This window comes from Tasmannia lanceolata, unplaced genomic scaffold (assembly GCF_043159265.1).
Source record: "Tasmannia lanceolata isolate RefF3 unplaced genomic scaffold, GAP_Taslan_0.1 ptg000003l, whole genome shotgun sequence".
NCBI classification, from domain to species: domain Eukaryota; kingdom Viridiplantae; phylum Streptophyta; class Magnoliopsida; order Canellales; family Winteraceae; genus Tasmannia; species Tasmannia lanceolata.
The window spans coordinates 12,762,158-12,834,246 of record NW_027518680.1 but is presented as its reverse complement, the minus strand read 5'-3'; the positions used below and the strand labels follow the sequence as shown (position 1 = coordinate 12,834,246).

Below are 72,089 nucleotides of genomic sequence, written 5' to 3'. Positions count from 1 at the left end.
AAGAAATCCTCAAGGAAAGGTTGGTTGCTTTCTTCCCAACTTGTGGCCAATATATCTTCTCATCCTTTCTTATGTCCAAAGGTTATCAAAATCTTTTGAGGGATGTGTATGTTTGTGAGTCATTCAATTCACATTTTGATACCTTGTATAGTCTCCTTCAACGCACATGTGGACAGATACTACTAGTGTCCTGATATTTTGGAAGGTTTGCTACTACTTGCACTTTGGAAATGGTGCACTTTAGAGTTTATCCCCCTCTTTAATGTATCTAAAAACACATTAAGTCAAATCAGAGTTCAAAATATCGGATGGTACTGCATAGTAAATTGGACAAACAAAAGAGGACATTTTTTTATTTATTTTTGATGAGTAAGCTGGGGTTAGGCAGGACCCCGGCTAGAATTCATTGAAAGAAAAAGAAATATACAACAAGATTAAGGAGGCTCAAAGGCCAGCAAGAGGACATTTTGTAGTACTTTCTTAGTTTCTTTTTCCAGTTATATTTATTTTTGAATAGCCGAGTTCAACCCAACTCAAATCTAACTGAAAACCCTCACATGATAGAAAAGGTCCATGAATTTGATTCATAAACTAGGCTTAGGCCCTGTTAGTTTGAGATTAAGACCACTGATTGTAAGCCCCCAACTGATTATTGGAGTCAAAGACTCAAAATTACATTAATTTTGAGTCGAATAATCGGCTGGGAGGCTCACAATTGGTTATCACAATCTCAAACGAACAGGGCCTTAAAGGTAAGATTATATGATTTAATTTTTTTCTTAATTATATTTTGAAGTAACTTACAAGTAAAGCTACAACTTGGTCAAGTCTACGGAAATCGGCTGATACACAAATTAGACCCAGTTTTTTTGCCGAGTCCGGTTGACTCGCCATTTTCGAACTATGGTCAAGCAAAAGTTGTAATCCTTACAGAGATTATGTATTTCCAATCAATACAAACTTGTAAGAGTCTTTCATTTAAGATAAAAAATTACCTACTTAGTTAAATAATCCTTGTGGTAAGTAAGCGTGACTTTAAGCATGAAATGTGTGAATATACATTTGAGAAGGGCCACCGATTGCACCAACCATTGTCAGCTCTTCTTACTGACTCTGCACCAACCATGTCAGCTCTGCTTAGGCTGTTCACTATGTGGGGTTAGTGAAAGTACTTTTCTCTGTAAAAACAGATGATAAGAGGTTTTAGTAGGTTGTAGATAATTAGAGACATTCTAAGTACTCTCATATGCCCATTTTATGAAAGATCTTTAGAACATTAGTTGGCTGCTTTTTGAGGTGACCCAAGTCTATATTGCTTAATTTACAGGCATCTTAATTGGGCCCTCTTTTGATGCTACCAAAATCTCCCTTGATTTGCATGTACAATTAGTTTAGGTCCTCTTCGGATACGTCTAAAATGTATTTGCATATAATCCTATGTGCAAATGGTTGTAAAGTTAAATATGATTATTTTCATGTAATGATTATGATAGTTTTAGAAATGATATAGCTAATGGCTTCAAGAGAGATCTTAATGTCCCACTTGCGAATAAGATTAAGTTAAAAACACTGTTTCAAAACTTTCTGCACCCATCGTCGACTCGCTCGAGTCGTCTCTCTTTCAACTTGGACGAGTTCTAAGTCTGCATTTTTCCCTATCAAGTCAATCAAAATACCTTTGACTCACACTCATCCGAGTCGACTCTCTTTCAACTAGGATTTGCTTTGGTTGCATTTGCGCTTTGCATATAAAACTCAATGCAAAGAATATTTTAGGCTTCCAAAGAGGCCCATTGAGGTAACTTGGAATGCTTACAATTCTATTAAAGCTGGGTTGTTCTTCTGCACAGCTACTATTCCAGCTTAAAAAACACCATATAAAAATTGCTGGTTTTCCTTTTGTCATCTATGACACAGTCACACATACACAAGGTTCTTAATAATTCTACTTTTATTTATGCATCAACAGTTCTGTTTATTTGGATAATTAAGCTAACCCAAAAGAAACAGATCATGTTTCAAATATCTGAATACATAAAGAACATCTGATCCTCGTAAGCGTGGTGAGTCTTCAATGTAAATTTTCTCTAGTCACAGTTATAGTTCCAGCCAGGAGAGAGCTCTGGGAAGATTTACTTTGATCCAACGGCCTTGGAGAAGCAATGGTGAGTTCTAGATTGGGAGGCTCAAGAGGAACATTAGACTTTGTTATGGAAGAACATGGTTGAGAAACAAAACCATGAGATGAATCAAACCATCCATATGATGAGCAAACGGGCATAACATAAAGACATGAATCTGATTGATGATTTTCTGATTTGGGTTCAAGTTGTAATGAATTTAGATCAATTAGAGGGGCATTTTCATGAATTTCATGATATTTTCTGTAAGGAGACGTTGAAGAAACAGGCAATTCACATGAGAAAATAGGATCTTTGTGGTTAGAATCAGTAAGATGACCTTGTGTGGTACAATTTCCTACCTGCAAAAGATCGAAAAAGAAAGAATTGGGTTGATTTCTTCATTCAGAATTGTAAAAAGCTTAAGTGGTTAGAGTAGGTGTTATTTAATCATTTAATCATACTTCAACACTCCCCCTCACATGTGGCCCTTTTTTGGGTTGGCTGTACACGTGGAATTTTAATATCAAGGAGTTGTTGGGTTTTGAACCCAGAACCTGCCGTGAGGCAATAGCTCTGATACAATGACAAAATTAAGAGAATCCACTGATCCCGGTTGGTTTACAATGGACCCTAAAGAGTGTTTATACAGAACACTCAAAGGGATTAACATAGCAAAAGATCAAGATAAATATAGAAACCAAGATTAACCTAATCTAGAATAACTACTAAATCTAATTTGATTGCCTAATCTTGAATGATCGTATCTCACTTGTGAGACCTTACTTGCGATGTTAATCCCTTTGAGTGTTCTGTATAAAAACACTCATTAGTGTCCATTGTAAATCAACCAGGATCAGTGGATTCTCTTAATTTTATCAAGAATTGGACATGGTTAAAATGGAAACCAGTAGAAACATTACCATGTCAAAGAGGCTGGATCGGCGCTTTGTCTTACTGAGGGTGGTTTGTCTGAGGAAATATTTCTGAGCATGACTAGCAACTTGGGTTGGAGTCCTTGTGATCACAAAGTTCCTTGAAATACCTCTCCAATCACCCTTGCCAAGTTTCTCAAGCCCAACTAGAAATGTCCTATGCTCTTCTTCAGTCCATGGAACTCCTATTCACCAAAGAAAATTATTGAATTACCCAAATCATAAAACTACCAATAATAAAAGCAACAATTAGTGTCGAGACTGAGACTAAAATCTCTGAGAAAATCTGAAGGAGAACAAAGGGTAAATAAAACCAATATCAGAATCTAAAACTTGGGGTTGAAATTAAAATTGTTAATTAAAGATGCATGACCCAGAATCAAAACTTGGTTCAGCTGAAAATAATTAAAAATTCAAGTTAGCAAAGAAAACAGAACAAATGCAATGAAACCAAATTTCCCTTATGCTGAACACAAGCCAAACCAGATACTGCCATTCCCGTATCAAACCTTCAAGAAACAAAACTTGGGTTCTTGTGAAAAAAGAAAATTAAGGACTTCAAGCTAGTATGAAAAACAGAACATAGCAATCTTAAAATCAGAACATGCAAACAAATCATATTTCTTTCATTGTGTTTATATGCAGAAAAAAATGAGTAATCCCAGAATCAAAACATGGATTCTGGTGAGAAAGTTCAGAAAATTTAAACTAGTAGAACCAACCAAAAGAAAATCCAAACACTTGGGTTCTACAAAAATAATCAAAGAATTCGAACTTGGAACATTAGAACAAAAGAGGCATATGATCAGAACATGAAACAACTAAACCAAAATGAGAAACAACTACTAAAGAAAAGAAGATAAAAAAGGGATCAATTAGGATTAAATAAAGAAGAAGAAAAGTAAAACACAGTTACTCACCCTTTTTCCTTTCTTGGACTCTGCCAATGAGACCATCAGATAAATAGCCATTGGACACTTTATCAGAGGTATCATCAACAGAAACACGAGATGATGATGACGATGAAGAAGAAGAAGCAGAAGATAAGCTTTCCACACTAAAACTCTTCTTCAAGGGAGAATCTAAGTCAAGTTGCACTCCAAATAGCCTTAGCCCACCTATATTTCCTCTGCAAGTCCTTGAATTGTGACCATTATTCCCACAATGAGAGCATTTCCTTCCCATTTTTATCAACTGAGAGAGAGAGGGAGATGTTGGGGAAGAGAGAAAAAGTCTTGGTAATATGTTGGGTGCGGTGGCGTTTAATAAAGCCAACCAAGAAGTAGAAGATTGGGTTATTTTAGGTGAAGGTGAAGATTGGTTGGATATAGTTCTGTTTTGTGGATGTTTTCCCACCTTGGATTTTGCACAAAAGGGAATATGCACAAGCAAACATGTATGTCATATATGTAAGCATGTGAAACTAAAAATCCTAGAATATTGTTGGGAAAGTTATCCTTGTTCCCATGGTTTTGGGGGATTCGGTGGAAGTTAAATTAGAAAATTTTATAGGTTTGGGAAAAGGGAAAGGATATCAGCACAACCATGTTTTTTTAATTGCACAATCCCATCTTGTCTCTTCTTTTTTAATTGGTTTGAGAGAGCTTTTCGGAAACTGTAATGACCTCAGACAACTCTTTAAATAATAAAAGACAAGACGAGTTAGGGTCAATATGAAAACATGGTTGTGCTGATATCATTTCCCTATGGAAAAACCTAGTTATTAAGCTCTTAAGCACAAGTTTTTCTCTTACCCGGGGGGAGTCTCTTTGTGTAGCGGATGCAAAGAGGAGGCGCTGAGAGAGAGAGAGAGAGAGAGAGAGAGTTTTCTCTCATGTTTCCCTTCTGTACGTACGGTCTTGGTTGAGAAGCAGGGGAAATAATTTCAGGTTTATGGGTTTCGGATCAGTCCACTATAATTCTTGTAATTTTGCCCTCTCATACTGGAAGATCGGGTTCTCACCTGTGGTTGTAGGCATCTTGGCCGAATCGCATAAAATCTCAGTTCATTAGTTAAGGTTTGCTTCTTTTTAATATTTCATATGTGATATATTTGTGCATGATGGGATCGGATTTGCCTGGTGGATTTTCTCAATCACGCATGAAATTCTATATATGCATGTGGCCATGTCAAGGCCCATGAGGTACTATCCATAAAGAGAACCTTGTGATTGTCTATGCAGACCGACATGTGTATAGATAGATCTTGTGCAATATGACTTCATAAATAGGTATAAAAGTGTTTTCTAGCAGAGAGAGAGAGAGAGAGAGAGAGAGAGAGAGAGAGAGAGAGAGAGAGAGAGAGAGAGAGAGAGAGAGAGAGAGAGAGAGAGAGAGAGAGAGAGAGAGAGAGAGAGAGAGAGAGGGAGGGAGGAGGGGGGGAAGGGGAGTGGGTGGCTTGTAACTTGGAAGAAGACAAGATCCACCAATGGTTTGAAGGTGGGTAGCTGGAATAACTTAGAGATGGGGTAACAGGTATCATAGAAAAAGGGTAACAGGTATCATAGAAAAAGGGACTTGATAATTAATGTCAATGGGCACTTTTTCTTTATGGGAGTTTGCTAAAATTGTCCACTCTGTTGGAGTGTCCAAAAGATATTATGTTAGTTTGAATAAAGTTCCTTTCACTGTTATCTTGAAATGATCGTATAGTTTTTCATAAGAACTCCTATGATTTCTCATATAATGAGAACTTGTTTTTGGGTATTTTGGTTATAGAATTTCAGATCAAGTCAAGAAAGTGGAATCTGGGAAGCTTTGTAGTTATTTAATTCTTAAAGAAATAGCCCATTTCTCATCAGGTTAGTGGCCAAAATATTTATCTAGAAAATTCTATGCCCTCTCTCCCTTTTAATCAAAGCCACACTATTCAGGATTTTTGTTTCCAACGACCATGATCATCGACCAGCACCCAAGGGAATGAATAAAGCAGAAAATATGTTTCTTAGGGAGGGATTTGCTAGTGTCCATCGTAGAAGGCATTTCGCAGATGGCACGTTGCATTTGAGAACAGCCACCTCATGAATGAAGACAAAATCTGCTGAAAAGTGTGCCTGTGTGGCTGCTCTCACATGCAATTAGCCATCTGCGAAATGCCTTATGCAATGGACGCTAGCAAATCCCTCTGAGGGAAGATATACAGGGAAATGATATCAGCATAACCATGTTTTGATAATTGCACTAATTCTTCTAGTCTTTTAATATTTAAAGAACTGTCAAAAGTTGTTATGATTCCCAAAAGGTTCTCACAAACCAATTAAAGAAGAAAAGAAAGCTGAGTTTGTGCAATTAATAAAACATGGTAGTGCCAATAAAATATTATAAACATTTTTGAAGATATTTCTCATAGTTTTGTCTTACTTAATTGTTGTGTTATAGCTTTTGTAATCCTATGTACTCAAATGCCCAAGTTGGGCATATTTAATTGAGTTACTGCTTGCACTAGAAAAACCCCAACTTGCTTACATACCTTTTGGCATTATCATGGATGGGGAATCTTTCTTTCTAAGAAAAAGAGGAGAATGCTGGTGATGAAGTTTCTTTACAATTGTATGACTTCATTGTGATCAGTCCCTTTTAAAAGTTCAAAATATAATAAAAGCACCAGTTATAATCTCCTTTTTGGGATATACTTAGTTTAAAGAGCAAATTACAAAAGCTTAGGTTATCTCCTTTAAAGAAAGTACATAAATGCTCTTACACTTTCCATACTTCAGATGGTAATTAATATAGGGAAGTGATATATCCGCCCCTTTTGATTACTAGGGACATCAGCCCCTCTGCAGTCATTGATACACTGCTGCTGGGTGTCCCAAGTAATCAAAAGGGGAGGATTTATCACTTCCCTTAATATATTAATAGTAATACAATGCTCAACAACTCTTTATTATGACAACCCCCTTCCCCCGAGTGTTTACTCGCTCCTTTTTGTAGATTATCAAATACACTATCTATACGTACCCTTCTTGTACGACTAAGGACTAACATAAACCATGGATTAGCTATTTTATACTAAAGTCTTAAACCCTTGACCAAGGAATGCTTTTAGAGGGAAACAAGGTTGGCCATTGCTGATTAACATTAGAAGTACCAATTGCTTTATACCTACGATAAAGCTTGCTGAAAATTTGCAAACTTTGACGGGGGATGCTCTTTGAGGGGATTCAACTTTGGTGGAACACCAAGGGCACTATACACTTGCAAAGAAAATGGCAAGTGGGCATATTTTTGGTTTGTTTCAGAAGCTTTAGGAAGTAGACTTCAAAAGATCTCTGATTTTTTACAGATGAGGTACAGGGATGTTTTTGTACTACTAAACTATTGAACATTATAACAACAGTGGAACACCTCCTGATTGGCGGGGTTTGTGCCAAAGGTGTCTAAACATTTGGACTGGAGCATTCTTCATTTGAAAAACATACGTGTACTTGTAAACATACAACTAGTCACCAGTCACTAGGGGTTAGTGGGGCATATTTCCATTAAATTTCTAGTAGTCACATTACATCACTCTCATGATTGATTGTAGTTAATTGCACTTCATTCTTGTTCCTACAATAGTGAGGAGAAAAAATAATAAGATTGCTTATTTAGGTTTCTCTCTTGGTGACTCATTTTTTAAAAAGCTGTTTTGTCTGAATTACCCAAGCATATTTAAGTTTCAATTATAGCATAAAAGCAATGATGTGTCATGGGAACGCATGTGGAGTCCCACTACTACCACCAATGAGAGCAGACAGGCTTGAAGTTGGCGCTAATAGTGCTTCAAAATGTAGCTGCGGGCCAAAATGTGGCCAAAGCAAATCCTAGTCAACTCAGTATAGCATGATCAAGTATTTGGCTGGGGCTGTCATAACTCGGTAGATAGATTAGTTTTGATTGACTTTAGAGGGCAAAAAACAGGCTTGGACAAGAACACGGCTAAGGTAAAATGGAGTTGACTCAGGTGAGTCGACAACAACGTGGGGGAGTTTTGAAACTATGGCCCCAATCCCTTCACTTTATCTCCCAAAAATCTAAGGGCTGTTTGGATGCAGGGGTAAAAATTATTAAAATAAATTTCAAGTCTAGTAGGTTTCAAAATTTTGCTACATGACAAAGAATTTTTTAGATTTTGGAAGAGAATCCATAAAAATGTGTTAAACAAACACACTAAAATCTTTTTCCAACCCAAACAGCCTCTCAGTCTAATTTAAGTGAGAAACATGATCTATGTAAAGTATAAGAAATCAAATATATAACACCATCTCCAACAGCTAAAGCTTTTGGAGTAATTGGCTGTTTCACATGGTGTCAGAGCAAAGGTGTCCTAAGTTCAAAACTCCTTGTTACTAAAAATTCACATGGCCAAACCCAAAAGAGGGGCCACATGTGCCATGGTGTAGGTCAACCCTAAAAAGAGGGGCCACACGTGAGGGGGAGTGTTAAAATATACAAGATTAAATAACGCCATTTCCAACGGCTTAAGCTCGAGTAATTGGTTGTTTCACAATCTAAAGATTTCAGTGATGAGCTAACGAAAAAGGTCTTACAAGATTCGGATTCAACCAGGTTGAGCTAAAACATGATTTACATAATCAAACACTATACCCATTGTGGCTGTTCTCGACATGAACAAAAGATATATAGCAAGCCTATCCAAGGATAAAATAAACTCCGGATTGCTATCCCTATGGATAATAGTCATTTTAGGGTTAAGTTTTGAAGGGTCATTAGAAAATTGGGGCATGACAAGTTTCATCTACGCCGACCCATGTGACGTTGGAATGATCCAATGACATGGAGTTGTCATTAGCTGAATCTCGCTCTAATAAGACAATCCCAACCATTCGATAATTGTTTGGAAATGTGCAATGGCCAACATCAAGTGATCAAGTTCAATGGTTAGGATTGTCTGACTAGAGGAAGCTTCAAAATGATGGCTTGGAGAATCCTATCATCATATGGGTGGGCTCGAATGGCTTTGAAATTTACCAAAGAGGGAGAGAGAGAACACAAGTAGTTGAGGAGAGTTAAAAATACTTAGGAGAACACCTTTTTTCTCTGTTACATACAAGTTGTTGTGTAAGTGGTGAAGTAGACCCCATAGAGCAGTTACTAACAGCAATAGGACATCTTTCTTTTCTTTCTGGCTAAATGAAAAACCATCTGATGTAGCCTCCAAATAGAACATTTCCTCAATATTTACAAAAACCCTCTCAAACTTTTAAACTTTGTGGCCAACTTTTATAAGAAAAGTGTGTAACATTGTAAACTCTTAAATTTAATTATTTTATATGTAAATAATAATAAAACCAACATTCAAATACATATCAAACTCACCTAAAGCAAATAATAATAATAAACAATTGATATAAATTATGTTTCAAAATCTTCCCAAGCTTTTTCAAAATTAATATCTCTAAAAATCTCAAAATACCATATAGAAAATCTTATTTCCTTTTCTAGCAAGGGAGGGAGCTTCTAGGGCGTCATTGGAAGTCTTCGATTTCCTTCCTCCTTGAGGGGTCTTGGTTCGGCATTTTTGGCTCTTTTTCTTTTGGTATTTCTTTATCTTTGATCAACTTGTTGCCGGATGGTTTCCTGGGTTTCATTCTTTATTAATGTAATTCTTTGCCATTCAAAAAAAAAATAAGTCATGTTTCCTTTTTTTACTAGCAATATATCCACTTTTTAGGGATTTTATTAACATTACAACTACAAAAAAAGAAAAATAGGGGCTTCTTCTCTTACTTTTCTTCTTCTACAAAAAGACAAAAAGGGAACTTTTTCTCAAATTTATCTTTCACACTAGTCCATCAGATCGTTTCTTTGACATCGCATGCATGGCCCACTTCTCTTCTCTATTTGTTACACAACAATTTTGAGATCAGCATTGGAAAGGTGATAGTTGAAATAAGGAAAGTGCTAACCCTTCATCATTAGTGCTTAATATTTATTCATTTATTTTACTTCCTTATTTATACTTAAATCTCATATAGCTAGGTCATTCTATCAAGCTTTTGTAAGAATTATTCATTTAATTTTTTATTTCCTTTTTATTTATTGATCTAAATAGCCTCTCTGTAAAGCAGGGGTAAGGCTGTGTACATCTAGCCCTCCCCAGACCCCGCAATGGTGGAAGCCTCGTGCACTGGACCACCCTTTTTTATTATTTATTGATCTCTAATATATTTATCAATTATATTTATATTTAATAGTCTGTTTTTTGAATGGCTAAGAGCAATATATTATAAAATGAAAGTGGAGACCCACAACTGAGATGGTCAAGGCTAAAACGAAAGGAAAAGGAAAAACAACAAAAATACAAGAGAAGCTAACATCATGGAAGTAAGAATCCAAAAATTTCCAACTCAACCCTTCCGACCATCTTGGGCCAGCTTATCTACCTCACCATTAGCTGATCTTTTCACAAGTTGAAACCTTATACTAAAACCGGCTAATTTCTCATGGATCTCATCTATCAGCTTCACGAACCTTCATGGATGAGAATGGGTTCCATCCAACTACTTGATCACGTTAAGAGAATCTCCCACAACAATCAAACTACTAAGGATGCCTTCATCTATTATTTAGATTCCTTGTAAGACTGCTCTAATTTTAGCTTGGTCATATTCTGTGTCCCCAATTGGCCCAGAGAAAGCTCACTTCGTCGAACCCCTTCTCGCCCATTAGGACTCTCCCAATTCCAGCTGACCCCGGAATGCCCAAACTCGAACCATCGAAATTGAGTTTTAAGAAGCCTTGAGTAGGAGTCGTCCAAACTCGAACCATCGAAGTGTCTATATTGCTTTTAATTGATTTAAAATATTTATTGGAAGATTTAATGTTGATTTTTTAAGAAAACATCTTACCTTTATTGTCATACTATTTACCTCTGTGCACTCATATACCACATTACGTCTATATGCCAAATATTATTTTTATTTTTTAAAAAGATATTATAATTTTGCAAAATTAGGAACAAAATATTTGGAAGGAAATCATATCAAAGTTAGAATCACGAGTAAAGTGCAGACAACAAATCAACATCATGGGTGTTCAAACTCATCACCTCAACCAATTGTGTACATAAATATATACTGAAAGGTGGCCTTATTTTATTTTATGTACAGTAGCTTGTACTGTGTTGATAACACTAGAAATGTCTCCATCTTTAGGACATAAGAAGGTGCATCAGTTTTGAAAATCCTTAACGCAGAGAACCAATGAACATGCTATTTCAAAAAAAAAAGAAAAAAAAAAGAACCAATGAACATGATGTAAAGATGGGAATAGGGAGAGGACAGAGCTTAGAGAGTACCCTGAATTGGGCTACAGCAAGGGAGGAGGTTTTCTCCTCCTGTCAAGGGGCTTTCTTCGTGTGTTCCCTTATGCAATTCCTTAGACCTGGCAAACGCGACCCGTGTCCGCAGGTCGACCCGACCCACCCACAAATTTGCGGGCACGGGTCTGAGTTTTAGTGACCCGTCAAAACTAACCCGCGGGTGACCCAACCCGCAAAAACACGGGTTGGGTCGGGTCAACCCGCGGGCACCCGCTTTTTTAAAGGTGGTGATTTTGTTATGCTAATCTAGTTAGATGGCTGTTTTTTCTATTGCCAAGGATGGTGATTTTGTCATGCTAATCTATTTTTTAAGGGTTTGATGCCTGAATAGGTTATGGCTAGCACCATAGGTTGATCCCAACCCTCCGATTTGAATGTTAGAGGGTTGATCACTTGATCCTAACCCTCTATAGATCGGAGGGTTAGGATCAACCTATTGAAATGATTTTTGGGGCAACACCTATTTAGCCTGTGGGCCATCTAATGGGCGGTTGGATCATCCTACGGTGCCGGCCATACCGCCCTCATCAAAATCCAGTGATAACATTTCCCAAAATAAGCAACTGTTTGAATTTGCGGGTGACCTGCGGGTTGACCCGGCCCGACCCACCCGTTTGCCAGGTCTACAATTCCTCAAACTAGGAGAGGGAACAATGAGGCTTAATGTATAAGCCCCTTATCTAAGACCATTACGATCCAACGGCTATAAATAAAACACACGATTCCTAAGGTAATTAACTTACAAGTTTAAGGGGAACCCACTAATTGCACCTAGCATGTTGCAATCATGTTGCAGCACATCCAACATGATTGCAGCTCAGGATAGATTTCCTTATTTCATAAGTTCTTTTTCTCCAAATAGATGCCACCAAAAGCTCCAAAAAATCGTTGATAGATCATGTGCTCATTTAATATTGCTTTTTTCCCTTTATTCCTCTTTTTTTTTTTGGTAGATGCAAGTGGGAAGGAGATATTTATAAAGTTTATTGGAAGAAGTATGCATGTAAGAGGGTGTGGAATATTTTTTAGTTCATGAATGGATCTTCTTTAATGAAAACAAAATGCTGGCATGAATTCTCTCTGCAGGTGTTGGCCCACACTTCCTCAATACTGTGCATCTAACATTAAAAAAAGAAGTTGATGTGAAATGGCTTGGCAGGCCAGGACTATATATCTCTCACTTCCTATGTCCAAGAGCTCACAAAGGTACTAAGAATGAGATATTTCTTTCTTACTGGTGCGTGCATGCTCCACTTAGGGGGACAAGAACCAGTTTGGCTTCTTGTAGATGGCTGTTATTACTATTTTGACAGCTATGGATCGATGAGAGATAAAAGTTATTCAATATAGGTTACGGATGGTAGGGGTGCAACTTGGGCAAGTTGGAGCCGGTTGAGGCCAATCCTAACCCAACTCAAACCTCAGGTTGAGAAGGGTACGTCAACCTTAACTCGACCCTCTTTTAAGTTTCTCAACCCTGATCCAACCTGTCTAAGATTTCTCATATTGGATCGGGTTGGACCAGGGTCAAAAATAGAGAAAAAAAAAATACAAAAATAGACATTGGGTTCTGATTTGGGTCGGGTCGCAATTAAATCAGGATCAACATGTCGGGTCTGGTTGGGTTGCCCAAGGCGTCAACCCTTAACCAACCTGGAATTAAATCAGGTTGGCTTTTTCCAACCCTACTCCCCAACTCCCTAGCCTAGCCCAGCCCAATGCAAGGGAAGGCCAACCCAACCCAATAAAAAATCTTAACTCATCGGGTTCAGATTGGGCCCAACCCAAGTTGGTGGTCCTTGATAATTTTGCCTAGCTTGCCCATGTGTGAGTCACACATATTGCTCCATCTTTTTCTCAAATTTCCAACTTCCCTCTTATTTCAAATTCAAACTCTACTTGAAACTCTAAACCCACCACCACTTCCCAAATCAATTAAGTTTCCACTTCTCCATACGCACCACAACCTTCCCTAAGCTATTCACTCTTTATTTTCCATGGACTAAGCCTATATCCATTTACTTCTATTTGCTGGAACTTTTGTAGAGACTCTCAACTATAGGGAGACCTCCATTGAAGCTGTATTGTTTGCAAGCTTTTGATGCAACGAGCCAACTTGCCCTATTTTCTCTATGTTTTGAAGGGTTCTTTTTATTGTTCTTATCTTGTGTTCTTGTTCTTTCAATCATATATGTTTGAAGTGCATATTGTTGTTGTTGGTGATTGTTCTTCTTCTATTTCGGTTGTGGATTTTGGGCTAGTGTAAACCTCGGTTTCACTATTTGAGAAGCAAATATTCCGGTTTTGCAAAATTCGTCTCTCTTTACTCCTCACCTTCTTCATGATTAAAAAAAAAAAAAAAGAGACTCCCATGAGCACATTTTAAGGCCCCAATTTGATTTCTCAACTAAGCCCCCATATTTCAATTTTCTTTTCTTTTTCTATCTATTATCATAAGTGGATGGTTGCAGTCAGGTCAAGTTCAAACATGGATTTAAATTTCGGTTCTGGTCCCTACTGAAATCGAATTTATTATTTATTTTTTTTGCGAATTTCGGTCATTTCGGCTGAAATTATTACAATTTCGGTCAAAATGACCTATTTTCGGGCGAAATTGAAACCGAAATCCGAAATTTATTGATTTCGGAGCCAACCAAATTTTCGGCTGAAATTTAAAACAATGAGTTCAAATAAGGAGACATGAACATGAGCCTCAAGGAAGAACACAACCGGGTACCTCATGAGTTGAGGAGCTTGAAAATTATAGTCAATTGTAAAACTTAAACCATTTCTACATCCTTACAAGAACTCACAGTTTTTCACCAACAATAACTCATATGATTGGCCAAGCATATTCTAAAACTTTCGCTACTCTCAGTTATAATATAGAATGGAAACTAGATTAAGAATCCTTATCCTTATTGAAATCCAAGAACAGAATATCATTGCCGTGTCCCAAACCGGGTCCCGGCCTTGGGCAAACAACAGCGCCACACAACCAAGACTCAAGTCCATAGTCATGGAAGGCATCTCAACAAATCATCAATATACAGAGCATAAACTAAGGAAGTCATCTCATAAAAACAATTGGTAAACCATAAGAAATAAAAACACAACTGTGGAAGCTAAATTAAATATCCAACCTTGACTACAATGAATGATGCAACAATTCAACTGATGAAAGTCCCCCCGCCCCCTTGTAGGCTATTCCCCCCCCCCCCCCCCCCCCTCCCCTGACGGCTGGCTAACGTTTTCCCACCATTTGACCTCTCTCTCTCTCTCTCTCTCTCTCTCTCTCTCTCTCTCTCTCTCTCTCTCCGACAGTCATGACCGTCGGTGTATATGCCAATGAATGTCGGTGTAACTTACACCGACGCTTTTAGTGAACATCACTGATGCTACCGTGCCTAAAGGTATTTACCGACGTTACTTGCAAACCGTCGGTGCTTTCGTTTATACCGGCTTGGTGTTTGGTATAATCACCGACGTTTTAAGTAAACCATTGGTGTATGTAAATTACACCGACGGTCAGGACCATCATTAAAAGATCCACATGGCCTTTGGATACGTGTATTTACCGATGTTTTGTGAACGTCGGTAACTACACCAACGCTCAAGACCATTGGTGTATAGCTCATTTAGCGACGTTTTGTGAGCGTTGGTGAATACACCGACGGTTAGGGACCATCGGTGAATATCCCCATTCAGCGACGTTTTCTGAGCGTTGGTATAAACCAGTGTTTAAAAACTCCTTGACTCGGCAAGGAACTCCCCCGAGTCGACTCCTTTTTACCTCGGCCGCATTCCGCGTTTCACCACATCCGCGTTTTGCCTTACAGAGTCAATAAACTCCTTTGACTCTCCCGAGTTATGACCTTGTCAACCGTGTTAACTGCGTTCTTGGCCGCGTCCGCGCCGAGTCAACAAGGATTTTTCTTGGCCGCGTTCCGCGTCAAATCCGCGTTTTTAAACACTGGTATAAACAGCGTTGGTATAGACACCAACGCTAACAGGACCGTTGCTGAAAATGTATGGCCGTAGTATGATTGTTAGAATCACCGACGATCAGGGACCGTCGGTAAATATAGATATAATTTTTTTTTTAAATCCCTTTATTCCGAATGAGTCCATCATATTGGAATACAACCTGTAACAATGGCATTCAAACAACCTCATACTACAATGGCATTCAATCTCACACTACAATGGGATACAATCTTATTATATAAATAACATGTAATACCTGTAATATGGGATACAATCTTTAGCTACAGGCATTCAAACAAAATCATGCCAGTGCATTCTTTGATATATACATGCATTCTTGCTCCAAAGAAATGGAAGTTTTATGAGCACACTGATGTGATTAAGAACATAATCTAAAGAGGAGTTCAAACAAAATTGTATGTCAGTTTGAGATCAAGATCCTCAGGTTCACTCTGATGAAACCGAGAGTTGTAGATTCTGTACTCTATCTTAGAAACCACAGGATCATGAAAGCCGAAATCAGCAACAGACAAATGGTCTTCAAATGATCTAAGAATCAAAAGTGAATACCTATGCGGCATAAAACATTTAACATTTGAACAAAAGTTCAATCCTCAATGCAGCACATTCCATGTCATTAGCCACATCACATAATATCATGTTACATAGAACAAAGTAAATAAACAAGAAGAAAATGGTTAATATGACATAATAACTCACTTCAGTCCTCAATGTAGCAGAAGCAGTTTGATGTTCAGCCAGATCAACTATGACTTATTTCAATATTCTTCTGAAGGAGAGCCACAAAGCTTGAAAATCATGTGTAGCTATTGCACCTGATACATAAAAAACTGGTTACAATTATTCATCATTAGAAATATATGTATTATCAATGTTAAAAAGATAGTTGTTTCCACTAGTCAACGAGAAACAATGCATCATAAATATGGAAAGAACCATAATTAACCTCAATTTGCTAGGCAAAGATAAATGGATTTTGGTTTCATTTGCAAAATAGCAAACAATTAGAGGCAAATAAGTAGACTATCTATTATAACATGTAGTACAAGACAGTGATAAGTGGAAGTACACACCGGTGACATTCTTGCAAAATAATACAAATATGATGATCATTTCTTGAAACTATACATACAACTCTAAAACCAATTATTGGAGCCTACCAACCAAAATTCCACCCTACAAGCACATTCATTTTGAGATGGGGATAAACCTAAAGAAACTGATAAAATTCTTTCAAAACTAGTATTGTATAGTCATTGTAACCAATTAGATAGATGTCTGAGTGTATATGACCTCTATTCCTTCGAATGGGTGAAGGTTCCCTTGAGCTGTTCTCAAGTTGGAAATAAAATCATGATGCTTTTCACTAATATTTGGGTGTCGAAACCTCAATTTGAAGGCCAAAAAGGACTTGTCAAGGGGCTTTCTTACTGTCATATTCAATATTACATCATTTTTCTGGACTTCGGAAGATGGTTTCTCAATAGAGAGAATAGTGTTGCTAATCATTCAAAAAAAAAGTTCCAGGAACTATGCAAGTTCTGATATGAATTTAGAGATAAATGGTATTAGAGATATTGCCTCATGGCAGGTACTGTCAAAACCCAACCTGTCCTTGATATTAAAAATCCACATGCACAGCCAACCTAAAAAACAAAGAAGGGCCACATGTGAGGGGGAGTGTCGAAGTACAAATGATTAAATAACACCAACTCCAACAGCTTAAGCTTTTGGAGTAATTGGTTGGTTCACAGCGATCAACATAACACAAGTTTTTCTAAGAATTTGATTGTTAGGATTGCTCCACATGGCTAAGCCTAATTTTCAAAATCAATGATCTATGTAACACAAAACCAACCCGCCGTGTGGCCCAAAGTTGAATGTTAGGATTGCTCTATAGATCTGCCAAGTTGGATCTCGATCATGTTAGGATTGCTCTATAGATCTCCTAAGAACTCTGGTATATACACAAATTAGGAATGATTCATGACTCACATGCCAGTTGGTCCAAATTGTAATAAAGAAAAGAAAATCAAATCAGACAACCTTTTACAAAATGCCTGAAGTTATAGGTGCCAATATGGCAATACCATAGTACTAAAACTAGAGACTACGAAGTATGAGCGGGACTTCTTGTCCCCTGCTGTAATCATTTTTATTAGTAATACAATTTCTGTTATCTATAAAAAAGTAATAATGATATGAATGTTGATGAACTGATCTCAAACACAAAAAATTCAGAAGCATGCATAATGCCAATCATTGATTTTGCTACCATAGAAAAATCCATATCTTCAGATGCACTGGCCTTTCATTCGACCTTCAACTTTGATTGGAGAATTTAACATTGATAATGCCAATCATTCATTTTTCCACCGTATAAAAAATCAATATTCTTAGATAATTTAGTAGGATATCCATTTAGTGTGATGAAAACAAGCCAAGTAAATCATCAACTGGTTAAGAGAAATCAACTCACAATTAACTAAATATGCTTTTAAGAGAAATCAAACTGCTAGTGAATCACAAAGCCATTATAGTAAGTCTCTACTTCCGTGACATTCACGCCATACACATCTGTAAGACCAAGTATGGGACAAACACCAAGATAAGGAGTTCAGCTATAGGTTCTCGATATTATTTATGACAACGTCAGGATCGAGGAAAGATAGCACTAATATACTTTTTGAGGACGGTTTCACAAGCAAAGAACTTGTCAAAAGAACTAGGTGTTTATCTCTACACATTCTTAGGCAACACGGTCTTTTTAACTATTGAATCTCAATTTTCTAACAAAAAATGGTTCTATGCAAGTTCTGATATGAATTTACCTTGTAGGAAATTCTATCCAATCCTCCATTAGCAAAACTGATTGCAAACAAGCTGCGAAAGCAAAAACGCAATATTATCAATAGAGACGAAAAAAATTCAGGTCATACAATAACTCTAGACATTCAGAATTATTGAGTCTCAGCCCTTGCCATCCAACACATAATGCTCAAATGAAGGGGGTTCCTTTACAAGTTTAAACACATTCAGTTTGTTAATGGTAATAATTCTAAACCAAATGAATTACTAATGGAATCCTAGAGCTATATTGAATGTAACAATCGTATTTTTCTTTTTTCCTCCTTAAGCAATGAATACTGCTTGTCAACAAACCAACCAACCCAACCAATGAACCAACCAAGAACCAACCGAAAACCAACAACTAACTACAACCAACCAAACACTAACCAATCACCAACAACAAGCCAACCAACTCAACCAACGATGATCACAACCTGCATGTGCTTTATGGTCATGAACCCCAAAATTTAGCTGGAAAAAGTACAACCACTGTGTCGTTGAGTTGTCATCCAGATCAATAGAAGCCATCAGATGCCAAGTCCCACTAAATGTAGAGTTTGGAGAATTGTTTGTATTCTATAGATGAAGTGCTATTCTACTTTAATGCAGATATTGGGTTCATGAAGTAACATACTCTAGATAGTATTTGGAATTCATCTTTGGGCTGAGTTGTCATATAAATGAGGAGCAGCTCTCAAAATCTACTAGAAATAATATCAAAATCTAAATGGGTTCCTTTGGTAAGTGAGATTCTAACCTGAATAAACAAATAAGCAAGTATCAGTATTCATCAATGAAATTGTTAGAGTCATCACCACAAGTGTATAACTGATGTATTGTAACTTGGGACTCCCTGTACTTCCACGTAGCCAGGTTCATGGTCACAACAGCCATCTTGTATATCTATACTACAGTACACACTTTGTGTGCTTATGCTTAGCATGTGATAATCAATCTCCACATCCACAACAATGGGAGAAATCACTAATATTGATGATCCATGATCATGATAATGTTGAAATGGTACTATGATACACCTGAAGAACCCATCATCCATTTCCGGCAGAGAACATCTCTAACTTCTAAGGATTAATAATCAAGCTTTTATTTTCGAATCCAACAAATACCAAAACTTCCAAAACTAATTAAACCTAAGAAATTACATTTAACACTCAACCTATTGCCAACTGAAAGCTGACATCTCCAACCCAATTCATTTAAAGCAACAATTTGTTAGAGAAATCTCCAATGTGGTATAAAGGATGTGTTGTGACTTGGGTATTCACTTGGGTATCCACAAACTGAAAATGTAAAAATAATCAACACTCGGACCCAAAAGAAACTATAACAAGGGCAGGTTAACCATGGTTAAAGATATGGGTAGGTGGAGGGCTGGTCAAAAGGAAAAGGGCAGCAAAACAAGTGTCTATGGAGTAGCTGATAATACAAGAATAATCTCACCGATCGTGTAGGCTCCGACCTTGAATCCTATAGAGAAGGAGATCCAAAGAGGAGCTTGAGCAACACCAGTAGCCACAATTCGCCAAAGAGTTGTACCTGCTACCGGTGATGAGTGAATTGGCAGGGAAAGTGAAGGACAATGCGAGAAGGCAGTAGGGGCGGCCAAGGTGATGAAGATGAAAGCGAAACTGCTATGGCAACTAGCAAATCAAGTATGGAAAAAATCAAACAACTATTAGATTAACTAAGCAACTAACAAGTTGGTCACAACATGAAACCTATCGTGAGTCTGGCCCCCAAACTATGGAATCACATCCATGCAAACTGCATAATAGAAATGTATGTAAACTTCATAATTGAGTTTCGAGAAGAAATTGATAAGAAGGTGACGTCTATTGCTTACACCTGACATATTAAGTGCAAAACTCATGGATTTGAGGGTTTTGGGAAAGAGAAGCACACTGAAATTTCTTTCTGCTACTAAGCTTTAATAAAGATGGGTATAGCGATTTTAGTAGCAAATAGGTGCACACAGTTTTGAAGAAATTGAGATAAGTCGAACTTAAGACTCATGAAATTGTGAAGTTTCATAATGTACCTGAAGCTTATAGGCATCCACAAATAAACTTGCCTCAAGGCAGAGAAGTACACCTATTCAAACTGATGCTTAAGCCTGAGCTAATATGAACTAAATAACTGAAAAGAACAACAGTTGCAGATTATAGCATGTAAAAAGAAAACAAGACCCGAAAAAAAAAAATCCGCAGATAGCCAACAGATAATTGAGCTCATGAATATTTAAATTCTTACAAGAAATTTGTATTTTTTTGGAGCAGATTATCAAATGAATCCTGGTGGAGCCAGTATTTGAAAATGAGGAGATCAAAATTGGGATGGGACCTAATGCAACACTGTATTGGACAATGAGCTACATCCTATTGAATGAATACTAAATATTAGGAGGGGATAATTGAAAGACACAAAAAACTTCACCAACTGCCTTGTGCAAAATAAAACAGATCTGCGAAAGTAATATAATGATACTCTTTGATCTAGAGAGGTGTTATAAAAGAATTTCCAAGTGGAATTCTCTTTGAAACCCAAGGCATTAAATCAAATGTATCAAACAACACTACTTTGGCTTGTTTGACTTTGATTTCCTGAAGCTGGGAATTCATGTAATACTCACATTTAAAAAAGGGATCCATGATTGTTGCTATATGAGAAGAACTGTCACTATGTGTATTAAGCTTCCTATGTTGTTGGCTGCATTGAGACCAATTAGACAGACAAGCTACAATTGTCACGGATGGCTTCTTAGGAAACAATTTCTCTTTGTGATTGGACCTATCTGTTGTGAGACTTTTGAATTAGATTTGAAGAGATTTAATCCTCTCTTGTTCAGGCTAGTGGACTCTGGTTTCTAAATTTGTGTACTAATATTACTCTCAGCTGAGAGCATAGTTTCCACCTATGAAATTGAGCCAAAGTGACTACAGGATACATCCAAAGAATTCGAATATTGAGGGCATCAGCTGAACTTTGGATTTGTGGAACTTGCAGTGCATTAAATTGGACAGAGCCAACAAATTTTGGGTGAAATACAGGTCTTGTAATCAAGAGCAGAACAGGGATGTTGAAGCTGGGTGGTTTTTCACAATATATCTAAATCTCAAGTAGGAGGTTGGTTCTCCCAAAACCTATCCATTTCATTGAGGGTACAGACTTGATTTAATTGGGGAAGAATATCTTCAACCAAGAGCCCCTTCTTCTTAGTTTACACATTGGAACTTGTCCCATTTCAAATTAATGAGATAAAAATATTGATTTCATTAGCTGAAAAATGAGATGGAAATATAGATTTCGGACATGAATAAAAAAGAAAAAATCAGGGACAAATTAATGAAAATGGAGATGATAGAATGGTGGAGAACAATACCTTATAGTTGAGCCCCTTCTTCTTTTTTGCAACCAACTTCTTCCTCTTCTATTCCTTTTAAAACCTAATCACTCTCCTCTCCAAAGACCCTAAATGCTCCTCCTCTCTTCTTCTCTTCTAGCAGTTTCTGAAATTCTCCAAACCCTCTTTCCTTCTTTTCCTCGAAACCCTAATCGGGCCCTACTTTTCCACAGATCAGAGAAAGAGGGAGAGCTGAGATGAGAAGTAGGGAAAGAGAGGGTGGTGGTGGCCGTGGATTTCGATGGTGGGGGTGGTGGGATTTCATGGAGCCCTGATGCGTCTGGCCCGTGTGTCAGCCGACCCTCCTTCTTCTCCTTCTCCCAAGTCCCAACCTTTGAAAACAGGGATTTTCACCAGGAAAATTTTAGGAAGCGCGATTTAGTCTTTTTCGATTCACCGATGTTCCGGGAAAATGCCGGTGGTTCTTATATACAGCGACGCTCATGATTGTCGCTTAATATCAACGCAAATACACATTTAGTTACCGACGTTTTACATTATTGCAAACGTCCGTGAACACAAATCTTTAGTGACGTTTTTAAAATGTTGGTAAATAAATACGGTGTATTTTGTAGGCTTGGTAAGCTACTAGCGCACTCACCGTCGTTCTATTTTACAAACGTCGGTGCATATATATATATATATAAGTATTAGAGACGTTTTTACCGAACGTTGGCAGGCTAATGTCGACGAAAACTATTTTTCTTGTAGTGGGCCCACCAGAAACCATTGGTGGAATGGTGGGCCCATCTTTGAACAACGTAGCCCCCGCCCATACCACACCATAGGATAATCCAAACCGTCCATTTGATGGGCCATAAACGTAAATAGGTTGCGTCCCAAAATATTTTTCCATAGGCGGATCCTAGCCCTCCGATCTAAATAAAAACTACATCTTATGCAACCTCTATAGATTGTAGGGTTGTGATCATCCTACGGAAATGATTTTTGGGGCACAACCTATTTACATTGTGGCCCATCAAATGGACGGCTCGGATCACCCTATGGTCTGAACTGTACACTTCATTTTCAAAAATACGGGTGGGGCCTAAATTGGTACGAACCACACCATAGGATGATCCAAACCATGGACGGCTTGGATCATCCTGTGTTGTGGACGGTACGCTTCAATTTGAAAAATATCGGTGGGGCCTACGATTGGGCCTTAATGTTAGTGTACGACCAACTCCATAGGATTATCCAAACCATGGACGGCTTGGATCGTCCTATGTTGTGGACGGGCCTTAATGTTACTTTACTACCACAGGATGATCCAAACCATTCATTTGATGGGCCAACCCTTTTGCGGGGCACATCCCATTTACGTTATGGCCCATCAAATGGACGGCTTGGATCATCCTATGGCCTGGACGGTACACTTTATTTTCAAAAATATGGGTGGGGCCTAAATTGGGCCTTAATGTTACTGTACGAACCACACCATTGGAGGGTCCAAACCATGGACGGCTTGGATCATCCTATGTTGTGGATGGCATGCTTCAATTTGAAAAAAAATCGGTGGGGCTTACGATTGGGCCTTAATGTTAGTGTACGACCAACTCCATAGGACGATCCAAGTGGGAAAGTGACATATCCTAACGTTTAACGTTAGCCAGCCGCCACCGCGGGGGGCGGGGGGAGGAGGGGGGAATATCAGCGCCCCTCTAATAACTGACATAAGATTTAGTGTGCAATCCTCTCGCTTCCGAAACCCGCAAGAACAAGTTCTCCTATGGTTCAGCATCTGTAAGTAAATATTATAGAGTGAGCTAACGCCCAATGAGACAGACAAGTTCTATAAAATTATTTACCATGAATATCTAACATGATAATCATTGATAATTATAGCAAAACTGAACTAACTGGCATATCATGCAATTCTATACAAACTGGCACAATGTCTGACATAATGAACTGGTGCATAAAATTGGCACATAAAATATACCAGCATCGTGAAACTTGCCCACAGGCTACATGGTCAAAGCATAAATCCGCTAAACCTGCGGAAGGCCAAGTCCCCACTAAACCTGTTGGAGACCCGATCCCCATTAAACTTGTGGGTGATCATATCCTCACTACACTCGTGACCGACCTCAACCCTGCTAAACCTGCGGAAGATAACTACTCGCAAACCCGCGAGATAACTCGTCCTCGCAATACCTGCGAGAGACAAAATAATTGTGGCTCGTGTCAAGACACCACGTAGACCAAGCGGAAATTTTCGATGTGTGACTTGTACAACATATCTGGTAAACTGTAATTGGTACACTGTATCTGATTTACTGTAACATGAGGAAGATAACTACTCGCAAACCCGCGAGATTACTCGTCCTCGCAAAGTTTCCATAAACCCAATCCCACATTGAAATTTGAGAAGAATTTCCCCAATTTTCACATCTATAAAAGGCATTTTCGATTAGTGACAGAGGGGAGAGGGACTTCTAACATCAATTTCTTCATGAGATCCGAATAAATTCTAGCCAGAAAAGCCGAGATCCAATCTAGGATTATAGCAGAAAACTACAAGGAAAGAAGTCGGGGCCTAAAAACAACGTGAATGCCTGACCTTTCCTAAAGAGGTTTTTAGCTAGACTCTCAGAGAGGAGTTGCTGAGGAGTCGAGTCGCGCCCCTTCAGACACATGAAACCTCGGAAGCACAAAGAACATCACATGGACGTAAATTTCTCTCTTTACGATAATTTAATTCCTATTAATCTTGCCTGACATTCTTGAGATTAGAGGGGGAAGCCATGAGAATTAGGATCTTCTAGAACCTAAATCTCAAGGCCTCCCCCATGATCTGATTTAGTTTAATTAGGCTATTAGTTTAGGGTTAAATTCATTATGTCTCTTCCTCCTCTCCCTTTTCTTTTTCTTCTCCTACTCCTCCTCCTATTCCTCCTCATGCTTCTTCTTACATTTTTGCAATTTCCACAGCAATGGTGACAAGAATAATCAGAATTGGGGTTGGATTATCCATGATTCCCATGATTTCTCACATGGAAAATGAGGAATCATGCCAAATTCTATGTTACTTCAGCATCACTTATCAAATTCCTGGTTAAAATCAATGAAATAAGCTATTCTAGGAACCCTCCCGCACTGAAGATGACTGAAGCCTCAAGTTGGAGAGAAGCCCAGATCTTGCGATGGCAAAATAGAATGTTTGTGACTACGTGCAAGTTTTGAGATCGAAAATCATGAGTGTTGAATTTGAAAACTGGCTGGGATTTTCAGATTTTGCAATCGCACAATCCAAGTTTGAGATTGCAGAATCCTAGTTTGAGATCGCAAATCATGGGTGGCCCCGGGAAAATTGAATTTGAGAACTAGCCGAATCACTAGATTTTGCGAACGAAAATACTAGTTTGAGATCACAAAAACTGGTGAAAATTCCATTTTAGCAATGTAAGCACTTATGAGCCAGAATTCATGAATAAAACGACTTTCTTTGGATTTTCTTAGGACTCAACTCACTTTTCCAATATTCGAACTCTCTAAATAGCAAAATAGAAACTAGGAGACCGGAACCTTCAGGCGGGTACGGTGCCTAACACCTTCCGTTTTTGTAGCCAAGACGCTTACCTGCCCCATCGGTGATGCAGCTGCCTTAACAAAGTCATCTACGGGTCCGAGGCCCTATCCTAGGTTCGATTCAAGTCAATTCCCCCTAGGATTCCAATCCGTGTGGGCGGAAAAGGGCAATTCGCTCTTTGATTCCCAAAGAGGGGCAGGCTACACTAATTTATTGAGAAATGAAGATTTCACCAAGCCAAGTGCAATATAGCGTGCCAACAGAAAGACACACAGATTGACATGAATAGTGATACTCATTGGTTAAGGTTGCTGCTATCTTAGCTATGGCTGTTAAATAGTTGTTGCAAATGACGAAGAAGAGAGAAGAAGAGCTGGTTTTGATTGAGAATAAAAAAGAAAGCCGAGAAACTGAGAAGAAATCGTGTGTGAGTGAGAGAGAGGGAGCATGTAGGTGGAGAGGATCAAGGTGCAATCAATCTAGGAAGTTGCACCCTGTGAAAGCGGGAATCGAAGGCTCCCAGAGAAGAATCCTACTCAAAGTTGCCAGAGCGGAAATCAAAAGCGGGAATCGAAACGTGAATCGAAGCGGGAATCGAAGGCTCCCAGGGAAGAATCCTGCTTCCTTGGTATGGAGTATAAATTCAGCTCTCCAATAGCTTTGGTTGCTGGGAGAGGGGCATGGGGGTGGGCAAGGGAGAGACTTGAGAAGGAACATGTAAGGAGAGGGTGAGAACTGGCCGAAAAACAGGGAGAAGAAAAATTCTACTGAAAATGGAGTTTTTGTTTCCCTGATTTTTAGCCAATTCACACTATCTCCTCACTCATGCCCTCTCATTTCTCTCCCTCCCTTGCTCTCCTTACCCCTCTCTCAACACTTGGTAAGCTAGTATTTTATGAAAAAAAAAAAATAGTTGTCAAACACGGCCGTAGTTGAACCAACAGAGGTGATTCCATGCCATCAATGAAGTGCATAAAGCTAGCATAAGGCGCTTGGACACCAAGATTGACCTTGGAAAGGCTTATAACAATAGCAAATGGCCTCCTCTGATATGTCTCTTTGAGAAAATTTCGTTTTGGTCTTAAACGAGGATTAGAGTATTCATTCAGTGTGCATTTCTTTATTTCTTTAGGAATGGTTGGAGGGCTAAGGTATCTCAAGGCTAGCATCAAGATGAACCCCTCTTCCCATTTTTCTTCGGCCTCTCAGCTAAAGGCCATAAACCCAATTAAATATTCCAAACAGGGAGTATTTGGCAAGAGATGGGCTTCTGCACATAAAATTCTTGACCTCCCTCTGAAGATAAGACAACTTGCAATATAGAGAGACATGCTTGGTAATTGAGAGAATAAAATCTTGAGTGGAGGCTAGGAAAGGTCACTAGCGGTTGCCTTCAATAAAAAGCAACCTTGTCCGATTTACTATCGTACTTCAACATGTCCATTTGTATAATTCTGTTTTAAATTTGAGTAAGGGAAGTGAGATATTCGCTCCCTTTTATTCCCCAGGCAACCCCATTTTGTGTATTTATGACCATGGTTTTAAATTTAGGTTTCGGTACCAATTTCGGGCCAAAATTTGGTATTTCGATCAGTTCGAAAATTCGGACCTAATTTACAAAATTTTGAACCGAATTTCCAAAATTTTGTAACAATTTTTTTAAAAAAATAAAATGACATTAAATCCAAATTTCGGACTGAAATTACCAAAATTTGGCAAAGGGCGAAATCCGAAATTTCACCAAATTTTGGTTTCGGTCCCCACCGAAATCCGAATATGTACATTTTTACACTAGAATAAGTTATGCAAGTGAACCATGACAACGTTTTTCTTTCCAAGGCGATCAGTTGCTCAAGCCCAGGCAACGTTGACTGGTAATCATTAATGAAGAGTGATTACCCTTGGACCATACGATAGTTAATAGGAAAACCTAGGTGGTGCCATGGTTATTTAAAACCTTATAAATTTGGATTTCACTTTGACTATTAAAAACCTTATAAATGAAAATATTTCTATAACTATAAAACAGGATTTTGCTAGGGAACATTGCAAAAACGCATTTCGTGGCCGGCTGTTGCAGGAGACAGCAGCCACCTCATACGAATTAAATGAATAAGACAAAATCGGTTGAAAGGGATTTTATATGTAAGGCCCACCATATAAACTGTTCGGATCAATCAACAGTAAGAGTGTAAGACCCACTATTAATTGAGCTCACCTCGTTGCTGGGAGTGTCTACTGTAACTAGTATTTTGAGGTGTAAAATGGTAGGCCTCACCCTTAGACCTGGGAAACGGGAGGGCTGGGCCGGATTTCACCAAACCCATATGGGTCCCAGGTGGTACGGGCCGGGTCACTAACCCAGAATCTTACGGTTCATTAAATAGTGAACCCGGACCGCACCAGTATGGGCTGGGTGGACCTGCGGCTTACCTGTTTTTTTTTTTTTTTTTCTTTGCTGTTTTTATTGCCATACTATAATAGGATGCTCCAAACCGTCCCTGTGATGGACCATAATGAAAATAGGTTTTGCCCAAAAAATCATTTTCATAAGATGATCCTAGCCCTCTGATCTATGGAGGAATTGCATATTATTATATTATTATTTATAGAAACCTCTATAGATCGGATGGCTAGGTTCATACTATTGAAATGATTTTTTGGGGTACAACCTATTTACGCTGTGTTCCATCATATGGACGGCTTAGTCCATACAGTACACTTTGTTTTTTGGGAGCACAACCTATTCACGTTGTGTCCACCCGGCCCGGCCCAATTTTGATGGAGCCTGTACGGGCCGGGTCAAATTTGAACGGGTCAGTAATTTACTGACCCGTTTTTCCCAGGTCTACTCTCGGTCTCTACCTAGTGCATAGGTTTGGGAAGAGTGAGTGGACCCACCTCCTCATGCGTAGTATGCATAAAATGGCAGGTTCCATCACATACAAAATGTGTAAAACGGTGTGTCTCCATCTTTGTAGAATGATGGGACGCACCCACCCTAATGCATGGGTTGGGCGGAGAAGGTGGGCCATCATTTTTCATGTGGTGGGCCTCATAAAATAGTGGCACTTTTGTAGTTACTCGCTAGAAGAAAAGGGCCTTTTCTGTAATTGCACATTAAATAATAAATTAATAATCCCTTGTGAGGAGATTAGGGTTTCGCTATATGGACTCATTGGATAGGGTCTAGGGTTTTTCCTCATTTCCCACGCCGCTCTCAACAAAAAAAAACCCTAATCAGCTTCCGATCCATAAAGGCACGAAAATCTCACCATACTTAGGGTTTCATACTCATGGAGTTGCAGAAAAGCTAGGGTTAGGGTTTCTACCGGGTCGATCCTCTCGCTCTACATAACGCTTTCCAAAAATGACGACCCTAAACCCTTTTGATCTCCTCGGAGACGACGATAATGACGATCCGACCCACCTGATTGCCAAACAGCAGCAGAAAATCATTGCCATGAAAGCCAATGCCGCTCCTCCGGCACCGGTGAAACCTCCGGCGAAGCTTCCGGTGAAGCCGATCCCTCCCTCTCAAGCCGGTAACTCGTTCTTTATTCTTTTTTTGTTTTAGTGTTTGCTTTTGATTTGGAAATATCTGATTTGAATGTAATCAGAACTATTTGGTCTCAAATCTATATGAGCACAAACCTATTTATAAATTGCCTCTATTTTTTTAATTTTTTTTTGAAATGGTTTTTTGTTATGATTAAATAGATAAAATCTTTGGTTATGCCTCTATTTAATTGGTTTATTTATTTTTTGCCATTAAAAAAAATGGGTTTGTTTTTATTGGGTTATGTCAGTTAAGGAGGCTAGGAATGATGATGGTGATGGTCCACGTGGCGGTGGGCGAATTGGTGGTGGCGGCGGGCGTGGTAGGGGCGGGCGCGGAGGGGGCTCTGGTGGGAATAGGGATTTTGGAAGCAATGGAAATGATAATGGGTTTTCAAGTGGTTATGGTGGTGGTGGTGGTGGTGGTGGGCGTGGTGGGCGTGGTAGGGGAGGACGCGGAGGTGGTAATAGGGATTTTGGAAGCAATGAAAATGAGAATGAAAATGAGAATGGGAATGAGAATGGCTATGGTGGTGGTGGTGGTGGTGAAGATGGGGGTGTGAACAAGCCTTCAGAGAGGGAGCGTGGGGGCTATCGTGCGCCACGCCAATTGTTCCGTGGTGATCGAAGGCATGGGTTTGGAGATGGAGAGGTTGGAGGAGACTCGGAGCGGCCTTCACGTAGGCAGTTTGATCGGCATAGTGGTACAAACCGTGGGAGGTTCGGAATTAAGCGGGAGGGTGCGGGTCGTGGTAACTGGGGGACACCGATTGATGCTGTAGTTGAACAGTTAAGTGCATTGATTTTATCTCTTTTTTGTCATTTTTTTAATTTTTTTATGTGTTCTCGTCTATTTGTTTATCTGGGTATGCTGATTTTGTTTCATTACTTCAAATTGATATATTTATATGTATTGTTAGGGTTTGAGGTTTCACACATTTCATTTATGGGACTGTGGTATACAGACTTGTGCTAATTTTGTCTGAGGTTTTGATGATTAGGGAACCTGAGGAAATTGCAAATGCAGAAGATAAGATCTTGACTCCTGAGAAACAGCCCGAACAGGAAGATGTACCGGCTTTAGATGCAAACAAGGAGATCAAGGAAAGTCCTGTTAATGAGACAGAAGAGAAGGAACCAGAAGACAAGGTAAAGTCGTCTTTGTTTATGTCTTGTTTCTAAGTGGTTTTTGCCTTTTTGGTCTCTAATTGGTCTGATTGAGATGATGTGTGATGCTTCTTGGACGGACTAAAAAGAGATAAATTCATTAAAATAATCGGACCTTTTCATATAGTAGAGTGGTGCTCTGTTATCATTGCATCCCATGTTATTGTGTAATTATTGAATCTGGGTCCATTGCCAAAGCTAAAACCACTTCCGCTATTACTATCGTAAGAAATCCGCTATGATAGTAGACAATTGTCTAGGCAATTACCTTGTCACCTTTATATCATGCATAACTCAGATGGCTGATTGAACCAACACCACCTATAAGTCATATAGAAACTTTTTTCTTTCTCTAGAATGGTAAGAACAAATTATGGGTTTCGTTCCTCGACCCTAAGCAGGCCAAAACACATCATTTCTTAACTAATTTATAGAAATGTTTAGATTACTAATGTTTAGACTCACACTGTATGATATCTTGTATTACTCTTTACATGTTTTTATTAGAAATATTTGTCATACCACACCGTGTTTACATGATCTTTACATGAATGTGTAGTAGTCATAGAATTATTCATGGTTTTAAATTTCCACCGAAATCAACCCGAAACGACCAAAATGTTTCTGTTTCCGTCCTCAACGAAATAAAATCTCAATGAATTTGTTCTACTTCATTGTTTTTTTTTTTTTTTTTGAATTTGTTCTACACTTCTACTTCATTGTTTCTGTCGAAATTTTGAAAATTTGACTGAAATTTGATTGAAATTGGTCTGAAATGATCGAAACAACAAAATAAATAGAAAGATGTTCTAATTCACAACATATGAAACAGTTTTTTCTCAAAACAAATCTGCTCTAATCTGTTGTAACTCGAAAGAATCAAATAACATCGTTGCCATCTTTCCTTTGATTTGTTGCATTTGTAGATAAATTGTCATTTAAATGCAAATGATTCAAGTAGTGGGCCAATACCAGTGACAAAGGCAGAAAAAACATTTATGAATTTTTATCTTTGTTAACATGCTTTGTGGGACAATTCTAGTTGAATCGAAGGTGGGCCCACTTTTCATTTCAATGCGAAGAGTCACAGAATTTCAAATTTCAAAGCCTAAACATCATTTTTTTAATGGAAATCTTAAGCATTATACAAGTGATAAGTCTCTGACTAAGCATGTAAAGGGGAAATGTTTTGTTTTGTAAGCCATTTTACTTTGCATTTCATTTCTTAAATGTAGCAAATGATATTTAGTACGCAACAATTGCGTAACAAAATATCCGTTTCTTATGCATATGAGATGTCAGATTGGCATGGGACTAATTCTACCTTGTACCTCTATGTGGTATTGACATAGGGTTGGGGTCCTTGGAGGGATGACTGATACTTTTACTTTCTTATACTTCATTACATTGTACTTCTTTATTGACTTTATTGTTCCAGACATGCGACAACGGATGTCAGTAGGCGTTGGATGTGATTAAGCCATTATGGATGGATTTTGTGCTTATTTTATGGATTTTAACTATGTATGTGTGCTTATTTTAGCATTTTTCGAAGTTTGATCTTAAAATTTCATCATTTATAAATCTTTTCATACATTTCTGTAATTTTACATGATTTCCACTGAAATTTTCAACCAAAATCGAAACTGAAATGTTTCCGGTGCCAACTAAAACCAAAACTTAAAACGTTGGAATTATCATGTTCCAGTGAAACCCATTGATTGGGTGAATTAAGGCCATCGCTACATGGATGGGCAAAATTTCGTCTAGGAAACTAGAATAGTGCAGCATTCCAATATTTATTCTCTTGCCTCCATGTTTGACTCTGCATGCTTCCATGTTTTGCTTCTTTTCCCTTCTTCTGTGAGAGGACTTCTCTAAAAACCATTTTGTCCGTATTTTTCCGAGGGTTGCCCAAACCATTATAGTCCACGCCATTCACGTAGTTACCCATGCACTTTGTAGCAGTCTATCGACTTGTTGAATGCCGCCCACATGCCTTAGGCTTAGGTAATTGAGATTTTATTCTATTGCCTAGGGTCTAGACGATTACCTATAGCTGATTGCTTTAGGGATAGGTGTGATACTTAAAAAGGGCAAGAAACCACACCCCATTATATACAAATGATAATAGATAAGGATTTATCAACCTCTAACACCCTAAAAAGAAACTTCGTTCTTCCCTTCACAAGCCACGTGAATGTCTTAGGCTTACATGTGAGTAACCATTACATATATATGTAAAATCCTATGGTTTACTTGGTTCACATACATAAATCCTAAAGATTTTTATGTAGGAAGTGTCTCTGTCAATGTTGTACTGGGGCGATCACACTTGTTGGAATGGCAAAAGATAATTTTGCGCTTTTGGCTAGTTACTTCTCTCATCAAGATAAGCCACTCACGGGTATGGAAAGTTATTACACATGCACATCTCTAATACCAAGTTGGTGTAGGACGAATCTATGTAAGGACCATTAGTGGTGAAAAGGATGGGTGAAGATTTGGTTTTTTGATCCTAAAATATGTGATTAGATTGAAAAAATATGTTTCCACTAGGTTTAGGGTAGGTCTAGAAGGGTGCAGATGTATGTCGGGAATGTGATACATACACCAGGGAGGTGTATACAAGGGTTTTTGGTGAGATTAAGGGGCGCAAGGATCAATAATAATATGTAGAGATCAAGAACTCTTAGGTTCTTCTCCCGAGTTTCAATCGATTGGAGCAAATTGCAATCCTTTTATTTTGTAACATGTTCTTAAAAGTGGCCTTACATTTATAGACAAATAAAATTTGGACTTAATCCACTAATCCTAATATAATCCAAATACGGACTCGAAACAAACTAGAATTCCTAACTTAACTAGAACTCTCTACATAGTCTATAGACATTTTCTACCACCAATAGATTAATGGCCCTGCCCTTGAGCATTTAAACTTAAGTGATTAATGAAAAATGAGATACTTAGTGATATTGATGGAAAAAGGCTGTGGTAACGTTTTTTGAATGATAACCCTACTTTAACTTAAAAGGACCTAATTTTCATTGAAAATTAAAATATGGGGCCTTGGATGGTCCCCGCCTTTCTCTTCCGCTTGAAAATATTCGATCTCATTGAATATAATGATTGGCATTACAAGTCGGAGTTTGTCGGCACCGATCCTCATACAATCTGCAAATGGTTGGCCCTTTCAATGGGCTATGTATTTCCAATGCACAAGTAAACTCGGGCACACATGTCGTCTGTTGGAGATGTAGTCAGAGGGTGTTCTCTCGAGGTAGTCCTTGTACTGCGTAGGCGGAAAAAAATTTGGTCCGCCCACCTCCGTAGGGCTACAGGCATCCGCTCGCACGTTCATAAAAACTCGCAAGGGGTCCAGACTTGATTAATGACTTTGTTGAGCATGTAATAAAAGATTTTTTTTTTCAATTTGCACGTCCTCTCTTTCCATAGCCTCTTGCTCTTTTATCAGAAGCATGGTCAGTTCCTTGAATAGAAATTGTAGTTCTTGCGATCAAGGTTTTAAATTTCTGTATCGGAATGCATTTCGGTCTTCATTGAAACCCTGAAATTTCGAACAAAATCTATCGAAATCAAATGAACTATTATTTTATCCGTTACCAAATTTCGACGATTTTCGGCTGAAATTTCGGGATAATATTAAATAATAACTAAAATCCAGATTTTCTCGTGATATTCCTTAAATTTCGACCGAAATTTCAGGGAAAACGAAATTTTTATTGAAATTTTGAAATTTTGGTCGAAATTCTGTAACGTTTCGACTTTACGCAATTTCCGAAATTTCGGATTTCGGTCGAAATTTAAAACCTTGCTTGCGACACAAATTTTAAAGTTGCGTTGTCTTCTGCTAGTGTTTTCTCCATGTCAATTCTCAGTTTCTCCTTGAGTTGATTCTCCAATCTTGCATCAGCAAAATTTTCCTTAGGCCACTTGGTGACAGACACTTCTGATGAAGAGGTCATGACGATTCTTAGTGGGAATTGATATGCCTCCTGTGATCAGATTTAGTGGATGATCATTGAGGGAGACCCCCTCTGTTATCTGATGGGTGAGAGACTGGACTAGCTTCTCATGACGCTTTGCGCATGGGATAGAGGAGATCCAAGTTTCATTGAGGGATTTGACATGAAGATCTGACATGTTTGGAGATCAGCGACTATGGAGGCTAATCTGGTAGCTCGTTTGGGAGTTGGTAAAGAGATCCTTTTTTAGATCACTTGCCACCTTGAGTAGTTTGGTGGTAGAGAATCTTATGTGGTTTAACTTGGTCTTTTGATACTTCTAAACCCTTGTTTTCTTATTTTATATGATCTATGCCTTTCTGCTTCGCCGTTAGACCATCTCAGTCTTCAGGTTTTGCTTTCATTTACATAATAATTTATTCACATTTCACCATTAAAAAACCCCTCTCGATGAACCCTTGCTTCGTAGTTTTGTCTTTCTTGATCGTAGTGGAGGATGGTCCCCATCATTCTCCCCTGCTTGTGAGAAAAAGAACTCAACTGCATTGAGCAGCGAAACCTTATCAATCTTCTGTGTAGCTTTGAACAATGGTTCATCTATTCCATAGAAATATTTCTTCTTGCATCGTCGTCCCAACTTAGCTCAAGTTAAATTCCAACTTGAATAGAAACTCACCAATCTAGAAAAGTTCTCAATGGAGTCACACTACCAAGCTAGAAAAGAGTCACACTTCTCTAGAAACAAAATCTTTAGAGTTATAATCAAAATGGAAATAGAGTTCTATTCCTTTGATTAGTCGTTTTTCTCCCTGTAGAAATCCTACTGCAATACGTCGAACCCTGGTTTTGCTCTAACTTTGGCAGCCCTAGGAGTGGTCTTAGGTGGCGATGTACTTTGCTTCCCTCTTCCTCCATCGTTATAAACTGCCCTTTGCCGCTTAAACTTTAAACTCTTCCTCCCTTAAGTAAATCTGAAAGCCGTCCAACCTCTCGACCAGGTTTCAGAGTTACTCATCTTTCTCACTATCAGCGAGTCTCCCCTTATAAGCCCTTTCTCTTCTAGTTGCCATAAAGGAAACCTAGGCTTTGATACCAATTTTTTTATTCCCGTTTTCAATCCTTAATGTGTAGCTTCCTAAATTGCACATAATCCCTGTTACCCAATCAGTTCCAGACATGTGTATCTTCCCTTCACAACCCATTTCCTTTCTGTTACCCTGCTGACAATCATCTACCCTCGCTCGAATTATTATTGATTGGTTCCTGACTCAACAGAAGTCCCTGAACACTTATCCATAACCTTTACCACCAAGCCACAGCCTAAACATTATTCCCCACCAATCAAACACCTTGTGGTCCAACAAAAAAAAAAAAAAAAAAAACTAAATCGTAGGCCAACAATCCTCGAACCTTGTCACAGTAGCACAGTCAACAAAGTCCTAAAATCTAAAGTCACAGTCCCTTATTCCCACACTGTTGACTTCAGACCTGCTCCCATCAACCAACTAAATTAGTCCCCTAACCTGAAAGATTCACCCACCAACCCTTATTCCCACCACACTGTCCCTTGTTCCCACACTGTTGACTCCAAACCTGCTCTCGTCAACCAACTAAATCAGTCCCCTAACCTGAAAGATTCGCAATTAAATTTTACCCATAAATCTAGTCCTAATCCATGGCCTAAGAACCCCTGCACTTGTGTTTACTTAACTTGTCCCACACCAAGTGGTACCAGAGCTGCAATGTCTAGTGTCTTCCCTTTTGGTCCTACATCGCGATGCCACGGATACTTGGCTTGCTCACATTATTGGAGGATAAAGAAGATGACAATCACTACTCAATGCGTCCGAAGAGGACAAGTTGCTAGAAGAGATCTATAAAAACTTAAAGACGGCAAAAGGAAGCTTGTGCTCTCCAAGCTGCCAAAAATAAATTGGAAAAGTATGTTGAAGAATTTACTTGGCAACTACAACTGGAGAAACAAATGAGGGCTGATATGGAGGGAACTGTAACACAAGAAGATATAAAATTTCAATATGCTTAAAATGTGATGCAACTTCAATTCCAAGAAATTTAAGCATTACTAATAAAGGAGCGGGTGGCTACAGCCAAGTTAATAGAGCAAGTTCCTGATGCAATTCAATTTTTGAATCAAGCATTTTAAGTTCAGGGTTTTGTTGGACTAGTTAATTGCTGGTGTTACTGTACTTGGATGAGTTTGCATGGACTCATGCGTTGCCTCAGAGTCCTCGATGATCACCAAACAGTGGGAAGGCTAGTAATAGCTATTACATGTTCAAGATAGAAAAAGATGATGGATCCGATAATGTAACAGAGAGGGATGAGTTTTTTTTTCTACCACCGGTACATAAGCTTAAAGTAGACATAGGGGGTTTGCATGTTGATCAGGTTATGTCTGCTAGGAGAAATAACTATTAGAAGTATCATGCTTGATGGAAAAGGCCATCATTCTTTGCTCGTATGTAGATAACTGTTAAAGGGGAAAAGAGAACCATTCTTTGCTTGTATATGGATACTTTTGTGGTTGGTAAGCTGATTGAACCTCTGACCCCTGTATGTGGATCATTGATGAAGAGTTTCGATGTGTTAATCTTGATACACATACTCAACAGAGCCGAGTTCTTTTCAAGTAGAGGAGATTTTTTTTTCTTTTTCCTTTTTTTTGGGAGGTAGTTGGCGGGGGGGGGGGGGGGGTGTATTGCTCGTATTAGGAAATTTAATGTAATTAGACTAGTTTTACTTATTGTTCACTTATTCACTTGTCAATACTCGTAACAGATCTTACATGCGTGGAATGCAAATGACATATATAAAACACTTCAAGTTCAAATTTTCCTCTTTTGAGAAGATTTTTATTAAATTGGTGGGGATGTACACTTCTCGCTCTAAGGTCCGTTAATTACATTTCTCAAATAAAGAAAACACCACTCATTATTCATCAAGGGCTTCTTATGTAAATACAAATTTCGACTCTTCCCTTATAAAAACAATATTGGAGGATCATATTCTATTCCTCTTCTAGAGAATTTTTTCTCCATTTGACCCTTTGTAAAGAAGATCCTCTTAGGAGAAAAATTTCTTTAAGTCGTGTAGCTGTCAATTATTTTGACTCTCTTTGTAAAACCCACCGAAAGAGGAACCCCTTTGACTCATAGAGGATATTTACAACTCTTTTTTCCTCCACTTTTGTGAGAGAGTCCTCTCGGAAGATGAACTCCCTTGCATCCTACATTCCTTCTTAATTTTTATATCCATTTTCTCCCTTTTCCCATTTTCTTTCTTCTAATTTCCTGCATTCATCCCCTTTCCCCCCTTTTCTTCCTCCTTACTTCCTACATTCATTTCTCACCTTTACTTTTCACCCTTATCAGTTGGGTTTATAAAGCATTCTCCTCTTCCCTCCACTTGATCTTTTTTCTCATTTTTCTTGATCTTGGTCTTAATCTTTACCGGATCCTGATCTTTTCTTGATTTTTGATTCTTTCTGGATCTTAATCTTCATTTCTCTACCCGATCCTGATCATTTCTTGATTTTAATCTATCTGATCTTAATCTTTCTTGATCTTGATCAATCTTTCCTTAATCTCACATTGGCTTAGTTGAGATCATCCCCTCTTTCTCTCACTCTAGCTTTCTCTTTCTTCCCGCTGCTATTACCTGTAGTGGACGATCAACGGTACGAAGCACGGAATATCACTCCCAGGTACGGATCATATTCTATTCATTTTAGCAGCCTGCCCTCATATCTCCTACCTATTAACCTTTCTCAGCAATTTTACACCTTTGTTTTCCCTGACCATCGCTACCCTTGTCACACTTAATGCCTACTCAGATCATATTATCACACATTGATTTCTTACCTCTGCTAGATATCATTTGTGGGATAATTAGGTAGGCTTTAATAGATTTGATTATGATATTTTAAAGTTGTTATCTGATTTTATTTTCCCTTAGTGTTTCCCATTTGGACTTACTATATGAAACTTGTTTGGGTTGTTTAATTTCTATTTGATGAATGAAAACCAAAGCTTAGAGTTTTTACAAGAATCTTGGTTGATTTGATTATTTTGACCCGTTTGATCTATTTTTGAAATGCATGTTGCTGTTTTACTGAAGGGATTTGCTAGCGTCCATTGCAGAAGGCATTTCGCGGATGGCCTGTTGCATGTGAGAGCAGCCATCTCGTGAATGAAGACAAAATCTGGTGAAAAGTCAGCATGTGTGGCTGCTCTCACATGCAACAGGCCATCTGCTAAATGCCTTCTGCGATGGACGCAAGCAAATCCCTATTTTATGTTCCTAAATTCCCATAAGTTACACTTGTAAACCTTAGGCTTGCACGAATCAACTAAGCAAAAGGAGTCATGTATACCTTAGGCTTGCACCAATCACCAATCCTTAGCCTGTCGATTTTAATGCATATTGATACATTATTATTGTTCTAAACCCTTTTATAACGGGAAGTGGAAATTCTAGATACAGACACTCCGTCTATCTATTTCTACATGTTCTGAAATAAGGCTAACTGCTGGTTAAGATTTGTTGTTGCTAAGATCATTTGTGTGAACCCTATTGCTAGCGAAGGAAATGGCTATAGCAAAGATGCCTTTCAAGCTTGCAAATGTGGTCTTTCTCTAATTGCTTCCTAGGCTTGCAATTTTGGAGTTGGCTCATCATCTTATGGATAAAGCAAAATTTTCAAATTTCATGTGTCCACTGTCAGTTGGCACTTAGTAATAAACCATCTGACAGGAGGAAGTAGCTGGATGCAATGAGGCACTGCTGGAAAAGTAACAAAAGATTTTTTTTAATGTCCAAAAATCATATTGCCCAATCCATGACGTCATGTCCATTTGGACGTGTGCTAAATAGGAGATGACACTGGAGATGAAATTTCTTTTAATTTACAAAAATCATGATGCCATTGCTATTTGTATGTGTGCTAAACAGGAGATGACTCTGGAAGAGTATCAGAAAGTACTGGAAGAGAAGCGCAAATCCCTACTTGCAATGAAGGCTGAAGAGAGGAAGGTCGAATTTGACAAAGAGTTTGAGTCTATGCAGCAGCTTTCGATTAAGAAGGGAAATGATGACATTTTCATTAAGTTGGTAAGGTTCCTCTCTTTGGCTTGTCGTGTTTATTTTCTATTCACCAAAGTTATGTTTTTGGTCTCTGAAATATTAATGTATCTCAATAGGGTTCTGACAAAGATTTGGCTAAGCGAAAAGAAAATGCTGAAAGGGAAGAACGAGTCAAGAAGGTATGTCATGTCCTACTTTCATTTTCCTTATTTCTTAGTAGTACTTCCTATATTCATCCATGATGGGAACCTTTTTTCTTGGTAGTCCCTTAGCATCAATGAGTTTCTGAAGCCGGCTGAAGGTGGAAGGTCCTATAGTCCTGGTGGCCGAGGCCGTGGCAGGGGACGTGGCGATCGTGGTGATCGCGGACAGTTCCGAGGAGGGTTCCATGGTGGCAGCACAAGCTCACCAGCTGCTCCCTCTATTGAAGATCCAGGACAATTTCCCACATTGGGTGGGAAATAAGAGTCATGGTAATAGAAATACTTATGACCCTCTCATACTTTTTAGAATTTTAGCCATTTCTGATTTGGAAGAGTTGATATCAGGATCCAGAAAAATAATGAAGTTTTCTGTCTCTAGAAAAAGACTAATGTTGGTTGTTACTTCCAATGATGTAAATTCGAGAGGTTATCGATGTACTTCTGTCTGGTTGTTTTGGTTGGAACTTAACAATTTTGATAACGCTCTCTCCCTTTAGGCCGTCTTACCCTCTCTTCAATTCACATTTGCTTGATACGCAATTGTGATGCCCATGTTATAGAAACTTATTCTAGGCAGGTGAGACATTCGTTCGGAATGGCCCGGATGACACTATTTTTCTGTCATTGAAATGTGGTAAGCATGTCTTTTGGCTTCAATTCTCTGCTTCATCGCCGAATTTCTTGGCCAGAGTGACACAATTTTCTCCAGATAATTGGCTGTACCTTCTGAACGGTCATTTGTATAGGCGGGCTTTGTGTGGTTATTTGGTCCTCATTTGTTTTCAGTCATGCTGTGTTACCCATATACAAAGTCGTATCTGATATGGCAATGCTCCCTTACAAGTTCTCTGTATCATACATTGTTTCGAGGTATAAGTTTCCTCATCTGATTTGTCCTGGAAGCTACTACTGTGTTTTGAAGGACCAATCTTTCTGAGGTATCCAGACAGAAGTCTCCTTATCTGATTCTAATTAGTATTGAAACCTAGGTCCTGTTATCATATTTGATTTCCAGGTAGCCTGCAGCAATTGAAGATATCTAAGCTGAAGTTATAAACTTTTGATGGTGATCGATTTGTAAAATGGGTAGAAATGGTACAAATCATGCACCTAGGAGGCCAATGGAGCGAACAAGCCCATTGAAAAGGGAAATCGAAGCTAAGGGAGGAGCAAACCATTGTTTTTGGGACATGTTAAATGGAATATTACTGGTTAAATCTATCCAATTGCTGCACACAAAATGTGGTTTCTCTTCTTTATCCTCTTGAAAGAGAAGGCGTCGAAAATAGGCAGTATTGGGCAGAGGTGAGAGTCAATATTGCACACTTTGCCTGTGGAATGTTACATAGAGGATAGCTTAGGGAGCCTCGTAGTTCCGATTTTAAGACATGTCCCTTCATCCATTAGGGCTGGAGAGTCTGAAAGAATTGCTACCGCCTTTATTTAGTGGTAGAATTTTTTTTCTGGAGTTTGGAATGTGGTCTGGAGGAAGATGACGGTGCCTCCAGAGAAGGAAGAGAGCTCGAAGAGATCTCGTTCGGGAAGAATGGTGATCTGCCTTGAAAGGGAGTCCATAAAAATTCTGGTAGGTGTTCAAGGCCCAACTCCAACCAGTGGTATGAGCTCAAATTGTGGTGGAAGTCGAATCAGTAGAAGGGGCAAAAGATTCAGGGTATCAACCAGGTTCATCCTCTGTCCTAATCAAGGAACATCAGTGCAGGATAATGGCTGTGTAAAGGAGAGTTGTAGATTCTTCTACTATGGAATCCACGTAGGAGTTGGATTATGCTGATGCTTTGGAGGACTTGACGGGCAAATTATCAAAGGAGCTCCAAAATTCAAGCTCATTGATCGACTTTAAGAGCAAACTGGGTAATGAATAAGAAAGGGAAGGGGTGTTGGATAATTGTCATCAAGAACTTCATTTCATGGGGTTAGTGCATTGAAGGTGACTTCAACATGGTGTCCTTTTCACGAGTAAAAATTTAACAAGAGGAAAGTCGCTTTAAATTTTCAAGTACATTTACTGGAATAAATTGCTCGATTTCCTGTTAGGAGGGGTTAGAAATACCTGATCCAACAGTAGGGAAAGACCTATAATGGAGGTGATGCTTAGATTTGAATGATCTTAATGCAGAATAAACAATCTTACCTCTAATCATGATATTAGATTTTCATTGTTTTTGATCGATCCGATCCGTTCATTGAAACATGCTCTTGTTGATCACCAATAAACAATGGGAAAATCTTCCTATTTAAGGAAGCCTTAAGAATGGATTAATGGGGTGAAGCCTTAACGACACACTCATCTTCTGCAAAGCTTGCAAGAACCATATCTTCAGCCTTCGTATGATATGATCTTGAGATGGTTTCAGGGTGCAAGGTGAACCTAAGAAAAAGTTGGTTGGCCATATGAAAGGTTAAGCAATCGCACCTGCAGAGCTTAGCCGAAGAGTTAATGTTTTCGTTGGTCTCCCTTCTTGGCGTCCTAACTCCTACCTTGACCTTCCATTAGGCATATGATCATGTCATTGAGAGAATGGAAAATAAACTTGTTGGATGGAAGAAATCATTCTTGTCCTTGGGGGACACGTCCCCCCCGTATAAGTTGCTTTGTCCAACTTTCCATTGTATTCATGTCCTTGTTTAAGATCCCGACAAGGGTGGCAAAGAAGCTGGAGAAACTTCAAAGGGATTTCCTCTTGGAAGGCAAAAAGCTCAAGCACTTGGTGAATCGGACATGGTATGTTTCCCAAGACTTGGGATTGGAAATCTGGCCAGAAGAACAAAGCCCTTATGAGAAAGTGGCTATGGTGCTTTGGTGAAGAGGAGGCGGCTTTGTGAAGGAAGACAATTTGTAGCAAATATGAGGGGTGAGAGGTGGGTAGAACTCTTCATTGTCTGCTTGCTTCTACTAAGGGATTAGATCTAGGTTGGGGGATGAGAAGAGAGTGAGGTTTTGGTGTGGCATTTGGCTTGGGGTCCATTGTTTATCCCATACTTTCTCGAGTCTCTAGGATTGCGACTCACAAAAATTTCATTATTCTTGTTCTTGAGTGTTATAGAAGTGCGTGTGCGTGCGTGTGGTTCGATAGAAATCTTAGAGGTCTTGTTGCCTAACTCTCCTCCTTCGAAGAGCATTTCATCTCCCAGGCTAAAGATCGGCGGATCCAAGAGACCTCTTCTCGGTCAGGTTGCTTTTCAGGTCACTAAGCCGCCCTTTGGCTTCTCCCTTCCTTTGGCTCCAGGTTTGGAATTCCCTAGTGCCAACTAGGATCCAAGCTTTGGACTCTAGTTTTGAATAAAATCAATACGGCGGATAGGCTCAAGAGACACAATATCGTGCTGGCAAATAGGTGCATATCCTTTGCTCTATGGAAGAAGAATCTATCGAGCATATCCGTTGCTTACCTACTATGCATTAGGGAGATAAAGAGAAGCCCCTTATTTTGTTAAAAGAAGAATGGAATGATAAACTCATTAATTGAAATATAGGTATATTGTTGTTGTTTATTTTGTAATTCATAGCACGATAAGGTTGATTTATCCATACGTTTTTTGCTGCAATATTAATCAAGTTGGTTGAATATTTAATCTAGGGCTGCAACAGGGTCGGGTTTTTCAAAACCCTAGCCCAACCCTGTAACCCATTATCTCGGCCCTGACCCTGAGTTAGGGCCGAAAAACCTCAACCCATTGCCCGTCCTACAGGGCTCAATGCTGGCCCTGGCCCGTCCTGATTGGCCCTGATTGGGTCGGGCCGGCTCTAATTGACCCTAGTGCAAATACCTGTTAAGAGTGCCAAAAATAAAGGAACCACTTATCATATAGAACAAAATGATCAATAAACAGAGAAATGGAACAAAACAAGATAATATGAATTCAACAACATGACGGGCAACAGAGACAATTAATAATAATAATCTAAAGAAACATCAATCCAAGATAATAGAAAACATTAGCAAAAGAAAAATGCACAGATGGTTCAATTCTATAATAGAAAACTTAGGGTCAGGCCGGGTCAGGGTACCCGATGCATTAACCCAGAACTCGACCCGACCTGAGTCAGGGTCTAAAAGATGAACCCTGACCCGCCCTCAGGGTTGGAAAATCCAGCTCTGACCGTGTTCGGGGTCAGGGCGGGTCAGGGCTGACAGGGCCAAACTTGCACCCCTAATTTAATCCTTGCACACTTAGCATAGAACAGTTCTCAAAAAATGTATTGCCCACACTTAATTTTTATTTTGAGAAACTCATCTCAACAAAGCCTTTGTCCCAAACTAGTTGGGGTCGGCTAAATGAATCCTTTAGAAAATTTTCATGAAGTGAAAGGAATCTTCCCGGCTCTAATTCTGGCTCTAGTTGGGTTTTTTTACTTGGATCATTTTCTTTCATTCTATCCTATCCAAGGTCATGTTCTCTGTTATGTTCCTAACTATTTAGTCTTTCCTCACTGTTTCTACCGAAGTTGTTTTCGGTCTGCCCCTGCCTCTTTTTACTTCATCAACTTGGCACGAGTCGCCTCTTCTCCCTTGAGCATCCAAAGGCCTATGTTGGATATGTCCAAACCATCTTAAGCGGTGCTTTCTCATCTTCTCCTTAATTGGTGCCACACATACCTTTTTACGAATGTCTTCATGATTTATTCTATCTAATCTTGTGTGACCGCACATCTATCTAAGCATCCGCATCTCCGCTACACTCATCTTATGCACATGCTGCTTCTTAGTGGCCCAACATTATAAGCCGTATAGCATGGCTGGCCTCACAGCTGTCTAATAAAACTTTCCCTTCAGCTTGGTAAAGAGTAAAATCGTCCTAAAATACCACTTACCCGATAGTAGTTGATTTTAGAGAAACTCTGAAAAGGGCCCCAAAAGGTATTGCCCAGTTTCTTTGGGCCTTGCGGCAGATGTGATTGGATCCATTGATCATGTCGGTGATCACAAGTCCGGCCAAAGCCCTTGAGAGCACCTTGGTCATATGATCCTAGCCCATTGAACCCAAGGTGGGATTTGGCTAGGAATAGGACTAAGACCATGTTGTTCACCTTATGATGTTATACAAGATCAATTGTCTAGATTGCATATACATGTCCCCAAATTGATCAATGGTCACCTTGCGTGAGACCCCAAGATTGATTATTACCGGCCGCCTGTTCATGCTCCTGATTTTAAGTAGGTTTTGGTAAGAAAATTTTATAAAGATAATAAGAATGGATTACAAGTGTACTTCAGGGTAAAGATTGCCCCTTATCAAATGATTCGCTAGGAATGAGAGGAAAGGAAAAAAAACACAGAAAAATAAATTTTTTATTAGACTGAGAGTACGACCGAAAAGGAGACCGAACAAATGGGTTTTTTCTACAACCACAAAGTGATATAAGCTCAGCCCTTAGGATAAGGAAACTCTGAAAAAAAACACATGGCATATTTTGTTGGAAATTTTAAAAAATTTGAAAAGCCAAAAGTGATTTTTGCCTTGTCTTTAAAATTTAGAGGAAAATATTCAAATTTTGGTTTCCCTCTTATTTCAAAAGCTAGTGACTTTTGAGTGTTTTTTAAATGAAAAGATTCTTTTTAATGCCCAAAACAGTTTCCATTTTACCCCATTAATTGCTAAACGGTTATGATAATAACACCTATTAAAGTTGCAAAACCGTTTCATCTCCAACGGTCACAGATATTAATGTTGGAAGAGAAACGTTCAAGGCTTTTAATTGTGGCTTTTCTCAACATTAATATCCATTATTGGTGGCTCTTTCCAACAGACACTTTGTGGTCTATAAAAAGGAGAGGAGAATACGGTTTAGAAAAGGCTAAGAGATTTTGGGGTCTACGTTTGGGGTGGCTTTTGCCAACAAAAAAATAAAGAGGTTTACATAGAAAAAGGGTTATGTTTTCTGGTTTTGCTTCATCTCCTTCTATTCCTTCCGTGTCTGAGCACAGTTCTAAGGTGGTTCTGGGTGGACCAGTCAGCGAGTGCACGTAGACTGGAGCCAACTTTGGCTGTTTTATCTTGGACCATCGGTTCGCGGATCCCGGTTGCACCGGTAGGGGGCGGATACGATTCTTAAGGAGAGTGACCAGTGGCACGACTCAGCCTTCTTCTTCTTAATCGGGTTTCCCATAAATGTTTTTCCATCAAAAGAGATAAGTGCAATATGTTTTCCATATTTTATTTCAATTATGGTTTAATTTACAATACATGGATTTTTGGCTTCGACTTGCACTGTTTTGAGGTCGAGTAACATGTTTTCGTTTCAAGTAACGTGTTTTGGGTTCAACTAAGCCATATATCATTCTTTCATTATTTGTTTATAAGATCTGTAGAAATTTGATCCGTCTATTTTATCCAACAGTCTTAAGAATCATATTTGGGCTTCTTAAGATATGGATTTTACCAACAAACTTAAGAATCGTAGTATTTCAGATTTACTACTTCTCTTATAAGGGTCAAACTTGTTACTAATCTATGATCTGTGGCTTTATATATATAAAAAAAAACCCAATTTTGGTGTAAACAAAGTCAAAAGATATGTTCAGATTTCTCAAAAGAAAATAGAACATTTTAATGATTTTTAGCCTCATGTTATGATGTTGATTATTGATCCGTTTATGTTTGCTCTTTAAAACATGAAAAGTTCCATAATATATTTCAATTACAGTTTTGGAATTTTACATGCTTGGTTGAAATTCATATGATGTTTTTTTTTCATCATTTAGTTAAAACTCTTTTGATGTTTGGAACTAAATGGATCACATGGATGGGGTTTAGGAAACACCTTGTTTTTAAATTGGTGTAAAAACCCATCTCTTATTTGGTTTGGCAAATTAAAAGGTTGAGTACCTTAACATTCAATATTGTTATTGGCACCCAAACTAGTAGATTATACTTGTTTGGCTTTGATGATGGATTTTCTTATTGTATCTTTATACAATTGCCTCAACATGTTAAATTTCTGTTTTAAGAAATTTTATTGGTTTGTTGATAAAAGAAAAGGGAATTCATGGTTGATCATCATATGAGCTTGATATTTGGACCGTTTGTGGTGGCTCATAAAATCAGTAGCATATGTTTTGATATCAACACCTATTTACCTAGTTAAATGTTTTGACACTTATTTGTTTTGATAATGGTACATGGTTAGAAAATGATGCTTGTCAAGTGTTTGCTAAAACGCTTTTAAGAGATAAGCTTGTCTTGTTGAATACTTGTAAATGAATCTAATGGCAATATAAGTAATGATTCATTTTCAATGAGAAAAAATCTGCATTACTTGAATGTGAATGCTATATAGTTCATACACTATTAAAGTTTAAAGTTCTTGTTCTTGTTAAGGAACTTGGTGTATTGCCATCATGTATTGGAAATGATGTTTTATATGTACTATGGCATGAGAACTCTAAGAGCCAAATTGGGTTTGGCATTACCCTAACTAGTTTATTCCATCTAAAGAAGAATTGATGAAATTCATCAATATAATGCATGTTAAAATGTCATTCTAATTTTCTATATATTTTTTTTGGAAAAATAAGTAGATTTGGCATATTGGAACAAAATTTGAACAATATGCATTATGTGCCTATTATATACATAGTCTGCAGGTTGCAGAAAGTAAGTCCATAAGAATACTTATATAAAGATTGGATAATTGAATGTAATTGCGTATGAGTATCGTATGGACATGACTCTAAATTCTTGAATGGGAGGCTAACCATAATTTTTGGAGTATGACGGCTTAAAATGTAAATGCCATGTACTCACTTATGGTTTGTTGCTCGAAAGGTACATGTGTACATCAAATTGGGATGGGTATTACCTGGTAACTCAGAATTAAGAGGTAATTGTTCAAGTTGTGGGGGTCCTGCTGTTCAAGAATGCTAGGTTGTGCTAATTGGATCTCTAATTAAGAGAATCCAGGTATACCAGTGGGTACTTATTCATCTTAAGTGGTGGAGCGATTTCATGAAAATCGGTTACACAAATGTGTTGTAAAAGTCCTACTATATGATAGTAAGATTATAATAGCCTTATCCCTAGCAGAAGGTGGAGCCAAATGGCTCAAGTTATGTTTTTATGGCAGATGGGCTGTTATGGCCAAGACCGGTTCCCTCGGTAATTATATATAGTGATTGCAAAAAAAAATGCTTTAGCCAAGGCCAAATGTAGGACCTTAAATGGCAAAAGGGGCATGATTGCCTCAGGCATAAGTTGGTAAAGCAGATGAGGGACAATAACACTCGACTTTGTAAAGGCGAAGAGGAGTTTGCAGATCCTCTGGTAAAGCCACATAAAGTGGTGTATAAGGCATCGGAAAGGAATGGGGTTAAAGCCCGAGGCATTAACCAGTAGTGATGGACACCCAACCTATGTGAAAGGAGATCCCTGGAATTAGGTTCAATGGGTACTAACAAGTCACCAGATGGTTTGTTAACACTATCACCCCCACTTCTAGATGCAAAATATTAGAAGATAGTGTTCACCGCAAATGCGGTAGGATGAGTTTGAGACTCTTAATCAGTTCATAACCTGAATTGGGTGGTGTGTTACTTGCGGTGCACACTTGATGACTAACCTAAGTGAATGTGGAGGTGAGGCCGCTTCCTATGAGAATTTAACGGGTAATTCTCTAGAACATTCATGAGAATCAAGAGGGGAACAAGGCCAAAATGTTCCAATACTATGAATGAATCACTAATGAATCAAAGGTAGGGTGTGGGTAACAGGTTAGCCAGTTACACCTATGAGGAAAGGTTGAAGGAGTCTAACTCTACCTGTACTCTGTAACGTAATCTGTTTATCCTAAATATCGGTTGAAGTCCAAAAGACACCGGTATGAATCCACTCTATTTTTCTAATGTGCTCAGATGCTTCCGTTTTCAAATTGTAACTGTATTTTGAATCTTGTGGGGGATTGTTGGAAATTTTAAAGAATTTGAAAAGCCAAAAGTGATTTTTGCCTTGTCTTTAAAATTTAGAGGAAAAGATTCAAATTTTGGTTTCCCTCTTATTTCAAAAGCTAGTGACTTTTGAGTGTTTTTTTAAATGAAAAGATTCTTTTTAATGCCCAAAACGGTTTCCATTTTACCCCATTAATTGCTAAACGGTTATGATAATAACACCTATTAAAGTTGCAAAACCGTTTCATCTCCAACGGTCACAGATATGAATGTTGGAAGATAAACATTCAAGGCTTTTAACTGTGGCTTTTCTCAACATTAATACCCATTATTGGTGGCTCTTTCCAACAGACACTTTGTGGTCTATAAAAAGGAGAGGAGAATACGGTTTGGAAAAGGCTAAGAGATTTTGGGGTCTACGTTTGGGGTGGCTTTTGCCAACAGAAAAATAAAGAGGTTTACATAGAAAAAGGGTTATGTTTTCTGGTTTTGCTTCATCTCCTTTTATTCCTTCCGTGTCTGAGCACAGTTCTAAGGTGGTTCTGGGTGGACCAGTCAGCGAGTTCACGTGGACTGGAGCCAACTTTGGCTGTTTTATCTTGGACCATCGGTTCGCGGATCCCGGTTGCACCGGTAGGGGGGCGGATACGATTCTTAAGGAGAGTGACCAGTGGCACGACTCAGCCTTCTTCTTCTTAATCGGGTTTCCCATAAACGTTTTTCCATCAAAAGAGATAAGTGCAATCTGTTTTCCATGTTTTATTTCAATTATGGTTTAATTTACAATACATGGATTTTTGGGTTCGACTTGCACTGTTTTGAGGTCGAGTAACATGTTTTCGTTTCAAGTAACGTGTTTTGGGTTCAACTAAGCCATATATCATTCTTTCATTATTTGTTTATAAGATCTGTAGAAATCTGATCCGTCTATTTTATCCAACAGTCTTAAAAATCATATTTGAGCTTCTTACGATATGAATTTTACCAACATATTCTCATAGTTGGGCTCTCCATTGGTCACTCTCGGTCCCCATATCATTTTCCACTTTTTTTTTTAATTTCATCCATAGATTAGCGAGTCCCCATTGGCCGTCTCTAGTCTATAGCCCACAAAGAGTACCCGTCTCTAATTCTTTTAGCCCACAAGATTATACTGGAGGAATCACTTTCCACTTTCGATTCACCTCCCATCTGTCTTATGAAATTGTTCACGGAGGCTCAGATCTATGCACTTCATCAATCACCAAGTAGGCTTTGGTCACTGATTTAGAAAAAAAGGATTTGCTAGGGACCATCGCAGAAGGAATTCTTCGGGCCGGCTTGCATGAGTGAGCAGACACATAGGCTCACTTTTCAACAGGTTGTCTTATTCACGAGGTGGCTGCCCTCTCATGCAACAGCTAGCCTGCAAGCGAAATGCCTCCTGTGATGGTCCCAAGCAAATCCAAAAATAGGTAATATTTAGACATGAGGAATGCTAGAATCACAGGCGCCCTTGCAAAAAAAGGGTAAAAAGGCAAAATACATTTACTCTCCTTCTTTTTTGACAGTATCCCCACTCCAATTTTTAGGGCAGTACTATTCCCTACGGATGATTGCCTACCGATGCATCCAAGCACCAATAAAGGTCAGCCGGGGGATTTGAAAGATTTTTTTTTTTTTTTTTGGTTTTTCCCTAACATTTTTCTTGTGGGCGCCCCAGATAAATGCAGCGGAGAATCACATGGTGCACCTGCGAAAGTAGACAAAGAAAGGGGAATTCATTCATTCATGTGCACGGAAGTCAGATAAGTAGATGTGGCCAGAGGAATTGCAAGGCTATTGTGCTCTGCTTCATTTTTGCATTAAAGCATCAATGCGACCTACTTAATGCCCGTGCATAGTAAAAGTCACCTCCATGGGTTCTTCAAGTCGCACGCTGCAATTAACAGTCACTCCTCCATTGAAACACGCTGCAATTAAGCTAATCCGCATTCTTATCTGAAACCCGCATTTTACCTTATAAAGACAATCAAAACTGCACCAACCAAGCACTCGATCACAGCATGCTGAGTCGACTAGGATTTGCTTTGGCGGTGTTTTGACCCGCACCAGCATATTGAAACACTGATCCGATGGTTTGGTAATCCAGCCTGTAATCTGGCGGTCCCCAATATCCTTTTTTTTTTTTTTTCAAATTCTTTCACAAAACATTAACCAAGTTCCTTCCATACCTTTGTCATTCAAAAATCTCTTCAGTTCCCAACGAATTACAGAAGCATAATGGCTATTACTATACAGATAAGCAAAATCCTAGAACAAAAGAAGAAAGAATACACAATGCATTTCACGTGTTGGGCGTGCCTACCTGCTTACAGATCGTCCTCGCACGAGGTCCGCCTAGCTCTTTCTCTCTCCCAGTATGCCGCTTTCAAAGCCTCATACGAAAGCTTTCCACTCAAACCCTCTGATGTCTCGTTCATGATAGGGCCACTGTATTGCTGTTGCTGCTGCTCTGGCCACATTCTACTGCTTCTGCTTCCGGCATCATAGCCGGGCGTTGAAATGTAATTGGAGTCCATGACAGTGTCGCCCTCTAATATCCGAAGAACCTTTTCACAAATAATGTAGAACAAAGTAAGAAATAAAGAAATAGAACTTGATTACACATTACACTTTTTAAGAAAATAATAGATTGTTTTGGATTCTCACTTGAGACATGCGAGGCCTTGAATGTGGATCGCGTCGAATGCACAAGGACGCTGCATGGAGCATGCAATAGACCTCATTTTCACAACAGCTATTTCCCAAGCATGGGTCCACCAGTTCCTCGATTGCATATTCTTCCAGTAAAGGGCGTGCCTGCACAGAGAAATAAGAGCGGTAAATGGTGATTTACCAAAGGGATAAGATGTAACTATATATGCCTTTTGTGATACGATGTATTTTGAATTGAATTTGAAGGCCATAACCAATACACTAATCCCTTCTGCTCTTTTACCCATTCAGTCAGGCATTGCTGCCCCTTGGGCCGGTTAATGTCCACAGCTTTTCTCCCCGTCACGAGCTCCACAAGTACCACTCCAAAGGAATACACATCAGCTTTTTCGGTAATTTGGCCGCTTTGAGCGTATTCTGGTGCCAAGTACCTGGTTAGGAGCAGAGAGTTTTGGTATCATTTGCTAGCAAAAGAATAAGAACAAACATATTGTTATTGTTCTAGATTTTTCTAGGTAAGTTTTAAGTTCAGGTTTACCCAAAGGTTCCTATAACTCGAGTATCCACACCCAGGTCTCCATCTGGTTGCCACCTTGCCAGGCCAAAATCTCCAACCTTTAGAAAACAAAAGTTAGGTCAGATGTCAAACTGTTTTTTTTAGCCTACTGTTAAGATTTCCTTTGAGAACTAACATTTATTGAAGCGGAAAGAAAAACAGCACAGAGAACAGATGAGGTGTCGCAAAGAATAAGGAGATGAAGAAGCAGCTACATATGATTAGTCCATTGGAAACATATCATTAAAAGGGCGGCCCAGTGCACAAGGCTCCTGCAATTGCGGGGTCTGGGGACGGCTAGATGTACCAGAATAAATCTCATTAATTACTCATGAGATTTATTCTGAAATATATCATTAATTACTAATAATGATATTATTAGTAATAATAAATCTCTATACGATATGTTATTACCAGAATAACTCTGGAAACAATGATCTATAACACGAGATTGCTAGTTCCTGAAAGCATTGGGTTGGGGAGCACCGGAGCACAACTTGAGACTCGGGGATATAAACTAAAGGACATGGAAGAAGCATAAGTTATGACCTGGACTTTCCCTATATCCCAAGCATGAATACGATGAAAGATTCGAAAAGTATGACATGTTCGAGATGTGTCGCTTTGATGAGTATTAATTGACAGGTTTGACATGAAACTTTGCAATTTGGACTAGGATTAGGGGTGCAACTCGGGCGGGCCCAACCCGAACCCGTCGGGTTCAACCCGAGAAAAATGCCGGGTTGGGTTGGGGTCCACTCGGGTCGGGTTCGGGTTCGGGTTGGAATTTATCAACCCGAGCAGTTCTCGGGTTGGGTTAGGGTTGAGGTGTCGGGCAACCCGAACCCGAAAGAGAACCCGAATTTTCATATAACATTTTTTAATATGTAATAAGTTTTTGGTGGTGAACTTTATATTTCTTTACAGTTCTAGATTCACAGTTGTGACTGGTGAGTAGTGAACTTTGCTTTCTTTTGAGATTATTTGGAAAACTATCAACTCTAGTAGTTTCTATTACTACAACTACTAATCTACTGCTAGAAAATTAATAGCTTCTCAGTTGTCTTTCCGTGGACTTATGCTTATTAATCTTGTCGACTATTTGTGATTTGTGAACTTTTGTTATTAAACTTCCTCTTTCCAATGAAACATTTATATTTGTTATACATGTTCAAAACAGGTTGGTGCATTTATATTTTCTACAGTATTTTGCCATTCTACAGATTGAATTTTTGCATTCTACCTTGAATAACCCGACCCGACCCGACCCGACCCGACCCGACCCGATTTGTGAAATTGGGTTGGGTTAGGGTTGGGTTAGGGTTGGGCAATGTCAAAATCGGGTTGGGTCGGGTTGACCCTTCTCGGGTTGGGAGTCGGGTTGGGTCGGGTTAGGGTTGGGCAGTTGATTATCCGGGTTGGGTTCGGGTTGGCATCAACCCGACCCAACCCGACCCGAGTTGCACCCCTAACTAGGATATGAGTAGGGGAAAATGGCTTGGGCTACTCCAGCTTAGTTATATGGTACTTCTGAGTTCTGCAGTTTCAGTTTCTTTTTGAACTCCCATAGGCATCTAATAATATCAAATATTTATCAGAAGATGAGTGAAAGGAAGTTGGCTTCCAAGGAGCCTTTCCAAAAAGAAAAAATTGACTTTCAAGATGAAATCATGTCAAAAAGACCGTGCAAATTCATGATAAGTATAAATCGACACAAAGTTTGGAGGAGGGCCATATGCCCATACCAGTGGTTCGAAATCATGGGTGATGAGAATATTGTTTGGCCTCATATCACGGTGGACAATGCAGCCCACTCTACATTCTTCATGAAGATATCGCAAACCTCGAGCTGCTCCTAATGCAATTTTTTGACGTGCAGACCATGCCAATGGATGATGATTGCGTCCTGAACATTTGCAAAGATTAAATTCAGAATACTTTCAGTGCTATAATGAAAAGCAGAAAGACCCTTAACTCTCTTAAATAACAAAATATAATTGGCATCTAGGAAATAGAAATACAATCAATCTTTCCAAATTGGGTTGCAGGACACGAAAACAATAACAGCATTGACTGGCTAAAGGACCTTAACTTTTAAGATATAACATAAAGGTCTGTGAAAACAGAAACAGCACTAACTTTTCTATAGAAATATGGCATGCTTATAATTTATAGGTCATGTTATGATGGTTAATACCACCACTTAGCAAACTGACTAAAGTCAGAATATATTAGAGAAACTCAAAACTCCATGTTAAAGAACCTAAATACGTCCTCATTTTTATTGATAAAAAAATTAAAGGGAAAATCCCACGACCGAGGAGCTCAATATAAATGAAACAGAGGGATACAGAGAGCTAGAAGAAAATACAAGCCCCTCAGGGAGGTAGGAAATAAAAAAACTCCAGAGAGGCCCTATCAACTCCATCTTTAGCAAGCCGATCAGCATCTAAATTTGCCGACCGTCTAACATGATGGAATGCTATTAAAGAGCCACCTAAATATGCCCTCATATTAAATGGTTTAGTTAGCACGAAGAATGGTGGGCAGTCCCATCATGAGGGCATTCGGGCCATTCTCATAATATTGGTGCATTTTTCATAAATGTGCTAAAATTGAGGCCACCTGACCTTCTATTGATGATTCAGGAACACCTAAATAAGTTTCAAATACAGACACAAGCCGTAGATTGTGAGGAAATTACCATAAAGATGAGAATCCAGAGATCCATTGCAGATATATTCATAAACCAGCAACCTTCTCCTGTCCTCGACACAGAACCCAATTAACATCACCACATTCCTGTGCTGTGCACAGCTTAGAACTTCCACCTCAGAACAAAACTCGAGATCCCCTTGAGAACTAGCCAGTTTGTGTTGCTTTACAGCAACTGCCTGGCCATCTGGTAAGACCCCTCTGTGAACAGATCCAAACCCACCTTCAGCCAAGAAATTTGCTTGCGAAAACCCACCAGTAGCAAGTTCCAGCTCAGCATAGCTAAACCACCTTGGGGGTTTTCCAAACACAGGTGCTTTGTGCTGACATATCGAACACAGTGGTGGAGGTCCAGGAGGCGCATTTCTAGATAGTGAAATTGCTTCTCTAACATTTCCACTTAAGTCCAGATCTGCTCTATAATTCAGCATGGAAATTCCAGCTTCACGGTCAAGTTTAGAGAATTTCTCTAGCAATGCTTTGGCAGTGGAATTCTGAGCTCTATCACTGTGTCTTTGTGAGCTTTCCTCAACGTGTTTTGAAGATGTGCGGCCAGCACTGATAATCTCTGCCATCCATGGTTGGAAGTCTAAGCTAGTCGAAGGAGGGCTCAAATTTCCACTATCTGTGTCAGAGCTAGTTGCATCCGAATTCCTGTTTTCCTTTGTTATTATAGACTCCTCTTTCTTCAGGTTTCCATTAATTTCAGAGATAAAAAATGGTGATGTTCCAGGATCTGAACTTGATACTGAGGAAGTCCCAGCCTCAGTTGCAGTGAATGGAGTCCCAAGCTCTGGACTGCTAGATGGAGTCACGACTGGGCCCCGAATGGAATTCAGAGGATCACCAACATCATTTGGAGGTTTTTCAGATGCTTCTTCTGACCCGGAAGGCAATGGACAGGCCGCTTCAGGCTCTGTTTTAGGTGATCCGACCAAATTCAAACGAAGAACTTTTGGTTGAGAACGCTTCATAACCACTATGTTGCATTGTAGCTCTTCCATACAGCGTTTCTCTTCATGCTTCAGCTGTCTGTATGGGGAAATTAAGGAATTATTGATCATCAACAGAGAGTAATTACCATTCAAAAAAAAAGTAAGAGTAAAAGCCCACAAAATGCATATGCTAGCGGAAATCAATTAAAAAAAAGAAACTGAGGAAATGAAATCCCACAGTTCAAAGTTGTTTAATAATCTCACTCCAGCAGACAAATAGTGGACTGCTTTCAAAACAAAAACACAGTTCTACTACTAATTATTACTTGTCCAAGACAACCCAGTTAGCTTGTGCTTTCTTAGATTCTGCAGCTACTGCTCCACACGGAGATCCAGAAATGATCTTTATCTTGATATTGATCTGTTGAAAAAAAAATTAAATGATAGTAAAAACACAGTAAGAAAGGGAAGCATGGAAGGCTCAAAAGTTAAGAATAATTAAGGTCTTAACCTTGTTTGGGTCATAAACATCATGAAGCTGAAGCATCATTTGAGAACAGGAATCTGTAATATCACCCTTCTGCTCGGAAATAGATCCTGAGTGAGACCTTCTGTGTCCACTAGCACAGTCTCCTGCAAATCTTGGAAAACCCCATTTTCTACCTGAAGAACATGAACAAATCACTCGGATCAGCAATTGGCACCATCTGAATTTAGACAGAGGAAGCATCCTGTAGGTTCACAAAATAGGAAGAATTTGGCATGTCTAGGCATAAACGTCATAAGTTATCTCCATTGTGGGAATTGGTTTAGACATTCTTGACGATATTGGTCAATTTCATAACAGTTCCCACCTCCAGACCCCCTGAAGAGATGGCAAAGATATAATAGCCAACACTATGTATCAAGTATCTTTGAGAAAATCAAGCCCAAAGGGGATTAAGAGAAAACAATGATGCAGAGATGTAACACGTTCTAACTTGTTCTTGGCCACAAACTGAAAACATAGCACCACGATCATTGGGGAATTCAAAATGAGTATTTTTCAACAAGAAAAAGTTTATGTGCTGTAAGATGACACGATAGGGGTCTAAAGTCTCTTATTGAATGAAATGAATAAAAAAAATAAAAAAAAAAAAGAAGAAGAAGAAGAAGAATTGATTAAGTGGTATACCAATAACAAGGTTCAATTGAAGGTAAAACAGTTTAGCACCTAACCTAGTAACGCCTAATCTATCGAGCTAATCAAGCAGGCAAATGAAGAACTCTATCAACAAACAAAGCAATTTTGTTTTTATTTTTCCAAAAGAAGGTGAGAAAGGATGCATCAAGAAGAAAAACATCTAAGTCCTTGATCAAAACAAAAACAAGCGAAGACGTCAACACACAAATGCATCAAGATTTTCATGAAAAGAAACAGCAAATATAATTTCATTTCTTCATTTGATAATCACCCTAGCAGTAAGATATCAAGGGCTTAAACATTAATAAGCATGTACCAAAAGGAGGTGCAAGCATAAAACATAAAAAGGAAGAAAATGATACCAGAACTATGGGCTGGGACTACCACCAGCAAAGTTATACAATCTCCCGGTTGAACAACATGAGTCAAAGCCCAAATCAGAGCAGTCCTAGGAATTTCCTTGGAAGCCTTAACAGCAACGACAACCTTCTCGGCAACATCCGAGCCCTTATCCTGCTTCCCACGCTTCTGGTGCAGATTGGTACTCATCACACCTATGAATAATTCTAATCAAAGTCTTCTTTACCAGAACCACCCTCTTAAACCCATCTCACAGAAACCCATTTTGAAGAAAAGAAACAAAGAAGCAGAAGACAGAGAAGAACCAAAAACAACAAAGCTGTCTATCACTATCCTAATCCGACCAAGCTAGATGGAGTGTTTGCCCCAAGACGTTTTGGGTCCAAACTACGTCTATACTACTGTACCAATCATGGATGAAAAGACACTTTTTACCCCTTCAAATGAAATCCTCTAAGAAAAGAAAGAGGGCATCCTTCAAAGATACCTTTCAACCGAGCTGTAGTCCTTAGCTTTATCTTCCTTTCTTTTCTCCCACTCAGAAACCAAATATGTCAATAGTCAAGGCTCTCTAAATCACTGCCCAAACCCTAAAGAAGTAAACCTTTTCTTACTTTTGAAAGATTCTAGGGCTATAAAACAAGCAATTACAGAGAAATTACTGTTTAATCGAGTCGATTAAGAAGCTTTAAAAGAGAAGCATCAAAACACAGTTCATGTGAATGTACTATGGTCCCGTGCCGGAAAACGACACACTGCTAAAGCAGATCTCAAAATCGCCCACAGTGTAACCTTCCGAACATTCAAATCAACGAGGTCAAACCTTTCACCTTTGAAAATACACAGTTTCAAGCTAGGTAAATGAACAGGTTTCAGATCGATAAGAAAATCTTCAACCTAATAATCGCAAAACCTAAGAACTCATAGAAACGAGAAAACTCAATACCTAGATTTCTACAACAATGAAACTAAAGCCTTCAAATCAAAAGCATCAGATGATTAATTTCGCACTTTTCGCAACAAATTCCGGATCAAAAGATCTAAAATCGCAATGAGGAAAATGAAACGCGCTCCAAAAAAAGAAATTAGGGCAATCTACGAAGCTTAAACATGATTAACGACAAAATCTACAGATCAAAGAATCAAAGAGCGAGAATCTCCGTACAGATCAAACAAGGAAAGCTACTAAAAGAGAGCAAACCCTATTTTAGGGAAATCGCTTCCCAAAACCCTAAAATCGAATCTGAAACCTTCCAAATGCAGAAACTAGTAGCTTCTAATGAAGGAAACGAGATCGGATGGTTCCAAACGAAGTTCCTCGTCGTTTTCCGTTGAAAACCCTAAGAAGTTTGAATTTTAAGCGCTAGAGAAGAAGAAAACACGAGATTTGTTCGAAACGAGTCCAAAAACATCAAAATCCAGCTCTAATCCAGACAATCTTTTATCGATACCTTTCGCTCCTTTCACATCAAAGATCAAACAAAGGCAAGAAAAAGCCAATAGAGAGAGAGAGAGGGTTAGGGTTAGGGTTAGGGTTTCTAGATTTTGATGGATGGAACAAAAAGGGGGGGAAATCTCTTTGCTCGCTCACAATCTCTCACACTGCAGAAACTAAACTCCACACTCCACTTCTTGCAGATTTTACTGTTGAGATCGTTCGAAAGATGATAGTGGGAGAATACCCCTGCTTTTGATTAAATTTTCGAAAGTGACCTTCCCAGTTACAAGTGGATGAAAATGGTGAAAGTGGCTCCCACTCCATTTGATCCTTTGATCGAAGGCAATAAATGTGTCGCTATGAGTGACATAAATGTGTAGCTAGCTATGAGTTTTTGGCATTATCAGTTGGGAAGTAATATCCCCTTTTTTAACTTGGGACAGTCTAGTGACCATTCTTTGAGACAAAAGGAGGCTGTCCGAAGTCAAAAAAGGGGCACTATATTACTTACCTATCTTTGCTAACATTGGTACTACCATGGTTTGAAATTTCGGCCGTTCTCCGTGGAGACCGAATCCAAAATTTGCAGCTGAAATTTCAGAATTTCGAGAATTTCCTCCGAAATTTTGAGAAAATGTATTTTTTTTTAAAACGAAATTTACAAAATTTCGGAATTAATTAAATAATCTTTTTTAATTATTAAGAGATTTCGGCCTGAAATTTCCAATTTCGGTGGGGTCCAAAATCGGTACTGGAACCGAAATTTAAAACCTTGGGTACTACTGTGTTTAAATAGCCGCACAAGCTCAGCTTGTCTTTTCTTTTTTAATTGGTTTTGAGAGCTATTTGGGAGTTGTAATCAAGGTTTTAAATTTCGGTTTTGTCACAAATTTAGACCTTGGCCGAAATCCCAAAAATTCAGCCGAATACCGGTAAAAAGATCAAAAATCTTTTTTCTTTGGACCAAAATTTTGGTAATTTCAGATGAAATTCGGTAAAATAATAAAAAAGTAATATTTAATTGAACTTTTGACTGAAATTTCTGAAATTTGGTAAATTTTGGGAATTTTGGTTTTGGTATTGACCGAAATCCGAAATTTTGATCCGAAATTTAAAACCATGGTTGTCATAAGTAATAACCTTCGATAGCTTTTTTTAAAAGAAAAGACAGGCTGAGTTTGTGCAAATAATAAAACACATGGTATTGCAAACATCTGTAGCCTATCATCCCTCTTATTCAGATCATAATTTCCGTAACTTCTGTGTATTTATCATAAACCCAAGGTCCCAAAGGAACCAAACACGTCAACGGTAAAGGACAAGTACCGTAAATAAATGCCAAACAAGGGCTTCTTATGGGGACCCTTCTGCCTCCGAACCGTATTTTGAATGAAATTATAAAATCGCGAGGTTAACCACATGGTAGAGTTAAATCTCAACCGGAGTTAACTTGTGGGACCCATCTGCCGTTATATCTCTCCGTTAAATCCCCGTTCAGCACGTAAAACCCAGACGAATCAGAGGCCACCACAAACTTTTCCGTCAGCATCTAACGGCGAGGTCACGTGAAATAAAACCGGTTTTCCTGCCTCGGAGACGGCCACTAGACGGCGACGTTACGTGGCTGACGTCATTAGTTTTGGCGCACGTGCCCAGAGTTCGAACCTCCCAAACTATTTTTATATGAATTTCGAGAATTCATTTCTGTCTTTCTTCTATCTCTTCATTATTTTATTAGATTTTTATTTATTTCCCGAGGCACGTAAGACTGATTAATTAATATTAATCAATTGTCCTATTCAGTTTAATTAATTGTTAATGAGAAGGTGTGGGCATAACACGTCCGAAAGGGTGTTTTGTTTTTATTCAGAAAAAAAATAGGAATATGAAATGTTTTAGCTTAGAAAGATTAATCAACATAAACTCGAATAAGACAAAAAAAAATAGTGTTAAATAGATCACATGAAAACTGGGGTTTATTTTATCCGGATAGACCTTCTATCCTCTCTAGATCTGTACTTCTTTGTTCTTGGATAAATATCTATGAGGACAAAATTTGTGAACTAGGGACAAGATAATTTCAAATTATCAGGATAGCCAATCTCAATTCTCAAGAACAACTTATTTAAAGATTAGTAAACACCCCCAATAGAATAATTTTAAGGGGATATATTATATTGCCGCCACTCCTATTGATACTTTCCACCCTATCAATTATTTTTCATTGGGTCCTTTTATACCAGTGATAACATTTCAACTGAAAAGAGAGCAGGAAAGTAATGAAATAAATAAGTGGGTGCCAGAGGCTCATGACCAATTCATTACAAGGAAAAGATAGAAAGTGTTGTTCTCTTAGGCTCTGTTCACTTCTTTTTTTTGGGTAGGTAAACTGGGGTTAGGCAGGCTCTGTTCACTGGGCGTCTCAAGAAATGAAAGGAAATGAAAATAACCCGAATTTTCTCGGGAATACACATATTCCGTTGTTCGCTTGCTTTCCCGGGAAAGCGGATATAACAACATGGAAAATGAAAATTACATGAAAAAATTACGTGGAAAACGAACTTTTCTCGCATGATCGTAACTTCTTTTCTTGCAAAATAGATAGGAAATCTCAGTAGCTAAAGTCTCGGGAAAATTTATTGGGCTTCCCTTCCTCGCAACTCCTCTTCTCGCAACGAAACCCTCGACGAAACCATCACCATCTCCGATGAGCTCTCCCCTCCAGCGAAGGAAAAAGAGGTTAGATCTCGTCCCCCTCTCTCTCATTTACTCCTTTTTTTCCTGTTGTTCTTCAAATACGGCATTCCTTCAAGTTAATATTTTAAAAGGGTTATTTAATGTGGGAGTTACAATCATCATTATGTATGTTTGATGTTAGCCCAAGGGTTCAACAAGTACTCCTATTGATATGTTTTGATGATTAACAAATTCAATTTCTTATAAAATGATTTTATGTACTAATGATCTTCCATGTCTAAGTGAATGTGTTCAAAGCATTAGTACCTTTAAGATTTCACAATCAATGATCAATTCATTTAAGCTCAACGTGAAATCAAATATATAAAAAAGGCATCAACAACACAGTGGCAAATCATAGCATCATCAAGGCAAGACAAGGTCATTCAAAGGCAAGATTGAATTCAAGCCCAAAAGACGGAAATCAACTCAAAGGCCAAAGTTATGCTCAAGCATCAATGGAGTTGATAAAAGACAAGTCAAAGCTTCTTCAAAGTGCCAACAAGATTGGAGATCAAGTTATAATTAGATTGTATATGGTCAATCATGAATTGTAGGGCTGCAACTTGGGTCGAGTTTTACCCGACCCGCATCGACCCGACACGACCCGAAAATAGCTTGGGTTGGGTTCATGTTTCTAGGGTTTCGGGTCGAGCCGGGTCTATGATCCAAAAGCCCGATTGAATCTCGGGTCGAGCAGGGTTTGAAGGGGCCCGACCCGACCCGAGTTACTTAAGTTATAGAATGTATTTTTTTTTCTAAAACTTTGTTACTTTAAAAGTGAAAACTTAAAAGTAAAACTCATGCACGCACACAATCACAGGGACTCTTTCCATCTTATGTTTGTTTCCCCCTATAGCTCTAGGGTTTCAAGTTTCAACTAAATAGTTAATGCACTAAATAGTTTGTTGTTTATCTCATATGAGTATAATCATTTTCATTTGGTAATGCATCAATTTATTCTCTTTGGACAAGTTATTAGTTAATGCACTAAAGAGTTTGCCATGCTTGAGTTTTTCTACTTTTATCAGTTGAGTTGCCTTGCGAAACAAGAGTTTTCCTTAAAAAACTACATCAACGTAAAAAAACCCGACCTGACCTGACCCGAGATTTATCATGGATAGGGCCGGGTTTGAGAATCGTGGGTTTTCTGGAAAAAACCCGACCCGACCCGAGATATTTTTCGGGTAGGGTTGGGTTCTTGAAAACCCGACCCGCCCAACCCGTGTTGCAGCCCTAATGAATTGTCTAGGTTAAAGGCACAAAAGAGAGTTAAAACCAACCTATAATGAACTTAATTAGATAAGTGAATGATCATGGTGGTGTCCCTACTATTTTGGTTTTTTTCATTTTTGTGGGGTTTTTTCGGATTTTTTTTCCAGGATTTATAAGCTTTTAGGGTTCTTAAGGTTCAGATATGTAAGCTTTGAGGGTTTCTGTGCTTTTTACTTTCGATCAAACTTCTGATTCATGGTTAAATATGCCTTTTCTTTGTTTTTTTACTGTTTAGGGTTAGGTTGTTAGTGTTTTCTGAAATATCAATGGGTTTAGGGTTTCGTTTTGTTTTGTTAGGGTTTTTTTCCCGATTTAGGTTCCGGATCTAATTTATTTCCGCTTTTAGGGTTCGGATTTGGGTTTTTTTTTCCTGTCAAGGCTTTCAATTTTAACGGATTTTATTCAATTTAGGGCTGAGATCTGAGTTTTTTTTTTTTTTGGGAAATAGGACTCGGATCTGAGTGTTCATATTTTTTTACTGTTTTTTTTTAAGGTTAGTGTTCTTTTCAAGGTTAGTGTTCATATTTTTTTGAAGGTTTTTTTTTTAATCTATAGATTTTTTTGTTGGGGTACTGATTTCATACCTAATATTGCAATGGCTTGTTTTGGGTGCCACACAAGATCTGATTTCTATGTGTTTATTGTTTTTCTACTTCAGTTTATGTATTTGATTTACTAGTTGAATGTAAGGTGTTACTTGATAAATATTTCACCTTGAACTCGATTTCAAAAATGTTTGCTCTCTTTACACTAACTTCCGTTGGCTGGGGATGTATTCTTTGGGGGTGGATTTGGGGTGGTGTTGCTCCCCTGTATCTGTTGTGTAGTGTTTGTGAGGTGTACCATCATGCCTCGAATGTGTAGTGTTTGTGAAAAGTTTATGAAAGTAGCATTTTAGACCTTTTTTTTACTTGTTTATGAGGTATGTTGACTCACATATATGGTTTTATATGAAGACTGGGCCCACTGAGCCTTATCTAAATTGTGTTGGGCTATTTAATATGGTTTGTTATAAATCTGTTTAGTTTCTCTAGGTTTCCAGGTATGTGAACTATTTACCAATTTCCTGCATACTTTCCCTCAGTTTCTGAGCAACTGAACAGCCACAGGATAGGCTTCCTGTCACAATTTGTTTTCCTTTCTTTTCCATTTTGCCACCTCAGATTCCTTTCCTCTCTTTCTTTTCCTGTAGCGAGAAAACAAGTGAACGGACCCTTAGGCCCTGGTTGGGTTGCAGGAATTTTTGGGAAAAGGTTGGAAAGGGAATTTGTTTTACAAAGTTTCTTACTTTTAAATTGTATGGTTAATTACAAATGAAAAGATAGTAACTCGAACCCGTTTTATTTATAGTGGCTTTTGTTTTATAATGATATCCCTCTAAATAAGTCATAACTACATCAATTAGATATAAATCGTGTAGACAAAAAAATCCTAGGAAAAATTTTCTATAAGAGAACTGTCCTTTTGGATTACACGAACTTTTTGGAAAAGTTGGGAAAGAAAAATTATTTGTAGAATTTCCTACTTTTGTACAATGGAAAAAGATAACTTGAATGAACACTATTCAAATTATGATTGTCAACCTATCTATAATGTAAGTTAGACATACTGACCGTGCGTGGGAACCTCCTAAATTTATTAGTGTCAATATCAATCTATAAAGCGACTGTATAAGTAATTTGAAGCTTTCTATATGACCAGTATCTAATGAAGATTAATTTATATTTTACTAGGGCACAAGGCCGTTTGGATACGCGGAGTTTAGAATCCAGGTTTTTAGTTTGAAAACAGTGTAAAAGATGGTTCATGATCAAGTTGTTGCATGATGTCTTGGCAGCATTTCTTGGATTTTAAGTAAGAAAACTAGGTTTTAGAAACCTCTACCCTATCCTGAGATTTATAAAACCTGGTTTTCTTACTTAAAATCCAAGAAACACTGTCAGGACAACATACAACAGCTTGATCATGAACCCTCTTACACTGTTTTCAAACTAAAAACTTGGATTCTAAAATCTGTCCAAACGGCCCCTTATCTAAGGGCCTCATTGAATAACTCTAAAAATTATTTGCATAATAATCTTAGGGTGATGATTTTTTAGCCCCCCTATATGATTATGCGCCTCCCTTTCAACGTGAATTGTGGGGGGACGCATAATCCGACGAGGGGGGAAATCATCTCTCCAATCTTATATGCAAATGATTTTGAATTAAATATAATTATTTATAAACAGTTGGAGGGAGATACAAATTATTGGCTTTCAAAGATGCCTTAATGTCCCATTTAGAAACAATGATAGAATAAAAATATTTGCAATAAGGGCCACATTTGAGGCCGTTGGCTTCTCAAAATAAACAAAGTGTGCAAATTATCTCTTGTCTTTACAATAGGACCATATTTGGTGCAAATAAAGTTATGCAGCTATTTTAAGAAAATACAAACACAATAGCGTGAAAATGGTAGAAAATGAGGTGGAAATGCAGCTGATGATATCTCCACACCCTTTCTTGTCATTTCTGCCATTTTGTTTGCTTTTCCTGTGCTGAGAAATATGGCGGGCGAAAACTAATTCGATCAGCTAAGATGCCTACATCCACAGGTGAGATCACGATCTTTCATTTTGAGAAATCAAAATCACACGATTACAAAACAAAGAGATTGACCAAAAGCCCACAAATTGTAACCCTTTTCTTTGTCTTCTTCAACCAATGATGTACATAAAAACACACACAGAGAGAGAGAGAGAGAGAGAGAGAGAATCGCGAACTATTTCTCATCACAAGAGAAACTCATATTGACTTTTCCTTAGTTTTAATCGAAAGAGTTATTACATTATAAAAAATTAAATCCAACAGCTTAAGCTTTTGGAGTCATTGGTTGTTTCACATGGTATCAAAGCAAAGGTCCTAGGCTCAAAACTCCTTGATATTAAAAATCCACATGTAGGCCAACCTTAAAAACAAGGGCCACACTTGAGGGTGAGTGTTAAAGTATCAATAACGCCATCTCCAACGGCTTAAGCTTTTAGAATAATTGGTAATTGGTCATTTCGCAATAGATATCAAAGAGTCATTCAAATTAAAGGCAAGAGTCATGAAGTACTTCTAAATTACACAACTAGTCCCTTTTTCTTTTATGTCCTCCTTTATTTTTAACTCGGAATTTGAATTTGCTTTAATCATTTTAGCTTTTAAGTGACATCTCTTGTCCTACATTGGAAGAATGAGAGGAGAAGAGAGCGGTATATATATTGGAGTTGGATTTCTAAGGGCTGTAGATTCTTAGAGAGAAAATTATGGAGTTTATGAGAAAATCTTTGCCACGAACGCATGTGCCAAACAGAGTCGTGCCAGGTCAGGTTGTGGACGTGGTGTGTGTGTGTGTGTGTGTGTGTGTGTGTGTGTGTGTGTGTGTTAAATTTTCTTTTTTATTTTTTCCCTTTCTAAACCTAAGTTTTTCACGGTTAACTATTGATAATTTATCGTTGTCGTATTTTCACGGTTTTCTTGTGTTTACTCCTCCTAGTTTTTTTCCACCGTAATGGATATCGATAAAGTGTGCTTTAACTTACCGTCGTAAATCCTCTGTTTTCAGCAAAAAACGTAACTCGGTAAGGGGTCTTTTATTTTATCATCATAAATCTTTGTTTTATGTGGAAAAGAGACAGCTTTCGTTTCGATTTTAATAGTCACGTAAATGTGGATTCTTCTCTATTTCCTGCAGAAGCATTCTAAAATATTTCCTAATCATGTCCTTTAATTAAGGTGTTTGTTAGACTTAAACGGACGATATTGGATATGAAAACAGCATTCGAACGGACAATGGATTTTCTTCTTATATTTTTGGTTCTTACTGAGATTTTAAGGTTCTCTCTCTCTCTCTCTAATCAAGCGTGTTCGCTACCCTAGCGTGAGGGAACATTGCTGGAGCGAAGTTGTTGTATCATGGAGACATACACCGGAGTTCCAATATGGTACCACGATTCGTCATCTGTGGTGGTGATACTTGTCTCAAGGATAACGAATTCAAATTTGTGGCTCGACTCATCGGTAAGTAGATCACTCTTTACCATTCTATTCTTGCTTCTATTGGTCTATTATTGTAATTTCAACAGATTCATTGGTATAATCCGAAATCACACATTCTCTAGTGTAAAAACTCTAAGAAGAGAACTCACTTTCTTTTCTCTCATGCACTATTCTCACCACACCCATTTTATAAGGTATTCAATTTCTTATAAAACTAGGTCTCTCTCTTCTAGTCAAACTAGGAAACACCGAGGATAACTAACCTTCTGCCACCTTCTTTCTCTCTCCTATCCAACTAATAAACCTAAAGTCAAAGAGGTTGGAGAGGATGCTCGGATAACTAACCTTCTCCGCCCTTCTTTCTCTCTCGTATCCAACTAATAAACCTAAAATCAAAGAGGTTGGAGAGGATATTGAAACCATAACTCAGTCCAGAGATTTTAATATCCATTTCTTTTCCCTTTTCTTCTTTCCTGGCCCATGAATTTGTGATAGTCGAGTCCAAAATCCAGCATTTTCTCCAATGCCTCCCCGTCCCTTCACTTATCCTCTACACCCATAGTTGTCACTCTTACAAATCGCACAAGTCAACCCCCGAGTTGACGAGTCGAGTCACTGGGCTTTAGAGGTGAGTCGCATGAGTGACTCGCCTCTATTAAAGATTCATTAATTTGAGTGATCTGGTGGACTTGAACGAGTCGATGTGAGTTGACTCAAAAAAAAGAAGAAGACTATAATGAGTTGAGTTGAGTCGCTGTGTTTGGGCTTTCTTGTTTTGATGGTTGAAAGCTTAGAAGTTGAAACTTAGAACTTAATTATTTTTGTGCATGCATGTTACAAGCATATAGTTATTTATATTTTTGGCTTAGTGCTTTATTTATGAGCTATTGGGTTATATTTTTTATATGCTTCATCTTTTGATATATAATTAAATTTTTTCAACTAAATTTCTGCTCTTGTAAAAAATTCTTATGAGTCACGAGTTAAGTCGAGTCACGAGTCATAAAATTATGAAATCGAATCACGAGTTGAGTCACGGGTTGACAACTATGTCTACACCCTTCCCTTCCCTTCCCTTCACTGATCCATAAACCGACAATATCTGGAATCTAGAGATAGCTATCCGTGTACCAAACAGTCACAAAGGATCCCTATGTTTTGAAATTTCAGAGATGAGATGCTAGGAAGACAGACCTGTGGTTGAGATTTTCCGAACAGCCCTCCTTGTGCCATGTGTTACTAGTAATTAAACATGATTTCATGACCGGAATATCTGGTCTTTTATTGAAATAGCAAACATAGACCTACTGAACACACCGAGGCAGTTGGCTCTTCGGCTTAAAGTCACGGGAATGCTCCCTGTTGACGAGTGTTCGAATCCCGCCTCCGACTTACCTGATACACGTGGTGTGTGTGTCGTTGCGTGTGTCCGTAGGGACTAGTCCTACTCCCGAAGGGGGTGGGGACATCCTACTTCATAAAAAAAAAAAACATATACCTACTGTAGTAGTACACGTGACAATATTAAAATAGATTTTGGGATTAGCCTGACACAAACTTGTCTTCTTATTACTGTTTGCCCTTTAAAATCTTAGTCCGAGCATTTTGAACTTGACAACATGTGAAACTGCTGCCTGGGATCCACCTCCCTTGGAGCCTAGCTAAAGTTAAAACTTACTTTTGTTTAAGGATTTGAATTCTAGATAATGGGGAGGGACTAAAGAGTGTAAGAGCATGGGAAACTGCAATGCCTATTTTCTTATGGTTTCTTTTTTAGGTTAGAATCTCCATTGTCAATACTATATATCTTTCCTAACTTTCATGTTGATTTCTGTGTAAGAAATGGAAAGGCAAAGGAAGATTAAAATCGAAAAAGAAAAGTGGCCTCCCAGGTACGGATTGGATTCTCATTCTCAAGGAACCCTCTCTAACCAGTGTGGCCGACTCCTTTCCCACCTACTGAATATATGTTTTGATAATGGAACTCCTCTCTTTATCTTGTAGGACACCGTAAGGACCGGGAACGTAGGGCTACACTCCCTACATGTGGGGTGCCACTTGGGACGGGCTTAACTGAATTTTGGCTTGGGTTGGGTTAGCATTTCCTCGAATTGGATTGGGTTAGGATTGGAAAAAGCCAACCTGATTTAATTTCGGGTTTGGTTAGTGTTGATGTCTTGAGCAACCCAACTCGACCCCGTCGCCTAATTTTATCATGATTTTCAAAATCTTAGGGTTATGCTTCTATTTGTATTTCTTTTTATTTTTGCTTTGGGCGAACAGGAGCCGATTTGGGAAAAACAAGTTAGGCAGGTTGGGCTAGGGTTGAGAGATTTACAAGCGGATTGGATTAGGGTTGACCCTCCTCGACCTGATACTTGGCTTAGCTAGGTCGGGTTAGGTTTGAGGGCATGCAACCTCGAGTTGGGCCAGGGTTGGCCTTAATCTGACCCAACTGGACCCGAGTTGCACCCCTACCTACCTGTCCCCTGCACCCTATATTTGGCGAGACAAAGCACATGCAGCTTCATCTTTGTCTTAGGGAAATGTTTGGCCACCATAAAAAAAAATTATTGGTTTGCCTGGGCATGAGATAGAGAGAGCTACTTTTGTCGCAGAGACTCGAGAGGGCAAGAGTAAGCTTGTTTTGTAGGAGAGAATTGAGACGAGGTGAGGGGGGGCTGGAAAACACAGGGGACATACATGTAATTTAGACCACCCATCCAATGCCCCTTTTCATTGAGATGGAATAGCTCAAAATCAACTATATTGTTTTCCATGGAAAATAATATTTCCAGTCTTTGGTTAAACAAATCGTTCATGTATTTTTTTTTTCAATATTGAAAATTTTCCCAGTTTACAATGTAAATTGAAACCTGCTAGTTTACACCCATTTTTTAGCATGATCGGTCATGAAAGACCGAATGGTCAAGTGGTGACTCGTTTGAACTAAGTCTGCAGAGTTTGTGCTAGGTTGGCATTCGGTGAAATGTGAGGAAACATGCAAGCATTGGAACCTAGTTATTATTCGGGTTGACTAGGTCAAAGAAGTGGCACTGCAGTATCCGGCCAATCAAGGGAAGGTGGATAATAACCACCTAGCAGAATGGGGGACGTACAAATAAGGGAGCTTGAAATGGGCAGTTACTAAAAAGTTCCCTCTAAGAGAACGTGAGGTAATGAGTAGTAGTTGCCCAAACAAAGTTATATAAAGAGACGCCTGTCTCCAAGGAAGAGGTCCATGAACCAAATCCAAAAATGTTTTAGCATTAAAACATTTTATCTTTACTTTTCAGCAAAGTACCTTTTACTTTCCTGTAGTTGTAGCTTTTATTCGGATTAAGGAAGCAATGAATTCATCTTCCCAAGTGAGTCTTTCTCTTTAGTATAACTATCTCTCACACTGACGTTTGTTTGTGTCGTTTAGTTTAAGTTGAACGGTCTGTCAACCCTAAGAGTCGTTTGCAATCTGCGTGCATCGAAGATGTCGTTTGTGTTCTACAAGTAATGACATTTTTTGACCAATCACGAGTCATTTGTGTCGACGTGTCATTCACATTCTGTGTGTGTCGACATCCCCTCATTTGGTTTTACATTGTACTGTTACAAGTTCTTTCCATCTGTGTAAAGGTAGAGGATCCCAAGAAGAAGTGTCATTCCCCTCTTCTTCTCAATTGGCTGGAATGCAATCCCAGGACATAGAAACCTTTTGGTCTTCGACCTCTTGAATTGAGTTTCCGATTTCTTGCCACTTTGGGGCTGGTATGCTCACGCAGCATCACACACACTCACCAGACATACGGTGCACCGACCGCGCCACATACGGTCCACCCATATCAATCTGTTTTATTTTAAAAAAAATAAGTAACCATTTTATATCATTGCAAAGTAAATACATAACAATTTGTTTTATTTGATTTGCTTTTACTTCCTTTACACATAGGATAACCTAATAAGGGTGGCATACCCTATGTTTAAGGGTGTCCCACCCTCCAGATTTAATCCCTTCAGGAGATATTTTGGTCCGAAGAGATGCATATCTTTTTAATGATGAAAGTGTGTCTCATTCAACATGTTTTGTTCTTTTCCTCATTGTAATAGCGTTTTCTTAGATGGAAACAAAACGTGAGATTAGTAAGCGGTTTCTACGGCATTTATTGAGCAACAAGTAACACTACGCTCCAAATGTTGTCTGACTCAGTTGCATTGATTGTATGGTTAGAGGCTTCCTTGATCAGAAGAAGATTCAAAATTTGAATATATCTGAGTATCCCAGAATGCTGAACTATATGGTATCTCACCTCAACGGATCTATTTGGGATCGGATCTACCTATATCTTGCCCACAGTTCGTTCAAATCTTAGTCAGATCCTTTTTGGTGTGCTTTTCGAATCTACTTTAAGAGTCTGGGTAACGATCCATTTTGAATCAGACCGTCCATCAGAGTATCCTAGGTCCTTCATATGCTGTACATAGTTATGACTTAAGACTTAGTGTTGAGGGGAGCGAAGAGAGAAGAAAATCGAGAGTGGAAATTTAATCGAAACGAAAAGCGGGAAAATGAAATGTTGTTTGTCATTTTGAGTAGGGTTTAAATTTTAATATCTCTCACAAGGGATTTTGCTGGGCAAATTCACTGAGAGTCATTCGGTGGCTCACTTTTGCAGGAGATAAGAGTTAATTACCTCATATGAATGTAATGAATAAGACAGTCTGCCAAAGAGTGAGCTTGTGTTACTGTTTGAAATAAGACAAAATATGTAAAAATTGAACTTGTTGCTAAAAATAAGGAAACGTAAAACTCTACTCAAAATCGGATCGACCTTTTTCTCATTAATTATTAGCCACATCTCGTAACTGAAGACACTAGTTTCCTGGATTTTGTTTCCTGATTTTTAGTGACTTCCCCCTCATCTCCACTTGACTGGCCCATTTATCATAAAAAAAAAAAATTAGTAACATAGCTGACGTTGTCAGAATTGATGCCACGAAGGATTGTGCCCAGAGTTGGAACCTCGTAAAATCATTTTAAATGAGTTTTGGCAATTCATTTTTTTATCCTCATGTGTGAAATATTTTATTTGATTTTACTTATTTCCCGAGGTCTTGTAAGACTGATTAATTTACTCAATTCTCTATGTTTATTTAATTGCAGATTAGAAAGATTAATCAACATAAACTCCTATAAGACGACAAGAGATTCGCTAAACACTCAATTTCTCAGCATTTCCACCATTTTGTTTGTCTTTAATTAAAGATGCTTATATTTTCCAAGAAAAGACAGTGTGGTGAAAATTGTGCAAGAGGAAGTGGAAATGCAGCTAATGATATTTCCACACCTTTTCCTCAGCATTCTTGCCCTTTTGTTTGCTTCTCCTGAAAATGAGTAATTTTCAAAAAAAGATAATCCAATAGAGATGGAAATGTAGCTAATTTTAGGAAAAGACAAACACAATGGTGGAAATAATGGGTCCCACGGCGTATATGCATTGGGAACCATAATTAGAAATTAAAATCGGCCCGTTAATTTGCACCCCCCTAAAATTGAACTTTCAATAGCCCATCCATGGTGGGGTCGATCAAGGTATCTGGTCCCAATCACATCCTCAATGTAGGGTGAAGAGTAGGAGAAATTGGGGGTTTGGAGAGTGGTGAGAGGGGCACCAGAAGGAGTTGTTCGGCAGGGATAACTATCCTTGGGACTATTTACATATCCATCTGTTTTTGAAAGCTTGGGGGAATACCAAATTAAAAAAATGAAGAGTAGAGAGGGGTTAAATAAGTATCACCCCCCTCATATCTCTTACTTTTTTTTGGTGACGTAGGGTGTCCCCACCCCCTTTGGAAGTAGGACTATTCCCTACGGATGCGCGCAATAGCCCGTAAATCGATCACACGTCTCCAGGGAGCAAACACGATACTTACGCCGAAGAGCCACACCCCATTTATATTACCATTTGAATTTCCATTCTAGTTATTCAAATCTATTATTATGCAGAAACAGAAACCAAATCATCATAGACTCATCGATCCCAAAGGTTTTTTTGGGTTTA

General features: G+C 38.6%; 3 protein-coding genes and 1 long non-coding RNA gene across 5 annotated transcripts; 1 reads left to right on the top strand and 3 right to left on the bottom strand.

The window, feature by feature from the left end:
* Positions 1-1,933: 1,933 nt before the first annotated feature.
* LOC143851672 (transcription factor MYBS3-like) lies at positions 1,934-4,442 on the bottom strand. Its single transcript, XM_077361164.1, has 3 exons — positions 3,976-4,442; positions 3,044-3,240; positions 1,934-2,482 (listed from the first exon to the last, which is right to left on the bottom strand). The coding sequence occupies exons 1-3, from the start codon at positions 4,238-4,240 to the stop codon at positions 2,072-2,074; spliced, it is 873 nt and encodes a 290-aa protein (XP_077217279.1). The 5' UTR covers positions 4,241-4,442; the 3' UTR covers positions 1,934-2,071.
* Positions 4,443-15,576: 11,134 nt separating this feature from the next.
* On the bottom strand, positions 15,577-22,185 carry LOC143851668 (uncharacterized). 2 transcript variants are annotated; one of them, XR_013236446.1, is made up of 4 exons: positions 21,640-22,185; positions 18,221-18,272; positions 16,089-16,204; positions 15,577-15,938 (listed from the first exon to the last, which is right to left on the bottom strand). It is a non-coding gene; the product is annotated as an uncharacterized LOC143851668 (long non-coding RNA). The 2 variants fall into 2 exon arrangements; XR_013236445.1 differs by having other exon boundaries at positions 15,577-16,204; positions 21,640-22,180.
* A 6,161-nt stretch (positions 22,186-28,346) lies between these two features.
* LOC143851659 (RGG repeats nuclear RNA binding protein A-like) lies at positions 28,347-39,693 on the top strand. Its single transcript, XM_077361141.1, has 6 exons — positions 28,347-28,740; positions 29,005-29,542; positions 29,755-29,902; positions 38,878-39,036; positions 39,126-39,188; positions 39,274-39,693. Exons 1-6 carry the CDS (start codon positions 28,566-28,568, stop codon positions 39,472-39,474), a joined length of 1,284 nt encoding a protein of 427 aa, XP_077217256.1. The 5' UTR covers positions 28,347-28,565; the 3' UTR covers positions 39,475-39,693.
* A 10,614-nt stretch (positions 39,694-50,307) lies between these two features.
* LOC143851652 (inactive protein kinase SELMODRAFT_444075-like) lies at positions 50,308-58,189 on the bottom strand. Its single transcript, XM_077361130.1, has 9 exons — positions 56,564-58,189; positions 55,530-55,681; positions 55,345-55,439; positions 54,073-55,115; positions 53,114-53,274; positions 51,351-51,427; positions 51,096-51,243; positions 50,807-50,956; positions 50,308-50,706 (listed from the first exon to the last, which is right to left on the bottom strand). The coding sequence occupies exons 1-9, from the start codon at positions 56,748-56,750 to the stop codon at positions 50,467-50,469; spliced, it is 2,253 nt and encodes a 750-aa protein (XP_077217245.1). The 5' UTR covers positions 56,751-58,189; the 3' UTR covers positions 50,308-50,466.
* Positions 58,190-72,089: the final 13,900 nt, after the last annotated feature.

Coding starts and splice junctions, on each gene's coding strand:
- LOC143851672 (XM_077361164.1), bottom strand. CDS start 4,240: ATGGGAAGGAAATGCTCTCATTGTGGGAATAATGGTCACAATTCAAGG. Junction 3,241..3,975: donor AGTCCAAGAAAGGAAAAAGG/GTGAGTAACTGT, acceptor TTTGGTGAATAG/GAGTTCCATGGACTGAAGAA. Junction 2,483..3,043: donor GATCCAGCCTCTTTGACATG/GTAATGTTTCTA, acceptor GATCTTTTGCAG/GTAGGAAATTGTACCACACA.
- LOC143851659 (XM_077361141.1), top strand. CDS start 28,566: ATGACGACCCTAAACCCTTTTGATCTCCTCGGAGACGACGATAATGAC. Junction 29,903..38,877: donor AGAAGGAACCAGAAGACAAG/GTAAAGTCGTCT, acceptor TGTGCTAAACAG/GAGATGACTCTGGAAGAGTA. Junction 39,189..39,273: donor GGGAAGAACGAGTCAAGAAG/GTATGTCATGTC, acceptor TTTTCTTGGTAG/TCCCTTAGCATCAATGAGTT.
- LOC143851652 (XM_077361130.1), bottom strand. CDS start 56,750: ATGAGTACCAATCTGCACCAGAAGCGTGGGAAGCAGGATAAGGGCTCG. Junction 53,275..54,072: donor TCTGGATTCTCATCTTTATG/GTAATTTCCTCA, acceptor GCAAATGTTCAG/GACGCAATCATCATCCATTG. Junction 51,428..53,113: donor CCCATGATTTCGAACCACTG/GTATGGGCATAT, acceptor TGTTTTCTAAAG/GTTGGAGATTTTGGCCTGGC.